Genomic DNA, 72,089 nt, shown 5'->3' on the forward strand with positions numbered 1-72,089 from the left:
ACACAACCCAATTCTGTACCTTCAATAAGAGTTATTTTAGTGGAAACCCAAAACTAAATACACAAGGAAAGAGGTGTTCGACAACTCTGTCATCAAATGTACCAAGTGTACCGAGACATAATGATGGTGAAGATGAAGATGAAGATGAAGGAGAGGAAGAGATGACACCTGCATTCTATACTTTCATTGCAGGATTGTAAGATTGTGAAGGGTTGATCAAAAAGTCGTTTTTATTCATTCCCAAATTGCCCATCGGACTAAGGATCTTTGGACTGCTTGTTATTTTTTATTTTAACTTTTTATTTTTTTTCTAAAGTAAGGCTCTAGAGTCTTGTTTAATGCAGTTCAAAGATGCCAACCGGGTTATACCTTTGAAAGAATACAACCAAATCCGAACCTAACACAATTGGGTTTAGAGAATATGAAGGCCATTAGACGTAAAGCCACATTTTTAGGTAATCTTGGTGTATCAAAGAGTCTCTCAAAAAATTCTTTCAATTCTCCCCCTTCAATTCCCACATTAATATATCAAAAAAAAAAAAAAAAAATTCAATTGCAAAACTTGACTTTCAATTTAGTTTTCAAGGCACGGTCTTGCTTAAGGTAAATTATAGCCATTTTTTCTCTTTTAAATGAGGAGGAGCATGAATTATTATTGTACAACCAGGCCACTAGGGACGAAGGATATTCTCGATTTAAAATTTATTTACAAAAATAAAAAAATAATAAGCTAGATCTTAAAAAACTAGATCTGACCATCCAAAACCTAGCAAATGAGAATCCAATTCTGAAAAAATGCATATTCGTTTTCATTTGGAGCCAAAGAAGTAGTTTTGTATGTATCATGGGTATGGAGAAGGACTACAAGAAGAGGCTAGATGTTGAGCAAGTGTTGATGTTGAGAAAAAGTTACAATTAGTACTCTGTTGGGAAGCGATGTTCTTCCGTTGTATATGTGAATCAAAGGTAAAAATATCCCACAATGTATGTTTGTGAAAATGCCAAAAATACGCAATTTGCTAAGTGCCAAAAAATATAGAAATCACAAAAAAGATGAAAGTTCCACCAAGCACAATCACAACACAAGATTAAATGTGGAAAACCCTTCAATGTGAAAGATAAAACCACCGGGCAAATCCATCCTCCAATGACTTGGAGATGCAACCAGAGAGCACACCAATTGTTCCTGTTTTCCAGCTGAGTGTTGAGCGTGAGAGATAGCAAAAATGACCTCTGGATGGCCTAATAATGGTGATAGAAATCTTGTTACAAACTCGCACCTTCTTTCCAAGAGCTTTCAAATAACTCTATCTTTGCTTTCAAAATGGTGTCTCTAAAAAAAACCCTTTGTTTTTTCTTTTAAAACACCCATATGTTATCTATCTTTCAAAACTTCTTTCTTCCTAACTCTTTCTTCCTTTTTTTAGGTCTCTTTTTTTTTTTTTTTTTTTTTTTTTTTTTTTCACTCCTTGTGGGGCTGGACCCCACAAGGTAATCACCCAACAAACTCCCCCTTCAGACCCATGATGGGGGCTTCCGCATACTGGATGCTCACATGAAACTCATGCCTGCTAAAGCTCTGCATAACTCATGCTTCTCCTTTGGCACTATCTTCGTCATCATGTCTGATGGATTCTGATCGGTATGGAATCTGCAAACCTTCATCAACTCATTTTCTAAGACTTCTCAAATCTAATGGTACTGCACATCAATGTGTTTGGTCCTAGAGTGAAATGTAGCATTCTTGCTCAGATCAATGGTGCTTTGACTGTCACATCTAACTACATACTCCTTTTGCTTCAAATCCAACTCCATAGAAAACGCTTCAACCATAGCATATCCTTACAAGCTTCTGTGGCAGTAATATACTCTACCTCTGTAGTCGAGAGTGCAACACATTTTTGCAACTTTAACTGCCAAGAATGACTCCTCCTGCAAAAGTAAACAAGTAACCCGAAGTAGACTTTCTTCTATCAAGATCTCCTATCATATTCGCATCTGTATAGCCTTCCACCAAGGGTGACGAGTTTCCAAAATATACGCAAAGTTTAGATGTGCCTCTTAGATACCGTAGAATCCATTTTACAGCTTCCCAATTTTGTTTGCCTGGATTTGTCAAGTATCTGCTAACTACATCGGTGACATGTATTATATCTGGCCTTGTGCACTCCATATCGTACATCAAACTTCCTACTGTTGATGCATAGAGGATCTTCTCCATTTCTTCTTCTCTTTACTGCTGGTTGGAGATAACTTGGCAATTAACTTGAAATGACTAGCTAATGGTGTACTGATTGGCTTAGCATTCTTCATGTTAAATCTTTTAAGTACCTTCTCAATGTACTTTTCTTGTGATAGCCACAACTTTTTGTTCTTCCTATCACGCTTGATTGTCATGCCCAAAATTTGTTTTGCAGCCCCTAGGTCCTTCATGTCAAAAGCCTCGTTCAATTCTTTCTTCAACATGTCGATCAAATTAGCATATTAACCAACAATGAGCATACCATCAACATATAACATGAGAATAATAAAAAAAAAATATGAATACTTTTTAAGGTAAATATAGTGGTCTGCAGTGGTTCTAGTAAAACAATGATTCATCGTAAAAGAGTCAAACTTGTTGTACCATTGTTGTCGAGCTTGCTTCAATCCATACAAGCTCTTCTTCAACTTGCATACCATGTGCTCCATGCCCTTCACTAAGAAACCTTCAGATTGTTCCATATATATTTTTTCCTTTAGATCTCCATGCAAGAAAGTTGTCTTGACATCTTACTGCTCAATCTCCAAGTCTTGACCAGCAGCTAGACTTAGGATAGTTCAAATAGAAGTCATCTCCATAATGGGATAAAAGATTTCATTAAAATCAACACCATTTTTCTACCTAAATCCCTTGACAACCAGCATTGCTTTGTACCTCATTTTCTTCTTATCATATTTATTTTTCAACCTAAATAATCACTTGTTCTTCATATCTTTTCGTCCTTTTGGTAGCTCAAGAAGCTCATATGTTTTGTTCTTATGTAAGGATTTAAGTTCTACTTGCATAGCTTTCTTCCATAGTTCATTTTGCTCATGTGTCATAGCTTCTTTAAAACTTTCTGGTTCACCACTTTCAGTGAGTGTGACATACTCTGATGATGGATATTTTGTTGAGGCTTTTCGTTCCCTTTGTGACATTCTCACCATAAGTGGTTCTTCTTGAGGAGGTTGTTCCCCCTGCACAACATCACTATGTACATCATCATCATTCACATCATCTATTTGAGGAGTCTCACCACCCCAAACTTGGTCATCTTCATCTTGAACTTGCTGCCCATCATTATCATGTATGGGTAAAAGGGCTTGTGCTTCTGGTAGCTCATCTACAAACCTCTTTCGCGGTTCCACCTTATCGAAATCGGAAAGTGTTTGGTTTTCACGAAAGATCACATCTTGGCTTCTATGCAACTTTTTGGCCTTAGGATCCCACTACCTATACCTAAATTCATCATCTCCATAACCGAGAAATACACATTGGGTTGCTTTGTCATCTAACTTGCTTCGATGCTCTTTAGGTACATGTATAAAAACCTTGCATCAAAATACTCTCAAATGTGTATAGGATACATCCTTGCCGGTCCACATTCGCTTCCAATAGAGTCAAATGAGATAAATTTATCAAGTAGCATGCCGTATTCATAGCTTCACCCCAAAACTCATTTGGTAACTTAACTGAAGAAAGCATGCTTCTAACCCTTTCCATTATGGTATGATTCATTCTTTCTGCAACATCATTATGTTGCGGTGCGGAGGGAATAGTCGTCACGTGTTGTATATCATGATTGGCACAATAGTCCTCAAACTTCATTGAGGTGTACTCTCCATAATTATCTTTGCAAATGCATTTCAAGGAAGTTGATATTTGTCTTTCAACCATGACATGGAACTTTTGAAAAATTTTAAATACTTGATTTTTGCTCTAAAATACTTGATCTTTGCTCTTCATGGCAACGCTCCAAACTTTTCTGGATGCATCATTAATGAAAGTGACAAAATACAAAGCACCACCAAGAGTTTTCACAATTGTAGGGCCATATACATCAGAGTAAACTAAATCAAGTATTTCAATATCTCGTTTAGTTTTAGTATGTGAAAAAGGAAACTCTATGATGTTTTCCTCCTAAATAATGATTACAAGGGGTTAAAGACGTACCTTTGAGACTTGGAATAGAATTTCTCTTCACCAAAATCTTCGAACCTTTCTCACTCATGTGACCAAGTCGTTGATGCCACAAGTCGGATAGAGATTCTTCAAAAGTAGTGTTCACATCACCTTTGGATAGATGGGCTTCGGTCTTGTAGAGAGAGCATCATTTCTTGCTTCTTGCCACAACAAGAGTGCCCTTTTCAGCTTCCACACTCCATTGCCAAATTGTGACTCATACCCTTCATCATCAAGCATTCCTATTGAGATGAGATTCAATCTAAGGCCTGGAACATGTCTCGCATCCTTGAGGACCAACTTGTAGCCAGTATTGGTAGTAATGCAAACATCACCTATTCCAAGAATTTTGGATATTCCATTATTTCTCATCATTACCGAACGAAAGTCTCCCGACTTGTATATGGTAAGGAAATCTCTGTGTGAAGTAACATGGAAAGATGCTCCTAAATCAATCACCCAATTTGAATCATCACATGTTGTATTAACATAACTTTCACCACACATCGAGACAATTATAACATCATCGGATGCAACCGCAGTGGTTTTCTAATGTTCTTTGTTTACATCACCACATTTTCCTTCTTTTTTATCTCTTTTAAACTTTGGACACTTCTTCTTCATATGTCCGGGCTTCTTGCCATAGTAACACGTCACTCCATTTCTTTACTTGGATCTCCCTTTTGATTTGCTTCAATTATAATTTATCTATTATTTGGTCTCCCCCGTTCTTCAGTGATTAATGCGTGTGAGTGGGGGGAATGTGAAGATTTTCTTCTCACTTCTTCATTCAACAAACTACTTGTAACTTGACTCATTGTAACAATCTCATTGGGTGCCAAGTTGCTAAAGGATACAACAAGGGTCTCCCAAGTGTCAGGCAATGAGCTCAACAACAACAATACTTCCAGCTCATCATCTAGCCCAATTTTTTTAACTGTCAACTGATTTACAATGCTTTACTTTTCATTCAAGTACTCTGCAACCGACCCGTTCCCCTTGAACTTCAAGTTTACAAGTCTTCCACAAGGAAATTGTACTAGTTTTCATTGATACATGGTGAAACACTGTATCATTCAACCATTACTGGATGCAAGCAATTGCTTTCCAGTCTAACTTCTTTCCATCATCATCAATGATAGTTTTCGACTTCTTCGTTATACCATCAATTGGTAAATAGAGGTCTCTTGAATACATAAGGTCTTTCATCTTGGCCTTCCAAATTAACCAATTACCCCTATTCAAACTAATCATTAGTGTAGATGTATTTACATCCATATTTGATTCACATATGAATAAAAACAAACACTTGATGTGTAAATGCTCTGATATCAGTTGTTGGGAAGCAATGCCCTTCCCTTCTATGTGTGAATCAAAGGTAAAAAGATCTCACAATGTATGTTTGTGCAAATACCAAAAAATAGGCAATTTGCTAAGCGTCAAGAAATGTAAAAATCACAAAAAAGAGGAAAGTTCCACCAAACACAATCACAACACAATATTTAATGTGGAAAACTCTTCAATGTGAAAAGAAAAACCACGGGGCAAATCCGAGAGAGGATTCCACTAAAATCAAATGAAGGTTACAATATTGTTTCTTCTTAAGTTTTTGCCCAAAACTTGAGGCTTACAATCAAATGAGAAAACAACAATAACTTGAAAAAAATACAAGTTTACCTCACAAGCACCAACAAGATCAGCTCTTCTCCACCTCAAAAAGCCCTAATAAAATGGTATTCCAATGACTTGGAGATGCAACCAGAGAGCACACCAATTGTTTCGGTTTTCCAGCTGAGTGTTGAGTGTGAAAGAAAACAAAAATGGCATCTGGATGGCTTGATAATAGTGATAGAAATATTATTACAAACTTGCACTCTCTTCTCTCCAAGGGCTTTCAAAGAACCCTATCTTTGCTTGCAAAATTGTGTCTCTAAAAAAAACCCTTTGTTTGTTTTTTAAAACACCCATATGTTCTCTCTCTCTCTCTCTCTCTCTCTCTCTCTCTCTCTTTGTAACCCTTTTTTCTTCTTTTTTGGGTCCTTTTTTTTTTTTTTTTGTTCTTTTCACTCCTTATGGGGCTGGATCCCACAAGGTAATCACCCAACATACTCTTCCTAGGTTAGTTTTTCCACTGCATAACCTACTCTATGGATTATTGATTATTATGTTGGAAAATGAGCAGCCAAATTATTGTTTTAATGTGCTACGATCCAGTTTGTGAATCATCAAATCGGACTGGGAATCAGCATGGACTAAACTGGTTTTGTAAAGCAATCGGTCATAGCTCGGTTCCACACATAAAACCCCTTATTTCACATTTCGTTTTTCTTTCTTTTTATGCTTATCTAATGTTTATATAGTTCTGCCCTATATCCCCACCTATAAACCCCAATTTTTATTTTTATTTTTTAGTATTTTTTTGGATTGCCGATCCAGCTATCTATCACAAATTGATGTGGTGGACCATTTACCCCACCGATCGAGGTTTTAAAATACCAGTCCATAAAGAGGCAATTTGAAGGTGCATGAGATGGTAGTTCCAAGGGCTACATCAACAGGTAGGGTGCAACAACTTTTTTCTTAATAGGCCTCCTGAGAACTTTCTTTTAAATAAACTAGACCTTAAGATATTTTATTTTTGAGTTTAGCTCTCGAACTTCTATAGAGTGCCAAATGGAGCTACTTGCCCCTCATAAAAGAAAAATGTTAAAAGTTTATTTTACCTTCCATGCCTTTCCTATTTAAAAAAAGTATTTTATTAAATTAAATGAGATTTTTTTTATTTTTCGGACCAAGAGAACCTAAGAAATGAGGGTAATTTGCACACAATGACAGTCCATGAGTATAATTCTTAAAAATGGTGGCGTATTCATAGTATTCCCTAAAAATATATCTTATTACAATAGCATAATTCTAGAAATTTAATTATAAATAAAAGCCTAAATTTTTCAAGGAGGTGGCCAAATCCACTGCGTGATTCCCTTGCATACATTCGTGGGCAATCTTGGAGAACTATATTCATTAGTATTTTCAAAGGCCTTTGCATCCTTAGAATAATCTGTCGCTCCAACCTTCTTTTAACAAAGGAAAAAGTTTATATAAGGGTAAGGTTCTAAATAGTAATTTATGGTGCACCTCGAAAATTCACTGGAAAAGGTTGCTTTGATGCTGAGTAACCCTCAATTCTATCATCTCGAACTGGAGATGCATGGACACGAGATATAATGGATTTCAAGTCTTAGAAATAGTGCGTCTTGTAATGTATAAGTGCGTCTTGTAATGTATACTGGAGATGCATGGACACAAGATATAATAGATTTCAAGTCTTAGAAATAGTGTGTCTTGTAATGTATAAGTGCGTCTTGTAATGTATACCGTCAATGTTCAATATTTTCAAATGTTCATAGATCTGCTTGCTCGACACTATTTTTGAATAATTAAATTTTATAATTAGAGATGAAAATAAATTTTAAAGTCATCACAAAGATTTTTTATACTAAACAACATGTTTCAATAATATTTGAAGGTGTGCCTTACTCAGATTTATAATCTAACCTTATACAAACCACACCCTTTAATAAAAGATCTATTACATTTTTGTTTATATAAACAGAGGAGGGTGTGGTTTGTATGTCTCACCTTTAAATAAGGCGCATCGCTAAATCATTTCAGAATACATAATTTTTTTGTCACTTTGATGGCCCAAAAAATCTATTTTGATATCTACGTATGAAATTTAAAGTTCCACAAATAGTGAAGACAGAGGCGATCTATAAATACTTGAACATATTGAAAATAGATTGTTGTGGATAATATGTTACAAGGTGTACTGTTTTTAAAACTTGAAGACCTCCGTATATGTATATTTTAAGGTTTTTACCAATTTTCTGAGTTTTTAAAGTGCGCATTACTTTCACAGTTAGGGGTGACAATGGTTTGGGTCCGGGTTTAATAATCAGGGCCAAAATTTAGACCCATACCCAGACCCGTCGGGTCCCTGGTGAGCTTATCATTTTTGTTTTTGCCCTTTCCTTGGTTCTTACCTTCTTTTGTTTTTGTCAATAATACTGTAAATATTGCCAATATTGTGACAATATGAACATCTAACGCGTGCCTAACAAGACATGGTTGTCATCATATATCCTATAACTATTGGTACGGGTCGGGTCCGTCTGGACCCAGACCGGGACCCGAATAGTGCTAATGGCGAATCATGCTAAGATGCCTCTCACTCTTAAATGGATGGACACAATAAATAGTATTAATGCTAAGACCATTCACGTCAAAGGCTTCTCGAATGCATCGGGATTGTAGTTTATGTCATAATCTACATTTTTATATTTTCAAAAAGATGAAGTTTCTATAAGGCTTAGGCTTTTATGAAAACAAAATAAAGCTTCACCTCAAATCCTTTTTTGGAAATCACTTTTGGTAATGGAAATCGCCATGATGGATCTAAAATCAATTTCCAACACCGACAATAAAATTTGAAACTAAAAAAAAATGATACAGAACTTGTGGATCTATGGACATATATTTTTAGAATGAAATGTATGGTCTAAATAAGTTATTATACTATATATTATTTTTTAGAGTTTAAAATCCTAATTTCTTTTTACAACCATAATGTTCAAGCCGAGATAATCCATGTAAAGGTTTTCCAATGCTCGAATTGTAAATATTTATGAGTTATGAGTTGAGGCTTTACTTAGGTTCATAAAGCTACAACCCTATCAAATTGTTTTCCTTTTTAAAAAGTCTCCATCTCTTAATCAATTTTTCTTAAATCCACTTTTTTTTCAACCTAACAAGATCTTCTCCCAAATATATCCTATTAGCCTACTAGCTGAAAGCTAAAGTGTATGCCCAATGGTTTCTTTCATAATCATATATCTCGATGTCGAGATGCTCAATTAGAGGGTTTTTCAACATTAAAATAATTTTTTCCAATGGATTTTTGAGGTGCACCCGGTGTTCTACATTTTAAGGTTCCCTATATATATATATATATATATATATATATATATATATATATATATATATATATATATATATATATATATATATATATATATATATATATATATATATATATATATATATATATATATGTATGTGTGTGTGTGTGTATGTGTGTGTGTGTGTGTGTGTGTGTGTATGTGTAAGGTGTCAATCTTACACAATCACGCTAAAGTTATAATGAAATTGAAAGCTCCAAAAAATTGTGCAAATCTAGCAGATTTATAAGTACTCGAAAACCTTGAAAATGGACGAACTAGATAATATATTACAATATGCATTAATTTTAAAACTTGAAATTCAATTTTTCTTTCATATCCATGTAAATCGAGATCAAGATGATCAATTGGAGAATTTTATAGTGACGAAACAATCTTTTTCAATGAGTTATCAAGGTGCACTTTACTTCTACAATATAATATTGACACCTTGTATAAACTTTTACACACACACACACACATACACACACACACACACACACACACATATATATATATATATATATATATATATATATATATATATATATATATATATATATATATATATATATATATATATATATATACATATATCAAAGCATCCCTATGAATATTTCAGTGGTATTTTTTATTTTTTTAATTACTTTTACTATATTTATTTATATGTTAGTTAGTTTGATGTATACATATCCTAAATTTTAGATAAATTTGATTTGTAAAAAATTTATTAAAGTTTAAATACTGTTAGACATCTATGACCCTATGATGGATTTTGGATGGCAATGAGCTATGAATTAAGTATTGTAGAAATTAACTCATTAGTGTTTGTAAGGTAGCGTTTGTAAGGGGTTTCCATGATGGACTTTGAATGGTAATGAACCATGAATGAAGAATGGTAGAAATTCACTCATGAGATCCATTAGAAAAAAAACAAAAACAAAAAATAAGTTACTCACGAATATTTGTGAGGGTTTTTTGTATATACCAAGGCTTAAAAATTCGGCGATCGAAATCCGAATCTTTCATGCCATTCCGAGTCCCTCGATATATCGGGATCCGGATGAGTCCCCCTTAGAGAAAACAAAAAAAAAAAAAAACAGGGTGGCCTACCCTACCTCTCTTGGTAACAATGAACTCCTTTATTTTATTTTTTTGAAAGTTTTGTAATCATAAAATTGTTTTTCAAAAAGGGTGGCCCACCCTACCTTAGTATCGAGTGCCATGAAACACATGCCATTGAAAATTTTGTAATTATAAAAAAAAATTATTTCTGTGTATCTCATGTTATGTTACTGTTATGTACCACGTTTGAAATATCAGTCAATGGGTCCTCATATTTCTACTTATTAAAATATGGTTTTCATTGTTTATTAATACTTCGATTTTAATTTAAGAAACAAGATAACGGCTCTCTTTCTTGGCCTTATTATCCAAGGTTTATTTATCACTGAAATTTTTGTTTCTTTTATCTTGTAATCCCATCAATTCATTCTTCTCAAGTTTGATATTATTATTTTGCACAAAAAAAAAGGAGTTAGTGTCCAAGCTCAGTCGGTAGATTGTTATTTTAAATTAACTTATTTATAAATTTTACAAATATTAATAAATAACTTATTGTTAATTTGTTATTCTTATAATAACTTATTATATACAGCAATAAAATTTTAATATAAATTTACGATACATTTGACTATGAAATGGATGTAGTAGTCAACAAATTCTTAAGCATGAAATATCTTCCCAGTATTTATATGTTTTCAATAAAACAATAAAAATCTAAAGTGTAAAACCCAATTTTTTTGAAAATGTAAAAAACAATATACATTTTTAAGAATTTTTAGTGATTTTTTGAAACTCTTTTGTGCCAAAACATATCAATTTGCCCGATTTTCCGATCCATTGATCCGACACGATTTATGAGATTGGCAATCCGGGTTGCCAACCTTGTATTTCTTTTTTCTTTTTTTTTTAAACCTTAGTATTTGCATAGAAGAAAGAGAGAGAATTATGCCAGCCTCTCACTATCACCAGCTATGAATGGGTTGGACGGAGATGACACTAAAGTAGCTTTTCTATGATCAAATGATCATGGTGCACTTGTCTAAAATTGGGCCATTCCAATATACATGTGGGATGGCAATGGTTGCCCGCATTTTCCAATATAATTTCAACTATGGGAAAAATATTAAAAAATAAAAATAAAAATAAATCAACCGCGGGAATTTCTACCATTTGAGACACATTTATTCCATAACAAATCCTCTCATCCAAAGTTTCCACATCACATTGTCTCAATGTGTCACTAGTAAATGGAAGATATTTGATGCAGGACCTTATCGATCCTTCCAAAATAAACAATCCTCCATTGTTTCTTCAGAGAAAAAGATACAATAACTCCCCAAAAGCCAACTGCAAACCCAGTTGCAATACACGCATAGAAGATTGGTTTATCTCCGACCCATGTATCATCTTCCATTTCTTCATTACGACTTGTTTGAGGCACATTTGGTAAAAGATGAGAGCATCCATCCCCTTGTAATCCATAAAGCTTGGGGTTTCCTGTATATGAGCTTTCTCCAAATGTTGATAAAGGAACCTCACAGGGCACACTCCCTTCAAGATCATTATCTGCGACTGAAAAGAGGCCTAGAAAATGGAGACGGCCCAGTTCAAGAGGTATTTTACCCTTGAGCATGTTTCGGGAGAGATCCAGTGCCTGAATTTCACTCAAATCTCCTAAAGATGTTGGGAGTGTACCAGTGAGGTGATTATTTGAGAGGTTCAATATCATGAGTCCTTTTAAGAGGCCCATTTCTCTTGGAATGCATCCACTGAGCTGGTTCGAAGAGAGATCGATTCCAATCAACGATGAAAGAACAATTCCACGATACCCATATGTGTAACCCTTGTTGAAGTTTACTACTTCATTTTGGTAACGGACAGGTCCAAAGAACGTCAAATCGTTTGTTGACTTGTTTGCCCATGCAGAGTTGTTATGGAAACAAGGAGGTATGGAACCTCGAAATTTATTTTGGGAAAGATCTAGAATTGCAAGTTCTTGGAGCCGGCAAAAGCTGTAGGGGATATTACCTTCAAAATTGTTTCCCTTTAAGATCAACACCCGTAAAAGAATTGCGTTTTCTATCTCTTTTGGAACGACACCTGACATATTGTTATCTTCAATGTCTATGACCGCCAGCTGTTCACTTTTGGCAAGTAAGCTCTTAGGTATTGTTCCATTAAATGCATTGCGATTCAAATGTAATGACCTTAACATAGGTAAATCGAAGTTCTCTGAGATCAAGGGCCCCTCCAAGTTGTTATTTGCTAGCTTCAAGTACTTCAAATTATTTCCTTTGGTAAGATCGGGTGGCAAAGTTCCCGATAGTCTGTTGTTTGACAAGTCCAAAAGTTCCAATGTATCTATCATATCTATCCAATCGGATGGTAGTCTCCCAGAAAAATTGTTAGAAGACAAATCCAACTCTAACAAGTTCTTTAATGTGCTGATGGAAGAATCAATGCCACCACTTAAGGAGTTACAACACATATTTAGTTTCTTCAACCCCGGAAGATCGGTAAAGAAATTATTTGGTATTTCTCCTCTGATTTTGCTGCTAGAGATGTCTAGTGTCTCAAGACTAGGTGTAGGCCCAAGAACACTGGTATTGAATTTGCTCAGGTCACAATATGACAATTGGAGTTCGGAAAGTTGGAAAGGTAAAACATCACTCAATATAACAAGTCTACTATTGCAAGAAAGGTCCACATATTGAAGCATAGAGAGATTGGCTAGGGTTGATAAGGAGAAGCCCTCTAGCTTTTGAAGCTCACCCAGTTCTTGAGGGATGCCTCCTGAAAGGTTGTTATTGGAGAGGAACAAGCGCTCTAAATTATGAAGCTTACCTAGTTCTTGAGGGATGCTCCCAGTGAGGTGATTATTGGAGAGGTCCAAAAACTGTAAATTTCGAAGCTTTGATAGTTCTGGAGGGATGGCTTCTGAAAGGTTATTATGATCAATATAGACCGAATGGAGAAAGGATAAATTGCCAAGAAATCGAGGTAGTCCACCTCGAAATTCATTTTTACTTAGATAAAGTTCTTCAAGAGATGAGAGACTACCCAAGAAAGGAGGAATAGTTCCGTTGAGCTTATTGTAACCTAGATGGAGCTCCTTAAGATGGGAAAGGTTGCCCAAAGAAGAAGGTAGGCTTCCAAGTTGATTGTAACCTAGATGGAGCTCCTTAAGATGGGAAAGGTTGCCCAAAGAAGAAGGTAGGCTTCCAAGTTGATTGTAACCTAGATGGAGCTCCTTAAGATGGGAAAGGTTGCCCAAAGAAGAAGGTAGGCTTCCAAGTTGATTCGAAGATAAATAAAGCACCTCGAGGGACGACGATTGCAAACCTATCTCCACTGGGATTGCGCCTTCAAATGAATTGTCCGATAAGTCCAAAGTTTGCAACTTCTTTAGCCTGTAAAGCTCTGCAAAGACCCCAACAAAAAAGTAGCATCAGGATTGAGGAAAAACCCCATGGAATCTCCATTATGGAGAATCTGGGAATTTATGATCTGCTACATAAAAAGTTCCAAAAGTATGCGATGTCGCCAAAATGGGAAATGTGATTTTTTGGTGCTTGTCTTTTTTTTACACCAGTTTGCTCCGTCTTTTGATGGTCCATCTCAGTTATCCCAATTTCATAGTATTTAGAGGGAGTGGCATTACTTTACATGCTTTTCTAGAATTACCAGATAGAGGGACTTAGGGCTTCAATGTGTACATATCGCTCATTTAGGATATGGCCCTCGATAGAACAAAATAGGGTCCTGAATTTGTGTATTCAGCCTAGTGTTCATAAAATCGAACCAAAACGGTTAATCGGACATTGGGTAAGAAGCTGTTTAACCGGCCTAACCCGTAAACCGGTCGATCCAACCGTTCTAACTGGGCAAGTCCCGGGCGTTCAGCAAATTGTTGAAAAAAATAAAAATGATACAAAAAAATCTACTAAAATGTGAAAAGCATATAGAGAATGATTAAAACAAAACACACTCAACTGAAGTTTCAAATTAATGAAAAAAATGGATTTTAAAGAATCAATTTTTGCTTAGGGGTATTTTTAAAATTTTTTAAAAAAGATTGAAAAATATAATAATGAGTATTAATGATAAAAAAAAATTTTAACATTTACCATAATATTAAAAAATATATATATTACAAACAAATTCCCTAATTTTTAGATTTTTATATATATTTTTTTGAAATAGAGCGCCTGATTTTTCTAACATTGATTCGGCCTCAAATGGTTGAAAAAACACTCTGATGATCATGATAACGTCAAGCCAAAAGCACCTTATTTGTGTATTTGCTCTTCTCTCTCATTTTGCATCCATGGCTGCCTCTCTCTCTCATAAACACACACACATACTGGTGTTTCTATATAAGACTGCTACTCTCTCGAGGAATTGCAACGCGTGTAACCACACACACTCCCACTCGGTTTTGTAAAATTTTGAAAGCATACCAAATTTTAATAATGAACATCAAAACTGATGGCATGATCTTAACTGCCTCCTATGGAACCGTTAATTCAAAAGAAAAAGAGTGCCAAGAGTGAGAGATTCAGCACCTTTAATGGACAATGAACCACGCAAGTTGTTGTCTGAAAGATCAAGGAACCGAAGTCCTTCAAGCCTATGAAGAGAAGTGAGATTGATATTAAGTTCTCTGTTCGCAACCCCCAAAGAACCCAATCCCAAACCAACAACCTGACCCTCTTTACCGCACGTCACTCTCAACCAGCCACAGCAATCCGTTCCCTCCCATGAAACAGATAATTGCTCATATGCAGAGGTTTGATTAAGGAAGGAAGCTTTGAATGCCAAGAGAGCTGCTCTTTCTCTCTCCAGGCACGAACATCCAACCCAAAAGAAAATGTTGATTACGCTTAACATAAGAAACAGGCATGAGGCAAGTGATTTTTTGTGAGAGCAGAGAGCCCCCATGACTGACCTCTTTCTTAACTGAATTCGAACACACACATAGACTCTTTATAGCAGATGCTAAGCGAAGTATAAAAATAAGCATAAATTTTTAAGATATTTTGAATTCTCAGCAATTGCTTTGCTGGTTTTTGGTTCTATATAATAAAGTAGCTAACTGTATCAGTCAAACTGAGATTCCAAATTTATTTTACTTGGAAATGGATTTGCAGAGTAACTGTTGCTTTTTGGTTTATGTAAGGACCCAAAAACTTTATCTAAATTACTAAATAAGCCGATTATAGACAGAAATTAAAAAGAAGGTCAGACAACCAACGTTTTTTTTTTTTTTTTCAAAATTGCCTCTCGGTCTAAGGATGCATCCTCATACCACTTTTTTTTTTGAGTTTTTTTGTTAGTAGGGCGGTCCCCATCCTCGAACAGCTATTTCTTTCTTATTTTTTGAGAAAAATAGCGGTCTAAGGTCCCCATACTCGGACCGTGCTTTATTTCTTATTTTTTAAGATAAACAATGGTCCAAGGTTGGGGATCTCGAACTGCTCTTTAGACTGAGCAAAACTCAATTCTTGGGAGGTCCGAGGTCCCCATCCTCAGACCGCGCTTTATTTCTTATTTTTTGAGAAAAACAACAGTCCGAGGTTGGGGATCTTGGACCGCTCTTTAGACTGAGCAAAACTCAATTCTTGGGAGGTCCGAGGTCCCCATCCGCGGATCGCGCTTTATTCTTTAGTTTTTGAGAAAAACAATGGTTTGAAGATGGGTACCTCATATTGGTCTATTGGGGTTTTGTTGTGTTCGCAGGGCAGTCCAAGAATTCTAACCTTGGACTGCCTAGGCACAGCACCTAAAGTTTTGGGCATTGCCCTACTAACAAAAAAACTAGAGAAAAACAAAAAAATAAAACAAAAATGAAATGACAGAGGGGCAATTTAAAAAAAAAAAAATACGGAATGACCGACCTTCTTTGTAATTTCTGCCTATAATAAAATCATTTTATATTTTAGGTAACTATTTCAGATCTATACATATATTACTCTAAATTTTGATAGAATATTTTCTATAGGTAGTTGAAATGTACACAAGAGCCGGATTCTACTATTTGTAAACATTTTGTTTTTATACGTCTCACCAAGATAAATTTCTAGACTACATAACGATGGCGTTATTGTGGATATGACTCTCGGCGATCGAGTAAAAATATGAAAAAAAAACAATAAATGATTGCTCAAAAATTATCCTTTCAAACATGACATATTTATTAACAAAACCAACTAAGAATAAGTGTACACACCAGTGATGCGTCGGCACAGTAAGCATTTTAGAAAAAGTGAGCCTTGTTATTCCATCGTTTGATAAGGAAAAGCAAGTGACTCCTCACCATATATTCTTCTCTCTCTCTTATTTTTAACAAAACGTGAATGACCCGCCTACAAATTGCTCTGGTCAAAAGTCTTCCCATTGTTTACCACCCAAAGCCACTGTCGTCAATCTTAATCTCTCTCACTCACATATACAAATACCAAACAAAAATTTATATAAGATAGAAACCTTAACATGTAATAATATTAAGATACATCTCAAAAATCTATTATAAAACATTATTTTGATATTGAAAAACCCTCTAATTGATCATCTCGACATCGAGATGTATGAATATGAAAAGAAAAAAAAAAATTTGAATCCTCGACGTAATGTATCTTGCAATAAATTATCTAGACTATTGTAATATTTTTAAAATTTCAAAAAAAAAAAATAATCCTATCTTTTTCAGTAATCAGGTACACAAATTTAGAGGACTAAATTTCTTTAAAGGGGGAAGAATGTAATAATTCTAAAATTAAAAAAAAAAAACTTTTAGTAAGTGTTAGTCCATATGAACATGATGATCATTAGAAATCATCACTATTTTCAAAATCTTTTGGTTAAGTTTCTTTTGTTTGCACTGCCTTGCCACGTCAAGTGGACGTGGGCTTTAAGCATATAAGGGGTTATATAATGGTTACACCTTGTGTAGGAGGTGTAACTTAATAAAATATTATCATAAGGTGTTGTAAGAGTTTTAGTACGAGAGGCGAGGACTCCCATCTTAGAAAACTTATGAGATCTTTCTCTCTCTGATCAAAACACAGAGAGCCCCTCTCCCTAGCTGAATTTTTATCGGAAGCTCCCTCTCAAATATTTTAAGTTAGTGACTTCATTATCTTGAAAAATAATCCGTTCTTTTTAAAAATGAAATAATTATTTCTGCTTATTATCATGAATTTTAGGCGCAATAAATTTTATATACAAGTGACCTCATTATTTTGAAAAATAATATTTTTAATAAAATTATAATATTAGAAATTTTAAATGTTGTAAATTCTTATAAATAAATTTATTTATTTATTTTTCTTGTCTATTGTTAAAAAATTTTCAAAAGAAATGTGATATTTCTGCTGTTAGTAAAATTGTGAGATTTCTTTCTATTGTTTTTAATATTTAGACATTGTAAATTTCATGTGCAATGACTGCCTTATTATTTGAAAATTGATATTTTTGCAATTGATTATAGCATTATTGTGAAATTTTTAATTACAAATTGGCATCTCATAAATTGTGATAATTCCGTATTCTTGAAATTCTATAAGAGTTTTTCTATACATATTAAACCGGCAATTATGCTAGAATGTCTTTACGAACTGCTACCTTTCTAAATTTGCGCCCAAAATATTTGATTGGTTATTTTTGAAATGTTATTGAAAGTGACTGTTATTAATGGTTTCAGTAAAATTCATATTAATGATTCAGTGATATTTTGAGTACATGATATTGATGTTTTCAAATGTTTAAAGAGATTTAGAAATATTTTAAGTATGCAAGTGGACTCATCCGGTTCGCCGGTGAGGTATGAGTGGACCTATCCGGGATACCTGTAAGGATTAAGTGGACTCATCCGGCACACCGGTGAGGTATAAGTGGACCTGCAAGGATTAAGTGGACCTATCTGGGACGCCGATAGGGATTAAGTGGACCCATCAGGACGCTGATGGGGTATATAAGTGACCTACTTGAGACGCCGATAGGGATTAAGTGGACCCATCAGGACGCGGATGGGGTATATAAGTGACCTACTTTGGACACCGGTAGGGATTAAGTGGACCCATCAGGACGCTGATGGGGTATATAAGTGACCTACTTGGGACGCCAGTAGGGTATTTTGTGGAATCCTTTGAATTATGCACTGCCGTTAAAATGTTGTACGTATTTCAATCATTTGGATTATGTTTAATTGTGCATTTCTGAAAATGCTTGCGCTCGCATTGTTTTTAATTGACCTCCATTTTGAAAGTTCGTTTATATCTTTCAGTCATGATTATTTTTTAAGATTATGATGATCACTTATGGAGTAGCCAAACTCATCAAACTATGGTAAATATTTTTCAGGATAACTGCGGTTTCATTTTGAGTACTCGTCAAGAGCAACTTTGGAAGATATTGTAGTTGTGCCTAAGCTTTCTTTTGTTCCTATGTAAGAATTCGCCATTGTAAATTTATCCTATCAAGAGATGTATATATGTTTTGACTGTCACATCTCAGGAATATTTAGGGTGTGACAACTATCTATTTTCAATATTTTCAAGTGTTTATCAATGTACTTGATTTGCACTATTTTTGAAGTTTAAGATTTTATAATTAGAAATGAAAATTATTTTTCAAACCATATTACGAATTTTTTAAACCAAAATTATATTTTATGATAAAATTTATAAGTGCGCCTTAATTTGATTGTTTCAAGTTGCAACCTTGTACAAACCATACCCCAAAAACAAAGAGAGAAAAATCCAAACTCAATAAATACATATTAATGGAATAGGAAGGCCCCAATCATCAAGTCAAGCAATAGCCTTTCTCTCTCTTGACTTGGAGAGGATCCACACTCTCTCTCTCTTGCTTTGATTTGAGAGGACCCGAGCTTGTGCCTTCCTAATGGAAATTTTTTGCCACTCAATCACATCAATGCATGGTGGGAATCTTCGTATGGGTAGAAATTATATGGGAAACAGTCGCACAGGTCTGTGGGCTGGTTCTTGGAGAAAATGGCCTTTCTTTAACTTGATCATATCAGGGAGATGAAGAGAAAACGTTTTCATCTTATAACATATTATCTAGACTGTCCACTTTCGAGATCTTCAAATATTTATTGATAGTTTGAGTTTTTATTGTTTTTGCAGCTTTAAAATTTATAATCGGGAGTTATAGTCCATCAAAGAGATTTCTAACACCAAAACTGAACTGCATCTTCCAACATGATTTAGATTTAGAGATGTACTTTACTTTGATTATTTAAGGTGGATATCTCGAATAAATTGTCGCGAAACACAAATTTAGGTCTTTCACGTGGGCAATTGGGGAGGCAAAGGAGGGCAAAACCCCTTAAAAAAATCATTATATGGGCCAAAACATCTTAATTAATAAAGTTTACTTCAAAATTTCTCACTACTAATAAATTAGAAAAATGCCCGATTTGCTTTTGGTTTGGGAACCTTAGAGTTATGAGTTGATTGCGGAAATTGATGCATGAAGGTTCAAACTAGAATCGGAAGCAATGTGGGAAAATGTTAGGCGCATCACATATTTTTCCAACTAATCTACATCTCTTATATGTGATTGTGATTGGTAGTGCCATTTACGCTATTTTTACTTGTGGACACAAACACATTGGCCTCTAAATTTCAAAGATAATCGGAAGTCATTAAAAGTCATCAAATTTTGTTAATTGTCAAAAAACAAAAAAAAAAAAGAAGGTCAAGTCTTCAACTCATCTTCATGGAAATCGGTTCTAAACTTGAACCTTAGAAACAAAGACAAAATTAAACAACAAAATCGAAAACCTTTTAGACCTGACAACAAAATATTCCCAAATAATCGAAAAACTTCTTACAACTGACATCAAAATATCCCCAAACATGAAATATTTCCTAATGGAAAAAGTTTATATAGAGCCGAGGCTCTAAACAATCAAATTAGAGGCCAGATCAAAAATTTCACGAAAATAGGTTGTTCGATGCCCAAATATCCTCAAATTGATCATTACAACACAAAGATACATGGACATGAGAAAAAAAATAGGTTTTAAGTTTTGAAAATAGTGCATCTTATAACACATTTTTGGACTATCAATTTTAAAGATTTTCAAGTTTTCATAGATCTACACTATTTTTAAAGCTTTAAATTTTTTAAACTAAATATAACAATATGTTTTATATGGGAATCAACTTTCCGGTAGCATACCGGAATCTCTTGGTAGCGTATTATCATTGGATGCCCTTCACCTCAGCGAAAATAAACTTGAAGGGAGCATACCGTTGTCTATTGTCAACCTCACCTTCCTTGTAAGATTAAATCTTGAAGAGAACATGTACATTGGGAAACCTCTCCACTGCTAAGTGGAAACCACCTGCAAGGTTCTATCCCATGCGAATTAGATAAGCTTTACTCTTTGTGTGGTCTTTATCTCTCCGATAATGACTTGTCAGGTGATTTCTCCTCTCCTTCACAGTCTTTGCAAATGTTTCTAGCCTCGAATATGTGGACCTCTCTGCAAATCCTAAGCTAACCATTTCCCATAAGAACTTTACACCTACTTTCCAGCTTAATAGTCTCAACTTGTCATCATGTGACATGAGAAAGTTCAATTTAAGTTCTTCAGGCTTCCTATGGACTCAAGACCAGTTAGACTTTGTTGATCTCTCAAAGAACAACATTGTTGGGAATATCCCCTTTTGGTTGCTTGAAAACACTAGAGGAGAACTACTATTGCTGGACGGGAATTTGTTCTCAGGAGTACAAGTTTTACCTAACATCTCTTTCAACCTTCAAAGTTTGGACATCTCCAACAACCAAATCACTGGGAATTTACCAAAAATATTCTCTAGTTATTTTGCAAATTTGCAATCACTTAAAATGTCCCAGAATTCCCTTAATGGTGACTTAATGTCCTACATCAATGACTTTAAGGGATTGAGAGTGTTGGATTTGTCTAGCAACAACATCTCAGGAAATTTGCCTTCCATCTTCCCCTGTCACCTAACAATTTTGGATTTATCAAACAACAAAATCACTGGAGAATCACCCTCCAATTTGACCAGAGGAAACGCGCTCATGTTTTTGAGCCTGTCTAATAACTCCTTGAAAGGACCCTTGCAATCCAAACATTTCAAATTACCAAATTTGGTATCATTCCATCTAGATAACAATGCATTCAATGGAACCATACCAAGGAACTTGTTGCGGTGTAGTTCATCTCTAACTGTTCTAAATCTTGCAAATAATAAATTATATGCTCCGAGGCCAATTGAATTATTTTGGCTTTTGGAATTGAAAGTGCTAATCTTGCGAAGCAATTTTTTCGATCATATTCCACTGAAGCTGTGTCAAGTAAAAAGTTTGGCTGTTTTGGATATTTTCCGAAACAACCTTGAACGTCCCATACCTCCTTGCTTCAATCATTTTTCTGCATGGACAAATACCTCTTCTACAAGTTTTACCGAAACAACCTTGAAGGTCCCATACCTCCTTGCTTCAAACATTTTCTGCATGGACAAATACCTCTTCTACAAGTTTTATTTCATCTGATTATGGAGCAAATTTTACCCTTTCTGTCATGCATGGTTCAGAGTTTCATCGAGGCACTGGCTCACAAGAGAAGGTGGACTTTACAAAGGGAAATATGTATATTTATCGCGGGGATCCTCTTAAGTACATGACTGGTTTGGATTTGTCGGAAAACAAATTAAGTGGCCCTATTCCGATAGACATGGGGCTTTTAAAGAACTTGCCATGTTGAATCTCTCCAACAATCTTCTAACAGGTCCAATTACCAAATCCTTTGGAGGATTATTGGGTCTCACAACATTAGATCTTTCTCACAATGCACTCTCTGGTGAAATCCCTCCTCAATTAACAAGGCTTACCCATTTGTCCTTGTTTTCTGTTGCCAATAATAATCTCTTTGGAGAGATACCAGACACAACCCAATTCTGTACTTTCAATGAGAGTTCTTTTAGTGGAAACCCAAGACTAAATACACAAGGAAAGAGGTGTTCGACAACTCTGTCGCCAAATGTACCAGGTGCATCAAGCGATAATGATGGAGAAGATGAAGATGAACGAGAGGAAGGGTGGGTGGAAATGACACCTGCATTCTATGCTTTCATTGCCTTGGGTTATGCCATTGGCATATGGGGAGAGCACTGCCTTTCTTTTTCTTGGCAAGAAGAGAGGACATGCTTGCTTGAGGGCCATGGATGCAAAAGTCTCCCGACTTTTTCATGCATTTTGCCACAGGCATTACAGTCATTCGACTTCTTCGCCCGTTTACAGACAATAACCAAATGGGCAACTATGTTACCATGGCCATGATGCCCTGTCTCATGAGTTTGTATTCCAGTATTCTCCACTGATGTACACTCATATGAAAAATGCTCTCTCTCTTGTGGGTTTCATTTTCTTTGGATGACAAATCTATAACATGACTAACCAACTTAAACTGATCTCAAGCAATATATAACTTCGACACCACCAAGATTTCATTTGCTCTTATTGTAAGGGGAATATAACATATAAATACACCACGAGGACATCCGCTGCTCATTCTTGATGATTAATTGTAGAGATTGACTATAGTTCTAGGCAGATACTCATCTCGGCCAAAGTGCTCATCTTGCGCGATGCGAGTGACTCGGTCCAATCCGAGTGTATAGGGCAAAAAGGCCCTAGAAAAATTAAAAAATATAAAAAATATGAAAAAATAAAATGAAGATAGTAAAGGTAAAAGAAAACCAAAACCAACATTAAAAAATCCAAAAAATCTTAAAAGAGCATAAAATGGATGTAAAAAAAAATGATTTATAGATGGGGAGTTTTAAAAAAAATATCTAAAAAAAGGAAAATATAAATCATGGAAAAAAATTACACATAGCAATAATTTCCAAAAAAATCCAAATCATACAAAAAAATGTATACACCATTCCCATAATTTTTTTACAATTTTTTTAAATTATTTTAAATTTTCTATGTACCCCCCCTTGTACATACAACTCGGGGCAACTTGGCTTTTCCATGGCGAGTCCGAGTGGACTCAGCCGAGCCTCATAACACTAATTCTAGGTGAGGGATGTACACCTATGTACAATTATTCTCCAATTTTTGTCAATAGGCAAGGATGGAGAACGTCCTTATACTTTAATAGCTATAGTCTCTTGTGTTAAAAATGACCAAAATATCTCTACAAGTTTCAAGAGTTCTTTGGTAATTTTATTTCTTTTATATTGTCTTTTTTACATAGTTGGAAGGTGCATAAGTATGATAAGTATGGACTCTCAAAATTATGGAAGACAAATAAAAATAAAATATATTATACACTCTCAAAAAGTCCGACTTAAGCATAAAATATGAAATATAAGGGACCATGTTTATATTTCAGAAATAAAATTCAATATTTGGGTAACTTTCATTGTCATCGTCATCATTTATCTTTTGCACAAAAGATAAATGGTCTTTTATAGACAATCACTTGTTTGAAAAAACTCTTATTTGAAAAAACTAACTTAAATTGAAAAAACAAGTAGGGGCCTCAACCTGCCCCGACCCAACCCGACCGGTAGGATCCATGCTAGACCCGGACAGGAATCCAAACCAGGTCGGTTCAAAGTCAAGTGGACCTAGACCTGACCCGGGTCTATTGTTTGGATATTGGCTAGGAACCGGTATGGTCGACCCGACCCAATTCCCACCTCTACTTTTTGGCAATCAAAGGATCATCATAGTGAAATTGGGCCTATAGCAATTTACATGTGGGACCCAAGGCAAGGGCTGCCCACATTTTTCAAGGAAGGCAAATCTCAAGTTATGCACTACCATGATGATTGAGAAGATAAAGGAAAAACCAGTGTTTTAAAAAACGCCGAGTCGAATCGGACTCGCCCGTTTCGACTCGAAAATCGCAAAAGTGGATCGAATCGGCTGAAAAATCAGAAATCGTCCGGTTCTAGAAAGAACCGGATGATTTTATACAGTGACTCGCCGATTCACTGTACGGAATCGGCGAGTCGGAACAGTGAATCGGCGAGTCCCGTACGGTTTTTTTTTTTTTTTTTTTTTTGTAATCCATGATAGATTTTTTTGTAATACTTGATCGATTTTTTTGTAATCCATGATCGAATTGTTTTTGTTTTTTTGTAATCCATGATCGAATTTTTTGTTTTTTTGTAACCCATGATAGAATTTTTTGTAATCCATGATCGAATTTTTTGTAATCCATGATCGAAAAGTTTGTTTTTTTTTCTTGTAATCCATGATAGAATTTTTTGTTTTTTTTTTTTTTTTGTAACCCATGATAGAATTTTTTGTAATCATGATCGAATGTTTTGTAATACATGATCGAAATGTTTGTTTTTTTTTTGTAATCCATGATCGAAATGTTTGTTTTTTTTTTTGTAATCTATGATTGAATTTTTTGTTTTTTTCTTTTTTTGTAACCCATGATAGAGTTTTTTGTAATCCATGATTGAATTTTTTGTAATCCATGATCGAATTGTTTTTTTCTTTTTTTGTAATCCACAATTAAATTTTTTGTTTTTTTATGTTTGTTTTTTTTTGTAATCCATGATCGAATTTTATGTAATCCATGATCGAATTTTATGTAATCCATGATCGAATTTTTTGTAATCCATGATTGAATTTTTTGAAAATTTGTGATTTTTTTTTTTTAATCCATGATCGAATTTGTTTTTGTAATCCATGATAGAATTTTTTGAAAATTTGTGATTTTTTTTTTTAATCCATGATCGATTTTTTTGAAAATTTGTTATTTTTTTTTTTAAATCCATATTATTCAAAGGGAAAATGAGAGAGATGATGATTCTGAGGCCACCCTATCCCAGCCATATTATTCACATATCGAGTCCCAACAGCAACAGTGTAGGGATGAGCACGACAATGCAGGTGAGCATAAAGGATGGACAATCTTCAGGGATTTTAGATTGGGAACACAACAAAACACTAACACTCAGGGATTTGGAAATAGTCAGACGCCTGCTAATATCGATGATTCGTTTTTAGATCGAATCAATAAATTGTTAAACGAATTCAATCAATGGCACCAGCGTGACCAAGAAGAACAATAACGTCGTCTATCATTTTATTTTTAGATCATATGTTACTAATTTTATGCTTTATTGTAGTCCATGTATGTTGATATACTTATTCCATGATAATTATATGTTTATCCTTTTGTGTGATGTAAATTAAATGCTGAATGGCGGTTCATGCAGGGAAAGAACATATCAATATTCGCATATTCATTCAAAAACATGAAAATTCTTAATGGAGTACCTTCATTTCTTATTGAATTCCTAAAAAACAATATTTATAATGAATTTTAATAAATTTTTTGGATTTTTTTTAAGCTTTATTCTGACCGATTCACCCGATTCTCAATCCGAATCGCCGATTCGCCGATCCGGATCGGTTTTTTGGAAGCCCGTTTCGGGTCACCGATCCGTTTTTTAAACCATTGGGAAAAACCATTTGAGATACAAGAAAGCCAAAATAATTCTCACGGTAGGAATGATACCATTTGAGAAACTTTTACATCATAACAAAACCTCTGATACGAGGTCACCACACCAGACTGTGTCAGGGTGCTATAAAGTCACTAGAAGATGGAAGAGATTTGATGCAAAACTTTATCAATCCTTCCAAAATATACAATTCTCCTTTTTTTCTTTTTTTTTTTTGGGAAAAAGAGATGCCATGACCCCCAAAAGCCAACTATGAATCCAGTTGAGTACGAGCATAGAAAGTTGGTTTGTCTCCAACCCATTTACAATTTTCATTGTCTTCATTTCCATTTCTTGGAGGCACAACTGGCAAAAGATGAAAGCATTCATTCCCTTGAAATCCATAGAGGTTAGGGTTTCCTGCAAATGCGCTTTCTCCAGATAGATGACACAAGGGACACTCCCTTCCATATCATTATCTGCCACTGAAAAGAGACCTAAGAAATGGAGGCAGCCTAGTTCAAGAGGTATTTTGTCCTTGAGCATGTTTCACCAGAGATCCAGTGCCTGAATCTGACTCAAATCTCCTAAAGATGTTGGGAGTGTCCCAGTGAGGTGATTATTTGAGAGGTTCCATGAGTCCTTTTAAGAGGCCCATTTCTTATGGAATGGAGCCACAATGCTGGTTCAAAGAGAGATCAATTCCAATCATCGATGAGAGAACAATTCCACGATATGCATATATGTAAACCTTGTTGAAATTAACCACTTCATACAATTCCACGATATTCATATATGTAACCCTTGTTGAAATTAACCACCTCATTTTGGTCACTGACTTTTGAAAATATATCAAACTCATAGCCTAATGGGGATATTGTATAGTCTGTCCATGCAGGTTTGTTATTGAAACAAGAAGGTATAAAACCTTCAAATTTGTTTTGGGAAAGGACTAGAATTGCAAGTTCTTGGAGCTGGCACAAGCTGTAGCGGATATTACCTTCAAAATTGTTTCTCCTCAAGAATAACATTCTTAAAAGATCTTGTTTATCGATCTCTTTTGGTATGACAGCTGACATATTGTTATCTTCAATGGCTATGACCATCAGTCGTTGACTTTTGATAAGTAAGCTCTTAGGTATTGTTCCATTAAATGCATTGTGATTCAAATGTAATGACATTAAGCTAGGTAGATCAAAGTTCTCTTGAGATCAAGGGCCCCTCCAAGTTGTTATTTGCTAGCTTCAAGTACTTCAAATTATTTCCTTTGGTAAGATTGGATGGTAAAGTTCCTGATAATCTGTTGTTTGATAAGTCCAAAACTTCCAATGTGTTTGTCTGATTGGATGGTAGTCTCCCAGGAAAAAAGTTAGAAGACAAATCCAAATGTAACAAGCTTTCTAATCTGCTAATGGAAGAATTGATGCTACCACTTAAGGAGTTACAACACATATTTAGCTCCTTCAACCTGGGAAGATCAGTAAATAAATTTTTGGGTATTTCTCCTGCAATTCTGTTGTTAGAGATGTCTAATGTCTCTAGAGTACGTTGAATTGAGAGGAACCCAAGAACACTGGGACCGAATTTGCTTATGTCGCAATATGACAAGCGGAGCTTAGAAAGCTGGAAAGGCAAAACACCACTCAATATAACCAATCCACGATTCTGAGAAAGGTTCACACTATGAAGCATGGAGAGATTTGCTAGGGTTGATAAGGAGAAGTTACATGAGAGAGAACTGCTGGAGAGGTCCAAGTCCACTAAGTTTTGAAGCTCACCTAGTTCTTGAGGGATGGCTCCTGAAAGGTTGTTATTGGAGAGGGCCAAGTCCACTAAGTTTTGAAGCTCACCTAGTTCTTGAGGAATGGCTCCGGAAAGGATATTATTGGAGAGGACTATGTGCTCCAAATTATGAAGCTCACCTGGTCCTCAAGGGATAGCTCCTGAAAGGCTGTTATCCGAGAGGAATAAGTGCTCTAAGTTATGAAGCTTACCTAGTTCTTGAGGGATGCTCCCAGAAAGATGATTATTGGAGAGGTCCAAAAACTTTAAATTTTGAAGCTAGGCTAGTTCTGGAGGGATGGCTTCTGAAAAGTCATTATGATCAACATAGATTGTATGGAGAGGGGATAAATTCCTTCTTGAGGAATGGCTCCGGAAAGGATATTATTGGAGAGGACTATGTGCTCCAAATTATGAAGCTCACCTGGTCCTCAAGGTATAGCTCCTGAAAGGCTGTTATCCGAGAGGAATAAGTGCTCTAAGTTATGAAGCTTACCTAGTTCTTGAGGGATGCTTCCTGAAAGATGATTATTGTAGAGGTCCAAAAACTTTGAATTTTGAAGCTAGGCTAGTTCTGGAGGGATGGCATCTGAATGGTCATTATGATCAACATAGACTGTATGGAGAGAGGATAAATTCACAAGAGATTGGGGTAACCTACCTCGAAATTCATTTTCACTAAGATGAAGTGCTTCAAGAGATGACAGACTACCCAAGATTGGAGGAATAGTTTCATTGAACTGATTGTAACTCAGATCAAGCATCTTTTGATTGGAAAGATTGCCCAAAGAAGAAGGAATGCTTTGAAGTTGATTCCAAGATAAATCTAGCCTCTCAAGGGAGGATTGCAAATCTATCTCCACTGGTATTGCACCTTCAAATACATTATCTGATAGGTACAAAGTTTGAAAGTTCTTCAGCCTGGAAAGCTCTGCAAAGACCCCCAACAAAGGAGTAGCATTATGATGGAGGAAAAACCCCATAAGGTCTCCATAATGGGGAAGCTGGGAATTTGAAGGTGTTCTATAAAAATTTAAAAATTCTAGAATTTTTTACTGAAATAGGAAATATGAATTTTCAGTGATTCCTAAAATCTTTTTGTTCATCAGTTTGCTCTCGCTGATTAATCTCAATTATCCCTAATTCGAAATCAATTTTTGAGGGAGAAACATTACTTTCCATAGTTTTCAGAAATGGCTAGGAAAAAACACCTTATTTGGCTTGTTTCCCTTCTCTTTCAATTTGCATCCCATGGCAGGCAGCAGCTGAGAAAGCCCAAACCATACCCCTTCGCCATCCCCCATTAAAACAAAAAAGAAGAATCTCTATGATACTACTAGTTTTTTATATGATTAGAACTCTCTCAAATTCTCACCTATAAAAAAAGACCAACTCATACATGCAAAAAACAAAGTCCCACTCTAGTTTCTCGCTGTACCCCACACCAAAGAAAGAAAAAAAAAAAAATTTTGCGATTGCAAAGACGTATGGAATGTCGGTAATGAAATTTGGTTCTCAGCCACCCTGTATAAAACTTTTAAAAGTTAATTGGAAAGGAAAATAGTATAAAGAATGAGAAGGTTAATTCAAAAGAAAAAGAGCATCAAGAATGACAAATAGAGAATTTAAAATACTCCTAAAACAATATTATAATTTTAAAAATACTCCGAACGGTACCACAACTATGAACGGTAATCGTGAACAATAACTATAAATAATACCATGAATAGTAATTGTGAGTAATAAATAAAAATAAAAATCTTCAAATCCTAAAAAAACTAAAAAATCCTAAAAATAAATATAAATTTTAAAACTATAATATACATTCTAGAAATTGAATAAAAATAAAAAATAATAATAATAAAAACTTCCCCTCCATCATTTAATTCATGATAATGGTTTTGCAGTTGTTTACAACAATTGTTAGGTCCTCAATCCATAAAAAGCTAGACTAGAGGTGCAACCTTAAGGTTGTTGATTATAGGATAACTATTAAAATCCCCCAATTTTGATTTTTTTAGGCACCATCCCCCAATACTTTTGATATCACTCTATGAATCACAATATTATTTTCTTTTGCTACAACCCCAAGTTAAAAAGGTGCCCTTTTTTTATCAAAATTCCCTATTTGACCCTTGTTTATGGCATTTTTTTTTTTTTTGTGTTGGAAAAGAAAATGAGTTCGGTCCAGTACAAAAAATGTGTCATATGAGTCTGACACATTGATTTCATAATGCCAATTTGGCAGTGTTTTGTATCGTACCGGCACTATGAAAACGTGGGTATAAGGCAGAAAGTGAGGTATTTTGATAATAAATTTATTGACTTTTACTGGGGTAAAGTGCGAAAAAAAAAAAATATTGAGGTCTACTGTTTTAAGAAGTTGTGGAGGGAAGAATGTTCAGAAAATAAAGTTCACGGGCTTTCATTAATTTTCCCCAGGTTTACCCTATTCGAACCTTTAAAATAATGTCAACGCACATGATAGTCATGTCTAATAAATTAAAGAAGAGTTTGCAAAAATATCATTTCTTTTTAGTATTAGAAGACCACAACCACTTTTACTCATTAGCATTCAAATTGAGCATTTACCATGCTCAAATTTGAAAAATAAATATTCTTAAGCCTTGTGAAATTTTTTCAAACCTTAAGATGCACCTCAAACTATCCGATTACTTATATAATGGCCAGAGCATTTGTGACCTCCTTATAGGTAAATGTGATTGCAACCTCCTTATATTAAAGTTACCTCCTTACACGTAAATGTGATTGCAACCTCCTTATATTAAAGTCAAATGCTCTTATAATATATAATCTCATAAAATGACCACTATTTTGAAAAAGTTCTCTTTTTTTACAAAAATAAAATAATATACCTTTTAACCATTTGCCTGTGACATTCTTTATTTTTCCATCTTCACTGACAAAACAATGACCACTATTTTGAAAAAGTTCTCTTTTCTTACAAAAATAAAATAATAGACCTTTTAAGTATTTGCCTGTGACATTCTTTACTTTTCCATTTTCACCCTTGTGGTCTTTCATTTTATTTTTAAATTTTTCACATTTTTCTATCTTTTTGCTATGGGTTTGGTTTCCATGAGGTTGCAACCTTAAACAGTCAAATTAAGCGCACCTTCAAATTTGGTCATAACATTCAATTTTGAAGTCAAAAATTCTTAAGATTATCTCATAATCTATTTTCATATCTAATTATAAAATTTTAAACTTCAAAATGGTTAAAATCAAGTAGATCTATAAACATATAAAATTTTTGAAAATGGACGTTCTAAATAATGTGTTGTAAGACGTACCATTTTTTAGACTCAAAATCCTTTTTCTTTCAAAATCATACATATCGATGTCAAGATGCTCAATTATAACGTTTTTCAACATTAAAATAACTTTTTCCGATAGATTTTTTAGGTGCATCCATAGTTCTACATTTTAAAGTTGCAACCTCATATAAAGTTTTTCGTTTGGTAAAACAAGGTTATTTCCTTCATGATGCGCATCACCAATGTAAAACAAAAATGGACGATCCCTTGTTCGATCCTGTTATGAACTTTCTTGAATGTTCGTGTCTATCGCACAAAGTCTATAATATCATAATAACTATTGCCACTTAGGAGCATAATGGGAAGACTTGCTCACCTCATCAAATGCACTATAAATTTGAAAATTTTGGCTTGAATCTAGAAGTTTACCACCTATCTTTACTAAAATGGGGAAAATGTTTGGGCGAATATACATAGGGAAAACCACAAACAATTAGAGGGGTGGCCAGCGCCATAACATGAGGTCTAGTGTTTCTTTACTACCAAATTCAAAACTAAAAAAAAAAAAAACGGAATCGCGAATTTCACTTTGAAAAAAATTTATATAAAGTTGAGGCTCTAAACAATCAAACTAAGACACACCTCAAAAAATTGTAAAAAAAAGTTGCTTCAATGTTGAAAAACGTTCAAATCCAATCATCTCAACCTTGAGATACATGTACTCATAAATAAATAAATTTCAAGTTTTGGAAATAGTGCATCATGTAATACAGTATCTAGACCGTCAATTTTCAAGATTTTTAAATGTTCATAGATCTGCTTGATCTACACTGTTTTTTAAGCTTTAAATTTTATAATTAGACATTAAATAAATTTTCAGGCTATCATCACAAAGATTTATGAGTCGTTTGGGTCTGGATATGCAAATCCTGGGTTTCTCTCAATACTTGGTTTTGCAGATTCCAGTATATGTAAAACCTTATTTTGAAAACAATGTTGTTTGGCTGGCTACTAGAAGAACGCAGAATATGAAAAATATCTTGTTTGGCATAAAGATGGAAACCAGGTTTTGGATGTTTGTTTTTAATGCAATTTAGCCGTTCATTTTGTAAGTTGAACATTTATTGGGTATAATACATGGCCAATAAAAAAGATACTTTTAAAATAAGTTATCAATAATTTATTTGTATAACAAATAAATTACACGGTTCTGATCATATTTTTCAAGATTTTTATAGATCGAATTATTATTCTCTCTCTATACATACACGAACCATGATATATCTATAACATTGCATCTCATTAGATAATAAAGAAGTTAAAATATTACGAATGCATTAGATGGTTGCAGTCATATATTTCTTATCTTTTTATAGGCCGAATCACGATTCTCTCTCTCTCTACCCACAAGCCAAGACGTTCTTAAGGTGGGGTTCTTCGCGAAAAGCCCAAACAATTACAGAATCTCAGCAAAACCTGAGGATACGAGCAGTGTTTTGCAGCAGGCCTCTCTCTCCTCTCTCTCTCTCTCTCTACCTACAGGCCAAGTCGTTCTTATGATTATATAGTTTGAAATTTAAAGAACCAGTCATTTTTTACTAAAAGCTTGAATGTGCAACGACAGAAACATGGAATAAACTCCAGCAAGCAGAAAGAAAATTAGAAACTAAGTGTGAAACTGAGAAATTAAGCATAATATAATCTAAATGACTTAATCTACTCGCACAATATATGTGAAACTCCTCAGCTGAATGGAACTTTCTATATGGTTAATGGAACAAAGCAGCAACAAAGACATGTGATCAATATATGTGATACTTCTCAGCTGAATGGAACTTTCTATATGGTTAATGGAACAAAGCAGCAACAAAGACATGTGATCAAAAAATGTTAAACTCATGCACACACGCAAGTGTGCGAGCAAAAGAAAAGAAAACAACGATCTGCAATGAACTAAGGAAATAAAGCATGCTCAAGTTGAGGTGGAAATGGATGGTCCAGACCGAATCTTGGACCAATTGGCTCACTAATGGGTTCCGAACCAGCAATGGATCATCCCTTGGCCTGGCTTCCCATTATTCGGGTCTCTTTTATGAATGAATCAGGTGTACAGGATGCATCCTGCTTACACACTTCCTCAGTTCTCTGCTTCTTATTTGCTGCCAACGTGCTTGCTCTCTCCACAGATATAACCTTCCCAAGAAATGTCAACTTGCATTACATATTCAAAGCATGAAAGGAAAGTACCAATAACTCAAAATACAAGCTCAGAGCACTTATTTGCAAATATTGATGAAAAAGAAACTTACTGCCAGAAAGAACCTGCTTCTAGAAATTAACAACAGTGCTTAAAGTAAAAGAAAAAGAGAGCTCCACATAAAAGGCTAGGTTCCAAGCCTCTACAGACGAAACTAATCATGTTGACAAATGCCTCTAAATCAAATAAAAAGAAAAGAAACTGAAATAGACATCAAAAACGTGAAAACAACATAAAAGCAAGCACAACTTAAAAATTAAACCTAAAAGATAAGCTCAAAATTAACATGGACAAAGAAAAAGAGAGAGCAAACGATCCCAACAGAGAACAACCAAATAAAGAGCTACCAAGGAAAGACAAGCTTCTATTGGAAGATTTTTTTAAATATTCTAAATCTATACCTCCACCCATACGCAAATTTTTTGTTGTTAAACAAATTGAAGCAAACAAAAGAACATGGTTTTACCTATGTCCTAAGATCTCCCTAAAAACTTTACCAAAAGCCCACAATATCTGGACCACATTTTGCTCCAACTGATGTTGCAAAACTTTAAGATCTCCCTAAAAAATTACTTTACCAGAAGTCCTCAATATCTGGACCGCATTTTCCTTCAATTGATGTTGCAAAACTTTCTACATAAAGTGACTATACAGAAAAGAAATGAGACAAATATTTCAAATGTAATAAGGTCCAAAAACACAAAAATACCTATGGGACCCCTAAAAGCACCTGTTGAGTCGTGTGCTTGAGAAGCCAAAACATCATCCTTGAAATCGACAAAGGCAGCATTCCTCAACCTGCTTGCAACAAAGTAGAATCAAATTTTCCGTTCCATTACCAAAATAAAGCATACCAAAAAAAAATAGCATCTTCTTCATTGATAAAATATATATATATATATATACAACAGAGACTGAATCAAGAAATGCATTTGTTTCTCAAAATAGAACCAGAAAATCCACAGTACAGCACAAAGTAGAGATTGAAATAATTTCCAAGCATAAATTACCAAAACAAAGACAGATTCATCAGATAAAAATGAAGAACGTGTGAGGCAACTGCAAACAAAGTGTAATTCAAAACAAACCAAAATAACCCATAAGAAAAAATGTGTTAGCACTGAAATGAATAGAGGATGAGAATTTATGGGAACAAGAGAGTTAGTTGATTGTGAACTTTCAAAGAAGAAGGTGATGAAAATGGATGAGTAGATGAATCCTGTAATACAGAGAGGAAGAAAATTGCTGTTTCTATATATTGACATAATACAGAGAGAGAGAGAGAGAGAGAGAGAGAGAGAGAGAGAGAGAGAGAGAGAGAGAGAGAAAGAGAGAGAGAGAGAGAGGGAGGGAGAGAGAAGGTATTAAAGGAACCTTGCTGTTTTTTTATATTGACATCACAACTGCTTCAATTCATCACAACTGCTTCAATTTGTTATTTCTATTGCATTTCAAGTGGAGTATACCAAACACATTTAGTTAAACAAGGCATGTTATCAAAAATTCTATTAAAGGCAGAAGCGAGCCTCAGCTGGCCAGCATCTGTTAATGGCGGATTGATTATCACAAACAAAACAATGAGATCTGGTGGGATATATTGTAGCATATGCATCTTGAGCATGATTGTGACCAAAAATTATTACAAAAAAAAAAAACAATGAGAATAATTTGTGGAGTATAGAAAAAATTGTGGGGTATAGAAATTACAACAAATTGAAGCCAAACCGGACTAGCATTGACTCCATCAGACAAACTCATATGTCTTATTCAGTTGGTTTTATCCGTATTTGCAGATAGTAATCAAAACCAGAATAACATCCAATCAACTGAGGATATAGTTGCAAAGAACAACATGAATAAGGGGAGAAAAATTGTGATTTACAATAAAGAATCCTAACCAACTAGTAGATGGAAAATTACAAAAATAAGCCACAAAAACGAAATCGGGAGAAGGATTTGTACTTACCGATCTACAAAAGTCACACAAATGAGTCTTCTTGATGGAGGTTTTTTTCTTCAAAAAAATCCAGCAACAACGGAGTAGGAAATGCACGTCTGTTAATGGCGGATTGATTTCTGGTGTTGGTCGAGAATCACGATGGGCAGTGAGGTGCAATGGCTTGGGGAAGAAATTGGAGGTGGAGAGAGAACATGATAGGCCCGAGTGGATATCAATGGGCGGCGTGGATCACGAGACCAGCACTACGATTTTGCAATTCTCGGATATGTTCATTCCAGGTTTTTTCTGGAATGAGACTAAGCTCGTTTTGGGTGCTTTTGAGGATTAGCCAAAGCAGGTCTTGATCGATCAAAACAGATCCAAACAACCCAACCAGGGTCAAAACCAAGATATCTAAAACCAGGTTTTCCTAAAGATAGGTCCCAATTCCCAAACGACCCATTAGGGCCTTAATCTTATACAAACCACACCCCTTATCTTTTTCATTTCCAAATATGATGATATTGGCTCCCTGAAATTCTCTTAATGGTGACATTGGAACTCACATTGTTGGACGTTTCTACAACATTATGAGAAATGGACCTTCCAAGTAGTCCCCTTCCTTTTGATGAGTTTAGAGTTACCAAAAAGGGTACCTTATTTCTCTAGAACAAAGCAACCATTGTTGCCAAAGATAAAACACACGAATTAGAAGGACCCCCTGTTGTCCCAAAAAACCCAACTAGATGAGTCGATGATAATGTGAAAATTGAGAAAATAAATAGCCACAAAAAACAACAATCACAAAGCAAACAAATCAAAATGAAATAACATAGAAGAATACCAAATTTTATATGGTCCATCATAGATATGACTACATTTACGAGTAAAGATGATCAACGGTTTCACCATGCATCTCCCAAAGGTAAAAGAGGGCTCTCTTGAGATGTCTCTCTCTAAGTCAAAAACACACAAAAACCTTATATACTGTCTCAAAACCTACATGACCTCGTCATCCAAATGCATTAATCGCTAGAGTTGCAAACAGTACATCGTATTCTGACCTTCAGCCCATTATCGACAAAAAATAAAATTTTGGGTATAGAAACTCATTAATCCATTCTTGGGCATCCAAAAAGAGTCAACTAGTGATGATTGAGGGCCTTGACAAACCATTGCAGACTGGGCTTCCATAGCCAAGGTAAAGAAATATGGAAGAGATTGGAGATATGAGTTTACCATCAACCAGAATATGGAAGGATGTGCTGGAAATATGGAACAGGAGAGGCTCAATCAAGTACTCTTGAGGTCAACTTTCATACAAATGCATCCATGCAAAAGTTTTACAAGTATATTCGTGTAATACCTTTAGAAGGCATTTCTGTCATTTTTCTATTCTTTTGTTTCCCTCCGATTGTTCTGTTTTACTCATGGTTAACACTACCTACAGAAGATACTTGCCTAATAGCACATTATATTATGTAATGAATAAAACATATGGCCAGGTTCTACTTTTCATTCTTCTTGACGCTTTCAATATCTCCAATATTGTCTTTTTGATAAGAAAATATTTCAAATATTCCTGCACTATCTTCTATACAATAAACACAGTCACCAGCTCCTTTTTAAGCATAAGAATGGGCTAATCAAAATAAAGAAAAGCATATCTATCCACAGAAAAAGAGAGGTCGCTGAAATGTTTTGAGATTGATATGAAACCCTGAAGGATTTCAGTATGCAAAGTATTCACAATTAAAAGTATCTAAAGCCACAGCATTAGCTCTAAAAAATCGAGTAAAGGCTACATACTAAGGGGGGTGCTCCCACTGCTTTAGGAAGGGATCCACAAACAAGAGACATGATGATATTGAGGTTTTGTGCCACCAGGAAGAGATCCACTACTTCAGCTGCCACCAAGTTACTTCAAATACCCGGTAATTTCTCAAAAGGTGATTTGGCCAATCCCCATATACCACCAATTAAGGTTTTGTGCAATAAAGGTCCTTGTAACTGCAATCAGTTTTCAAAAAAGCGGACCACCCAGCGCCTAGGCGGTCCAGAAGGCCTCGGTGCATTGCCCAGGCCTAGGGAGCCAAACTAGGCGGCAGTCCCTAGGCGGGCGCCCAGCCCTGGGCGGCACCCAGGGCCTGCCCTTTGCCTAGGGGCGGAATTTTTCTTTTTTTTGTTGTATTGATTTTTTTTTAAACATAAAGGGTTTGAAGGATGGGTTTTAAGTTCATTTCAAACCTAAACCCACAAGAACACATTTTAAATAGAAAGAAACCTCAAGAAAACTAAATTTTCTGACTTTCATTAGATCGAAGTGTTTCTCAAAGTTTTTGAAAACGGATCCAAACATCACCCAAGTAGATTTGATTTAGTTTTGGAGTTTTATAATCCTATTAAATAGTGTTCTTTATTATTTTAGCACCAGAAAACATCTCAAATGTGGGAGTTTGGAGTTCGAGCAATCAAAGTAAGTGCAAAAAATTATGTTTTAGATTACTTGTTTTCTTTGAGGTGTCTTCTTCAGGATCTAGTAGAAGTGGAGATCAGGGTTGGAAATATGGATATAACCTGAATCCAAATGACAAAAATTGTATTAGATGCAATTTTTGTGAAAAAGATACAAAAGAGGATATAAACCTGTTTAAGAAACATCTGGCGGTATTAAGAGGGATGTTGCTCCTTGTAAAAATGTTCCTGAAGCTATCAGAGAGGAGATTAAGCAATATATGAGTTCTGTAAAACAAAAACAGGAACAAAATCCTTGTCATTTGAATAGGTCTATTTCTGCTACTTCTAAAAGAAGTGATCCGGGTTGGAAGTATGGTTATAACCCAAAACCAAACGATAAAAATTGTATAAGGCGTAATTTTTGTGAAAAAAATACCAATGGGGGTATTAACCGATTCAAGAAACATATTGCCGATATTAAAAAGAATGTTGCTTCTTGTAAAAAGGTTCCTTAAGCTATTCGGGATGTCATTAGATAACTTCTGAATTTAAAAGAATCAGAAAATGATGAAAATGAGCCTTATTCTGTGGAAATATCTTCTCCAGGTTCTTATAGAAGTGGTGATCCGAGTTGAAAATATGGTTATATTATTGTGGAAATGATGCTAATGGGGGCATTTACCGGTTTAAAAAATACCTTGCCGGTATTAAAGGGGATGTTGCCCCGTATAAAAATATTCCTCAGACTACCAGGGAGGAAATATTTGAGTTCAGTGAAGCACAAAAAGATAGAAAAGTGTAGAGCAACCAAGACTCTTAGGGCCTCATCTACACATACTAGTAAGAGGGAAGTAGAAGAAGAAGAAGAAGAAGAGGTACATTCAGAAGAAACAGAGGAGGACGAGGTAGATTCAGAAGAAACAGAGGAGGACGAGCGTTATGACTCTGATGATGATGGCCTCGATTCTGATGCATATGATGAAGCTTACCATATTCCTTCTGATGATGATGATGATGACGGAAGAGTGAAGACTCTTGGTGTTGAGTGTTGACTATTGTGTCCTAAACTGTATATTTTCTGAATTTATATATATTTTTTTTTTCTTATTTTTAGTTTCTAGTTCTACTATCTAGCTTCTGTGTGTACCGTCTACAGTGTATCAATATATCAGTGTATGCTTGTATAGTTTTACTGTTTTAGCATTGTATGAAAATATGGATTATGGTCTTATAGATTATCAAAATTCTCTTCTCGACTTCTATCTCTTTTTTCTAACTGGGATTATAGTCTTATGGATTATCAAAATTCTTATGGATTATCAAAAGGGTGCGGTTTGTATAGAGCCTACCTTTAAATAATGTCGAGGTATGTAGTTTCAACACTGGAAATCTTTGTGATAGCCTTACAATATATTTTAATATTTATTTATAAAGTTTAAAGCTTCAAAAATGGTGTAGATCGACAGATCTATGAAAACTTGAAAGTCTTGAAAATTGACGGTCAAAAAATGCATTACAAAATACATTATTTCCAAAACCTGAAATCAATTTTTTTATCATGTCCATGCATCTTGATGTCAAGATGATCAATTTGAGGATTTTGGGCATCAAAACAATCTTGTATAGTGAAATTTTTTAGGTAGGCTCGAATGTGATTGTTTAGAGCCTCATAGACTTTTCCCTTATCGAAATTCTTATGGATTAATCATTATCAGCCATCACTCATCAGTTTTTTTTAATCAACTGGGCCGCATAGGTTCTGGGTGCCCGCCTAGGCGACCTGGACACCCTTGGCCGCCTGGGTGCCGCCTAGCGCTTTTTGAAACACGGACTGCAATCATATTGTACATGAAATTTATTATTTGGTCCCAGAAGATATATCACTTCTTTTTTTTAGAATTAGTGTTTTAGTTATATATCTTTGCAAATGACTTCATTAAGTCAAAATTCTGAAAAGATGAATGAACAGAAATTCGGAATGAACATTCCAAAAAGAACTATACTGGCATAATAGTACAAAAAATCATCCACTGATCCTAGTGAATTTCATTACATTCTGTCTAAGCATTTGGCAGTTTTGGCTTCATTAATTTATGCAATTGTCTCTGGGGAACCCTGTCATGTAATAGCATAACTAAATCAGATTATGGAGAAAACCGCATCATGTAATAGCACAACTAAATCAGATTATGGAGAAAATCCACCTCATCCAATGAACCTTTAACTGTCAATAAATAAATGAGTACCACCTATTTAAAATAACAGAAAGAAAAAAGAAACTAAAAAAAAAGAATTAAATCCATTTTCGAAAAGATCATATATGTGGAGCACATCATTCAACAAGAGCGAGTAACAATTGCTTCAAAAGGCAATGTAAACCAAAGCACACAGACGGCAATCGAATAGCAAAAACAGTCACAGATGTAGGAAAAAGAACAGCGAAAACATCCTTCTTATCTCCTCTAAATTCTGGAGCAATTCATTAAAATACATAAACTACAGCTCCGGAAGAAACCCAGAAACCATACACTAATTCTCATTATTCAAACTACCAAATCAAGCACATTGTTCGGAACCTGCCACGCAAAAATGAGATTCGAACGCCCATGCAGAGACCCATAACATTAAAAAGAAAAAAGAAAGACAGAATTGCAGCCACATTCAAGACCAAGGCACAATGAAGCATGCGACAAACAAAACATTTATTTCTCTCTCTTACCAACTACTTCAGTTAAGAGCACCCACACCTGCCTCGTTCTGCCTAGCGAGCTTGGTCCACTCAGTATGATACGAGCCTGGCCTATCGATCCTCTCATAAGTGTGAGCCCCGAACAAGTCCCTCTGTGCCTGCACAAGATTTGCAGGAAGCCTCCCTCGCCTATAACTATCGAAATAAGCCAAACTCGCATTCATACCAGGTGTACTGATTCCGGCCTCAATTGCCAAACCCACCACTCTCCTCCAAGCCGTTTGCCTTTGCACCATCTCTCTAGCAAATTCAGGGTCCACCATAAGATTCGGGAGAGCGCGATTCCTCTCATATGCCTTCTTTATCCTATCCAAAAACACAGCCCTTATAATGCACCCACCCTTCCAAATCCTTGCCAGTTCACCAAGGTTTAGCCCCCACCCTTTCTCAATGCTCTTTGCTCGAAGCAAGTTCATCCCTTGAGCATAACTACAAATTTTCGAGGCATACAAAGCCTGCCTCACATCTTCAATGAGCTTCTTCTTTTCGACCGCCGGCCTCGCCAAGACCTCACTCAACCCAAACTCCGAAAAAGCCTTTGATGCCACTTCTCTCTCTTCCTTTAACCCACTGAGATACCTGCAATCGAGCGAAGCCGCGATTGTGGGTGAAGCCACGGAGAGCTCAGCAGCTTGCTGAACCGTCCATTTCCCGGTCCCCTTCATCCCAGTTTTATCCAAGATCTTATCAACCAGGTCCCCCTCTCCAAACCCATCCTTAACCCTAAATATATCAGAGGTGATCTCAATCAAGAAACTCTCAAGCTCCCCCCTATTCCACCCCTCGAAAATCTCAGCCAATTCCTGGTTACTCAACCCACCAACATGCTTCAAAACATCATAGGCCTCAGAGATTAACTGCATATCACCATACTCAATCCCATTGTGCACCATCTTAACGAAATTGCCTGAACCCCCGGGTCCTATATAAGTAACACAAGGCCCATCAGATACCTGCGCAGCCACCTTCTCAAGAATATCTCTGATATTCTGATACGCATCAAACGATCCGCCAGGCATCAGTGAGGGGCCATTGCGAGCTCCCTCCTCGCCACCCGACACGCCCATGCCGAGATACAAGAGGCCACGGGCAGATGCCTCCTCAATGCGCCGCTCGGTGTTCTCATACCATTCGTTTCCTCCATCAATCAAACAGTCCCCGGGCTCCATGAAGGCCGAGAGGGTCTCGATGGTCTGGTCAACAGGTCTCCCGGCCTTGACGAGGATGACGATGGAGCGGGGCCGCTGGATGGAGAGGATGAAGTCCTGTGGGGAGCGGTGGCCGAAGAGGGGGAGGCCCCCCTCGGCATTGGCACGATGGACCGTGTCGTCGACCTTTGAAGTGGTTCGGTTGTACACGGAGATCGGGAATCCCTTCTCGGCAATGTTGAGGGCGAGGTTCTGGCCCATGACCGCAAGGCCTGCGAGGCCGATGCGCGAGAGCGTAGCCGCCTCCATTACCTAGCTTCAAAGAAGAGAGAGAGACGCAGGAAGCAAGAGAGAGATGGGAGAGACACAAGGTTGAGGGAGGGAGAGAGGAGAGGGAAACTTAGGAAGGGAGAGGAGCCTTTTTTAAGTTGCAGAGAGAGCAGCGGCCTTTTGAAGACAGAGAGAGAGAGGGGGCCATTTTTTAGAGAGAAAAAGGCCGGGAGGGGAGTGACGGTCCAGTCGAGGAGGCGAAAGGGCAAAACGTGGGGGGTGGCGGGCGGTACGTACGATGCGCGGGGTAGATTTCTATTGGTGATATAGTTGTGCCACCCATTTTATTAGTATTCCACCCACGGAGCTATTGTTTTTAAATGTCTCCAGGTCCTAAGTTGTCAATTGGCTCCGGCGTTTTGATACGCTACTGTAATCTAAGGCGTCTCGCTTGGCCCTGTTAACGTTGGGCCGGGTCAAATTTAAATAAAAAATAAAAAAATTATCAAAAATATATATTTATTTTTATATAATTGAAAAAAAAAAACTCTCAACTTTTACAAATTTAATCCTTTTTTTTTTATATATATATTTTTTTAACCAAAATAACATTCACAATAGTCGTAATATTGTGAAGCGTTAGCATTATGGTACAGTGTTTTAAGTATCGTAATTACTACCTCATTTTATATGGCATTTTAAATGTTGTGGTAATCGAAATATTTTTTAAATGTGAAAACTGCAAAAAAAAATTTTGTGTTCGAAGTTTATAAAAATTGAAAGTTTTTTTTTAATCCGTAAAAAATTAAAATATACTTATGATAACTTCTTTAAAATATAAAAAAGAGTGCCGAGGCCGAATCAGACCGACATCAGCCCTAGTCTAGCCCAAAGGCAGCTCAAGCCCCGAGAAAAAGAAGGTCAAGCCTGATCAAATCAAATTGGTGCCAACCGTTACTCAGCCGTTTTGCCATAATTTTAGTACCATGCCCTCGTCACTTGGCCACCGGAGTTCGAATCGGTGGGGACTCGATTTTTTAGTAAATATTATTTTGAAATAGTACAAAGTATTTCTCTAAACGAAATATAACTGTCCACAATCCAACCTAACCAATCCTTGATAAAATATCTTAAACCATGGGAGCTATTAACTATGCTCCATGCACTCCTATCTTCAAATTTGTATGATGTAAAAAGATTTCATGTTCCCTCACAAACATTTTCTCCATTCACTCGCTCCTTACGCATTCCTATGTCTCACTTCATTTGGAATAATGGTCTCAATTTACTTGCACAAAATTGTTACAATTTTTACTCACACTCGTATACTGCCCATTTTTACACCACCCGTTTACTGCAGGCCCATTATCTTTTTTCCTTCTTTTTTTAAAATGGGTTTTTTACTCCACTCATATGAGACTATTTATTTTTTATAAACAGATATCCCAATCACTTTTAGACTACAATCTAATAAATAAAAAAATATCACAACATTCAAGATATTTTATTTTAGACTATAGACTCAAACAACAATACATCAACCAATCAATTTCAAATATAATGGTTAATGATGATTGTAAACTTTTTGTATCAAGAATAAATTGTTTCGTTGTATACATTTCCTTTCTTTAATTAGCCACTTCCAATTTTCTTTAATTAGCCATTTCCAATTTAATGTCATTGAAATGTAAGAAATAGTGCCACCTTGAGAGAGAAAATTAGAAACAGCTGCAATTGAGGGATCAGAGAGAGAGAGAGAGAGAGTGCAACCCACAGGAATAGGTATGGGCCACTTTTGGCCCTATTAAAAACAAAATACACAACAGGAGGCAGCCACCCACGTTAGCATTGGCCGCTTCCTTTTTAGCCAGATTAAAATAATATCCATGAGAGAGAAGAGCCTCTCATAGTAGGAAAGGGCCAAAATGACCCCTCTCTCTCTCTCTCTCTCTCTCTCTCTCTCTCTCTCTAGTGCAATATGAGACTTCGAATAATGTTGCCGAAGTGCCCCTCCCCCTCTCTCTCTCTCTCTCTACGTGTGCAAGCCTCTACGATAATGTCGCCAAAATGACCTCTCTCTCTCTAGACCTCGAGAGAGAGCCAGAAGGCTTGAGGAAAATTTAGCCAAAATAACCTCTCTCGGAGAACGTAGCCAAAATGACGTCTCTCTCTTCTATAGAGAATTTGGCAATAGAAATGCAACCTCATGCTTCCTTTACAAAAATCAAGAAGCCCATAATCTCAACTTCAACCAAACTTTCTTAGTATTTGATCAGGCAGGAATCAAGCAAATTTGTATTCCACATTTTTCAGACTTTCAAGTAGCACGGGTTCCACAGACATGTTTGGCTGCTTAAAGCCGTCTTAATTTCCCACCTCAGTAATGGGAAAACTATAAAACAAGAGAGAGAGATAGAGAGGCATGTTACTCAAAAGGCCGCATCCCATGCTTAGCATTTACTCTGCAAGAGGCTCAAACTTTAGGACCGGGTTGTGAACACTCATCTTCTTAAAATCACCAGTTATCAAATCGCCTAAGTATCTGACACGATGATGTTTCAAATCAGTATAAACTCAATACCTCCTAAGCATATCTAAAATAACAATAGTTCTAAGAACATCAAAAATGATTGGAAAATTGTTTCATGCTGGCTGGACTGCATTTCTACATATGCGGTCTAGAAAGAGTAAAGCATCCATCTTAAAGATAGATGCAAGTAGGTGTTCCATCTAAAAACAATGGAAACTAACAATCCAAATGTTTTCTTACTAGAATTATCATTTCTAGTTTTTAAAATTTATTTATTTATTCATATTCATGATGTCCATGTTAGAGATTACATGTCCTTAAAAATTAAGTCTTAAAATCCAACTCAAAAATAGATTTATCAAGCGGCCTGCATTTCTACATATGCAGGCTTGCCCGCATAGAAACAGGGTCCAAAATGATTTTATTCAGCAATAAAAGTTTTCAATCATCCAGTATCCACCAAATTAGAGAACTCAAAGAGACAGGTAAGATATTTTACTGTAGCAGAAAACCTCCTAATAGTTAAGGTTGGTTGCAGAAGTTTGTCATTTTTATTTCCTTAGTCATTTTTCTGTCAGTGTTTTTAGTTAAAATCTCAAAAAAAAACGTTCACAAGAAAAGTCACGACTATAATTCTTTTTTTGATCTTTTTTCTTTTTTTTGGGCAGAAAGCTGAAGGAACCAACAATTATCAGAATCAAAAGGGAAAAAATCTCCTTACTGGTCTATTTGAGAACTAAGCATGGGAGTTTGTATAAATTAAAAAAAGAATTCTACATTCAATCCAGATTCATAACATATTGTGACTTCAAGGACAAACATTATTTCCAAAAAAGATCCTATAGAAAATGTTTTCTTACTGCACAAAAGTTAGGGTTCAAAGGCATGTTTCTAATAAAGTTACGATCTCATACCATTCTTTGTGTCATCTGTTCGGTTCGAGTCACTCTCTTGATTCTCTAAGAGATATCGGTCGAAGAAGAGCTGAATCGTTCTCCAATAGCGATCCCCACCGGACAACCAAGTGTCCATGTGCATGCCACTTGGAAATTCAACAAATAGACACCTTGAATTTATCAAGGATGCACTTTCATAAAGCACTTTCATATGAGATGGAGGAACCATCTCATCTTGCAAACCAGATAAGAATAGAACTGGCTGTTTGATCTGCAAATAATAAGAAAAACGTTAAACCATAAAAAACCTGCATGAATGAGAGATAGATAGAGAGAGAAAGAGAGAGCATCAACATTATTACCCATAATGAAGCTCATAATTTCTTTTGTTTTTATGAAAAAAAATTTTTCCGGGGGAGTTGGGGGTCGTTAACTTTACTTCATTAATGGTATGTACACTGTGTGTATCTTTGTACTTAAATAACGACTAACAAAATGATCGAGTATTTCCCACAACACTCAAATGGTCATAACAATGGGTTATGAATGAGAAGTTCCCTCTCTTGCCAATGAGTCAACCAAGTCATCAGCTTCTCACCAGTCGTATTTGAGTCAGCCAATTCCTTAGCTTCTCTTGCCAATGAGTCAGCGAAGTCACCAGGTGTATTTGAAACAAAAGATTCACTTCCAAGCAAATGTGGACGATCTCTTCAAAAATCTACACTAGAAACAGGAAGCTTTTTTTGTTGCCAATACAATCATGTTAGCAGATTCTCCTTCAATCAAAATGAAGTTCCTCACCAGCATCAAGTTTCACAAACCAATTAATAGCACTTAAGCCTCCAATTGACTAACATCGCCTTCACCTTGGTGGCCCATGAATGTTAAAAGGAATTCTCCTTCACAACACCTCAATGCTCCCCATGGATCTCCGTGTGCATCTCCAGTCCGTACTTCTATATCCTTATTAACAGTTCTCGTAGAGGCTTCTTCCCCTCCTCTGGAGGCCTAAGACAGGCGACCCTCTATTCCCTTTCCTCTTCGCCAGCACTGCTTAAGTCTTCAGCTAATCTATCTCGGGGTTATGTAGAGCTGGCCTTCTTAAAGGATTTGAGGTGGGAAAAGGAGAAACGGTAGTATCCCACCTCCAATATGCAGACTACACCTTACTGTTCTTCATTGTAGTCCCTTCTCAAATCCATAACCTTAAGCTTTTCCTCAAATGTTTTGAATTCAGTACTGGCTTCAGGGCTAACCTAGACAAAACCAAGTTAATGTGGATTGCTGTGGAATCCTAGACCCTTCTTGTCCTAGTAAACATTCTGCGGTGTAAGACTGAAGTTTTTCCCTCTACTTACTACCCTTATGTATTGGCAAACCCAAAGCCAATCAGTGGAGCCATATTGTAGATAGATTTGATTGCCGCCTGGCAGGTGGAAGGGCATATTTCTATCCCCTGTGGCCACCTCAGCCTCATCAAAGCAATTGTCGCCAACATCCCTATCTTTCAGATGTCCTTATTTCAGATGCCAGCCTCAATCGTGAACCGCCTCGAGCAACTCATGCGAAAGCTTCTCTGGTCTGGTGAAGGGGACAACAAATATCATCTCACTTCTTGGGCCAGGGTGTGTACCCCCAAATCCCTAGGAGGTTTGGGCATCCGCAACTTGAGGCTCAACAACCAAGCCCTTCTAGACCAAGCACGATATCTACCTTTGGCGCCTCTCGGTAGCAGCAAGCCAGCAATTCTCTGGGTGATTTGGTTGGAGCGGAATAGCAGGATTTTCATAAGTGAATCTTCAACCGTCCAGGTCTTGTTTCACAAAGCGCAGGGCTATATCCGTGGTATTTTGGCACATCTGGAGGGAGGCCAACAATGCAGTCAACCCCCTTGCTGAGGAAGGCATCCCACAACAGTCGGACTCCCACTTTCTTGAGCAACTTTTTGAGCTCTAAACGCCTATTGTATCTTGTTTGTATTATTGCTTGTATAGCATTTTTTGGGACCCCGTAGTTCGTTGTTGTATACGCTCACCCGCATCAGGAGGGCCATTTTTTGTACTCTTTTCTCTCTCCCTAGTAATACAAAAGTGAACACTTCCAAAAAAAAAAAAGGCACCTCCATGCTCCTGAAAACTCTTGCGCTCCCTAAACTTTTCATGGCCCTGCCATTGAAATATAATGTCACAGAACTTTTAGGGGGGGGGGGGGAACCACCTAGTCAAGCTTTTCATACTATTCATTTCACAACTTGCAATAGTCTTCCACTGATTTATGAAGTCAGATGACTGGTATTCGTATTAGACATCCAAAAGATGGTCATCTCCTTAATTTTGGTCACAAGTGAGGTGATACTTGGACAATTGTTTTGGAAGGTTCTCATGCTCCTTTCGAGCCATATCAACCATGGGTTGGTGAGGACTAGAATCTCCATAGTCCATAACCATCATCCGAAGTTCAGTAGTGGTGGGGAGCATCATTGTTAAAATAAACTTTCTATCATCTCCAGCATAACCCATACTCAATCAAATGAGTATAAGCTTGAGACCTATTACCCATCTAACAACATGGCATTAAGTGTGGGTAATAGGTTGGGTCGACCCACCAACCCGATGCGTTGCCCCTGCTTGGATCCCGGTTTGGGTCCTATCTTTGGACCCAATGGGTCGGGTTCGGGTCCAGAATTAGGGACCCGACATCGGGTTGGGTTGGGTCGGGTCAAGGTTGGCATGAGTCAACCCGCCCCGGCCCGACCCGAATATTTTATATGTACTATTCATTTATTATAGTAATATTGTATATTATATACTCTACAATTATTTCGTTATATTTTTTACACATTACATGGCATAAGTTTTAATACAATGTACTATTATATAATATCTTACTATTATATATATCTTATAGCTAGAAGCGTAAGGGGATTCCTGAAAAGGTTTCTATCTCTTCCCTTCCACTTCTCGTTTTCGTTGTTGATAGCTACAGGCATAAATAAGAAGAGAGAGAGAGAGAGAGAGTTATGAAAAATAAGCAGTGCTTGACCCGACTAGGTTGGGTTTGGTCTGGATTCACTTGACCTTTACCCTACCGGGTCTGGGTCCGTGCCCAACATGGATCATATCAGGTCAACTCCGGGTTCGGGTCGGGACCAACCCAGCCTGAATATATTAGTACAAATTACACATAAATAATACTAATTATGTAGATAAAATATATAAAACAATTTTTTACATATTTTTTTATTTATAGGCCAGGACCCAACCCGACCCACTCCAGGTCTAATTGACTTGGACCGACCTGAACCGCACCGGGTGCAGGTCGGGCCCAGGTCTAGCTTAGACCTAGTCGGGTTGGGCCAGGGTCGGGTTCAACCCGAACCCACTCCAACCCATTCCCACCACTACATGGCATGTATAAAATGGTGATGTATTGTTTCTTCTTCTTGTTTCGCATGATGCAGCAATCACGTATCAGTATTCCTTATGTATCAAGTAGTTCAAAGTAAGGTCTTTATCAGCTATGCCCAGCCATAAAAGAACTTGTATCTTTTGCAAGGCCAGAATGCTCCACAGTTTGCTCCCTACCACTATAGGTTTGGTCTTTGAAAGCCCCTACTAATACAGAGAAAAAGGATTTAAGAGTGACTCATCTGTTTTAGACTCCAAATCAGCCTGTCATCGCCCTGCTGGGAATGAGAGTATGGTGTTGACACATTGCCATGACTTCATTTTCTTTATCTTCTATTGTCAATGGAAGTTAATGTACAGATGCTTCAACCTTTCACCTTTCATGGTGCTTGTGCCACCGTGCCTTCTGGTTTGGAAACTATAGGTATAGGCTCAAAAATTATTCTTAGAAGCTGTGCCATCCAACCATAGATGGCCCCCCATCTAATTCTCCTGCTGCTTACAACTTTAAATTTCAGCTGTTTGGTGAAGTTTTGTTCTTCCCCACATATGCTTTTCCAAGCACCTAATGTCCCTTCTAAGGAATTTGTTGCATTCGGAAGTCATCCACGCTTATCAAGACCTTAAACCATGTCCTGCTACCACAGGTGATCATCTTGATTTCCAAACCTACACTGTTTACATACCAACACTTTGTTAGCTTGCTTAATTTAGTGTAACCAATCCCTCCTTTGTTGATGTGTGAAACATACCATCCCCCATCTGACCAAACCATACTCTCTTTTCTCCGTTTCACCTGTCCATATTGATTCCCTTCAAATATTCTCAATTCTATTGACCATGCCAATGGGCGCTTTAAACAATGACATTCCATACACTGGAAGATTGGCTAAGGTAGCCTTGATCAAAGAGCTTCTACCAAGGAAAGGTATTCATTCTTCCACATAACCAGCCTTCCCTCCAAACTCTTCATGAAACCACTCTGTAGGGCTTTGTTTGGTTTACTAATGCACATTGGCAACCCCAAGAAGAGTAAGGCAATTCAACTATGCCGCCCTCAAATCAAGATGCAAGTCATTGCATTTCTTCTTCCACATGTATGCCTAATAGTTCTTTTTTCTGCAAGTTCACTTTCATAACAGGACTACCTCAAAACACTTCGCAATAACCACAAACCATTCAACTGCTCATTCAATGGCTTAGAGAAAATTATTATGCTGTGAGTGCACTAGACATGCGAAATTACCAGGCTACTTAGAGATACTCTAAATCCCTTCAACCAGCAGCTATAATACGCCATCTCCAACATTCTGCTAAATGCATCAGCAGTGATCGCAAACAGAAACAGATGCTCTCCTTGTCTCAAAACTCTCTTACTATGGAAAAGTCCATGAAGTGTAACATTGATTAGCACTGAGAAGCACATAAACATACATCCGTTAATCCAAGACGTCCATCTTTGTCCAAAGCCCATCATGCTCATGACCTCATCAAGGAAATCACAATCTGCATGGTAGACTTTTTCCAAGTTTACTTTGTAGGTGCATATGCGTTCTTTATTCCTTTATCTAAATTTTTCTATCTTTGACAAAGGTCCTTTGTGGCGGTGAAATGACCTGATGCAATATTGTGTTAAAGGTCCCTGTGGTGGCTAAATGACCTGATGCCATACTTCTCTTATTCTAATGGACAGTGCCAACACCAAAATTTTAACCTTGCATAAGATCACAAATAACTAACAGGGAGTTCAACAGACCAGTTTCCAATATTGAAGACCACAATATTAATTCATCCCTAATAACAAAGAACAACTTTAAAGATAAGAACTCCCAACAAATTCCTTGGAACACAGTCCCAGAAGAAAATCACCTGTCAGTTATTTCTTTACGAAGTTCCTGGGAACTGGAAAAGGTTTTCAGGTTGGAGAGGTATTTGCAGCACATGTCTTACAAGGTAGATTCCTCAACTCATAACTACTTACTCAATTTATATTCCAGTTTTTCCCTTGCATGCCAGTAGCAGCTCCACCACCCTCTCCCCCCCACCAAAAAAAGGAAAAACACAGAACACCCTACCCCTGTTCCTTCACTCTGTTTTCTTAAGTAAAAGCAAAGCCCGTAGTAGCTTAACAGGTTACGTAATTGCTGCACAGTAAAATGTGTTTTTTTTTTGTGGGGGGGGTAGTTAAAGGTGTTACATTTTAGTAATACAAAATCTTAGTTTCATGAAAGCATGATTGAGCCTGGTGACACCAGTCAAAAATGACCATTTTTAGAGCCAACATTTCCAGTTGGGTGTCAAAGCATATATATTATGGAAAAACAATTCAACTAGTGCAGAAAGACAATTTAAAGGATTCTAAATTTATAGTGACATATATGTGAAAAAAAACCTTCTATTAAGTACGAGACAGTAGCTTTACCTCACCAATAGCCTCAACAGTATTCCAAGGAGAGCGGACAAGGAAATTGAGAACCTTTGGGCCTTTACTTGTTCCCCCAATGAACCACCTCAGGAAGGGAAGTACAACTCCAGCCATGTCTAGTATAGAAGTAAATGTATTTTCCAATATCAAGGCAGAGACCTGCAATTGGAGCATAGCAAGAATTAAAAACACAAAGCATGCTTGATCTATTATTAGAGATAAAAAGAGACTAGAGAGATTTGTCACCTTGTCAGGGTTGTTTCTCGCAAGTACAGATCCAACTGCACCCCCAAGAGATCTCCCAAAAATAACTATTTTTGTTGGGTCGATATCAGTTCTCTGACACAGATAGTCTAATGCTGCCTGCCCAGAGGCATAACCCCAAACAATGAATTCCATGACATGAATCAAGACGCAAAAGGCACCACTTGATTAGTGTAAATGACTACATAAATTTAACAAAACCTGTGCATCTCTGGTAATGCCATGCTGTGAAGGGTAACCATCACTTTCCCCATATCTGTTCAAGATGGGCATAATATTTTTGTTTCAATCAAATATATAAGCCATAAACATTACTCAACAGTTTCTTATTAAAGAATGCTGAGCTAGAATAGCAAAAAGACTATTTCAAAAAGTACCCCCGGTATGATAGCATAAACACGTTGCATTGCAATTTTTGCAGCATAATGCGAACAAACTCAAGTCGGTGGGCAATATCTGCAATATGATGGTTAAGGTTGTCCTTAGGAAAATAGAACCTCAAGACATATTTTGATAATAAAAAAGCGAAGCCCCAACTTAATCATATCCAATATAAAGCATCAGGATACTGCCAGCATTTTCCTGGAAAAAGAGCATGGTTGGACCTGCAAGAATCAACTACAATAGCATTACAAAGAAGAAAAAAAGGCAAGCCATGCAAAAATAGGCATAAGGCATTGGATGATAACTAATGTAATTCAAAAAGAGAACCCAAACAGAAAAACTGTAGATCCATTGAACACATCATATTAACAAGGAAATTTGACAGAAATAAATATGTCTAGGACTATATGCCTTCACATACATCCAAACTACAAAACCTTCTAGTTCACAATTTCAAACTTGTCCCTGGCTAATTTCTTTCAAATGTTGACAATTGAGCATTTTACTAAATAGCAAACTAGTTCAGGAATTAGGATATAAGATGATTGAGCTGTAAACGGTGAACAATGTTCAAGACAACGGTGGCAGCCACCTAGTAACCTGGACGGACATTGTGTGTAGAGAGAGAGAGAGAAAAGTGAGGAGGGGGGAGGTTGTTTTCAAATTTCAAAAGTATTTAACCTATTCTAAAAATTACATTTAAAACTAAAATTTACATGTTTACAAGACCAAATCTTTGAAATTTCCCAAAATTTTACAACCATTAGCCATTTAAGCCAAAATTAAAAGTCACACAATATAAGTTTACATCTATTAGGCACTAGCCATTTAAGCCAAAATAAAAAGCAACAAAAATTTACATCCATTAGCATTTCAAATATTTCTTCAAAGTTCAAAATTCAACACATTCCAAATTTCCAAAATCGAAAGTTCACAATATTTAAAACATTACATAAAATTTAATGATCATAAACTCAAAAAGAGCCCAATTGGGTTTCAAATTTGCATTATAAATTAGAAACAAAACCAAAGCTAGGCAAAAATATATGTAAATTTTCAAATTAGCATAATAAATTAGAACATAGCCAACTATAGCCAAAAATATACTATAATCACAGTAATAGCAAACACAAAAAAAAAAGGAAACAATCCCACTCAAGAACTTTCATCATTAACGTAAAGCACAACATCAAAATAAAAAATAAGTAAATGATAAAAAAGCATAACACAACACAATGCACGAAAAAATATGAAATCCTAAATATAAACAATGAAATTTACTGATCTTTTGATAACAAAATCAAAGTAGGCTTAAATAGGTCACTTTCAGTTGCCAAAAGCTCTCCTTCGCAACCACTTTAATCTCCAAAAGGTTCCAGGTCAAATGCCTTTCGATTTCACAAGGAATCAAAAACTTCAAATCCGAATTCGACCCTTAAAAAAAAATTTGATTTTGAACTAGAAAGTAATTTTTGGGGCATAAAGAGCTATCTAGGTTTTGGGGAGCCAAAATGACCCCCAAATACTATTTCCTCCCTTTAAAGGGGAAATTACATTCCCTGGCCTTTTGGCGAGGGCAATTTCTGCCCTTGACATAAGGGCTCAGGACAGACGCCCGCCCAGGTGGTGCTGTAGGCAACTAGTTGACCACCTAGGGTCACCGCCCCACACTGGGCGGCATAGGCTTAGTGGGGGAGGTGAAGCCTCTCAAGCGGCTATGTGGCCGGATTTTAGAACTATGACGGTGAATGTGAAGCAAGAACAACTTCTATGATAAGTACAAATTATGCTTCTCCCTAACCAAAGAAACAACAAGTGCCCTTAAACACCATGAATTGGTTAAATTATCTCATTTCAGAGATATGCACAAATGTTATATATTCTTGAATCACCTTATAGTTTAACTTTTTCATGACCTTCATGTTATTTGCAAGAAGAAATTGCACATGGTCCCTAATATCGAGATTTTGTGTCCAAAAGCAACTAAATCATGGGTTGTATCCACCATTTTTCCGACTCATTTATGAAGAATTGAGTTGCCCATCCTATCGTTGAAACTAGACATGTTGTGTACTCTAATCATTCACCACAAATCAACTTTCCACAACTTGGATTCTTAAAGCAATTTCTAAGATCCTAAAGGAATCATGATACATGATATCATTCTCCAAATGCGCAATCTGTACATATCACATAGGAAATAGGCTAATAAACATATTTTATAATGACATTTGGCATTATTTCATTTGTGAAAAGGGGCTGGGGTCGTGGTGGTAGCATCCCCACATCCAGTTACCACATCATGGTATCCATTCCTACCGCTAACAACCCCAATTTAACACCTTCAAAATGTAACTCTCTAATCTATTAAAAAACGGGTAGGGACCTGTCTTCCCCACTGAATTACCCAAAACAAAAAACAAAAAAAATATGCAAAAGCACATCATTACTCACAAATGTTTAAAAATACATTATACGCTTCCCACCTTAGCTATCTATTGCGGCAACTACATCAAACCACACAAACAGCTCCCAAAACTCCTGCAAATGCAAGCAGACACAATTCTACAGATTGCAGTTGGAGTTCTTGACCATTTGCAAGTGAGAAAAATCTCCCTCAATTGTCATCTCTTCTAATGTGTTAAAAGGGAATGAGGCCCTAAGCACCTCACCTAGGCTAGACAGGGCACATATGGAAGGGGCACCTGCCTAAGGGACAAAGGTGCAGTGGTTTGGCACCCACTCCCCACAGTCCCCAAAGACATCCCCACCCCGACCCCCCTCCCCCCCCAAAAAAAATAAAAGGTGAAAAAAGAAACACCCCTGACACCCGCTCACCTCTTTTGGGGCGCCTTAATCATGAGGTGCCTGCCTAAGAGGAAACATCTGCCTAATACAAAACTGACCTCTTCTTCAGTAGTTAAATATTTTAGAAACTCCATGCACACAAAATACATGATATAGGACACATGCATGATTCCTTTTTTGTAAAATAACTCCTTGCACACAAAATACATGATATAGGACACATGCATGATTCCCAAGCACAAGGTGCATCTCTCTCCCTAAGATTCACGCCATATCAATGGTTTACTCACACCTCCGAAAACCCAATTGGCTACATGGATTTTGCAAAACCACAATCTCCAATTCCCATAATACAAATTTTTGTATTTACAATATACAAACTGTAATAATCAAGACAAACAACTTCCATAGAGGATATTAGATACAGCCATAAAGGGATAGAGCAAACCTAATCGTGCATTATCCTACACTACGGTGGAGACCTAATTCAATGCAATTCAGTAAGTCATTCATGAATCAGTATAGTACAATGAAACGTGCAAATAAGAGTGAAGACAGCAAAGAAAAATACTAGCCCTCCTGAAAATTCAAGTCCTCTAACAAAATTTCCCCATCAAATGGAAGCATGAGAATCGACCATATATACTGAAACACTTCTGGTACTAACTTTAAATTAATAATCAATTGCTCCAAAACATTACTCATTAAAAAAAAAAAAATTGGAAAAGAAAATCAAGTGAAATGTAAGCATACAATCAGACTACACATCAACAACAACAACAAAAAACAACCACAAACAAACAAGAAAAATCCAAAACCCTAACCCCAATTCTGAACCTAACCCTAAACACTCAATCTACAGTCGTGAGCAAGCACCCAAACAACAGAAAACCACGGACACAAACACAAACAATGAGAAGTTCACACTCAATTGCAGATCAAAAAGGAGAAAAACGCCATTACCTCTGCAATCTGGAAGGAACTTGATGAACCAAGCATGGAGCCGAACCCCGTCAGAAGCTGTTAACCAAACATCCTCGTACTTGAGCTTAAGACGAGCAGGGGTTATGGGATAAGATTTTGTGAGGCCTGGAACGACGGGGACATAGACGAGCTTCTCCTGCAAGGCAACGAGCAAAGCCATACCTGCAAATACGATGCCCCCAACTCCATAGGCAATGGCGCTCCAGTAATTCACCATTTTCCCGGCGAGAGAGAGAGGACTCAGCTGGTCAAGAGACGAATGTTACGCATATATGGAAGAGTAAAGTGACAAAACGTGACCTTATCTTTTGTGTAATGACGGAGTGAGTCAAGTGAACAGTTGTTTTTTTTAAAAAAAAAAATTAAAAATTAAAAGAAAAAAAAAATTCAATGGGGATGGCGAACCCCTACACGTTCTTTAAAATAGTAAGTAGTTTTTTAATGCATAATGGAAGCTACATTCCCCTTCCTAAAAGAAAAAAGTTCATATAGAGACCAGGCTCTAAACCATCAAATCAGAGCCTATCTCAAAATTTTCACTAGCCCAAACATCCTCAAACTAATCATCTCGACATTAAGATGTATGAACATGATAAAAATATAAAATTCAAGTTTTGGAAATAGTACATTTTGTAATACACTTTTTGATCGTCAATTTTCAAGATTTTCAAGTTTTTTTAGATCTCTCGATCTATACTATTTTTTAAATTTTTTAAAATTTATAAATAAAAATGAAAATATATTTTAAGGCTATCAAACAAGTTTTCATAGATCTCACGATCTATACTATTTTTTAAGCTTTTTTAAATTTATAAATACAAATGAAAATATATTTTAAGGTTATCAAAAAGATTTTTAGTATTGAAACCATATTTCTTGACAGTATTTAAAGGTAGGCTCTAATTTGATTGTTAAGAGCCTATGTTCTATACAAACTGCACCATTCCCTAAATGTAATTGGTCCGTGGGGATTTGGGCCCCCCCCTTTTTGGTAATAATGGAATCTAAGACCTCACCATAGGGCTCTACAATACTACTACTAAGGCCCCAGGCCATTCTCAATGAACAATTCCTTTTAATGAAGAAAAATCTCGTTCTAATATTAAAAAAAATTAAAATTGATCATATCGACTTTAAAACTTATGGATATGAAAATAATAATTTCAAGTCATGAAAATAGTGCATCTCATAATGTATTAGTTGGTGCATCTATTTTTCAATTTTTATAAGGGTTTATAGATATGCTTTGGTTATTTTTTTAGCTTTTAAATTCTATAATTAGATATAACAATAGATTTTCATGCTATCGAAGGGCTTTCTGCTTCTGAAAGTGTATATTTTGGCAAAGTTTTGATGTGCTCATTACTTCAATAGTATAAGGCTGACACTTCATACAAACCTCTCTTTTTTATGAAAGAGAAAGCTTTCTATATGCCATTGGGCCTGGGGAATTTACATATGCCACTATCTCTTAGATATCTGATGTGAATGGATGGTTGGGATAGTGATGCATCTCAAAATCACTAGCAAATATAATCGTGTTTTAGAGAGAAACGAACAATTGAGAAAATATTTACAAGAAGGAACAAATGTGGAGATCTGAGATTCTACCACGCACCACAAAAGGAATAGAGAAAAAAAATACCCACAAATACTCTATCTCTCTAACATGTTGCTGATTTTTTTTTTCACCTTCTTTCACATAAAACCCACAAGGCTCTCTCTCTCTCTCCACATTATGTAAAAAGACATCACACTTTTTATTCAACTATGTAGGTCTTTTCTCTTATTTTGATTTTGTTATGCATGGTGGAGATCTCAGATCCCCACACTCTATCTTTCTTCTTGCTAATTTATTCTTAAATTTTTTTCTCTTTTTAAAATGGGGTTGCATTTGCCGGTTATTTGTTTCCAATGATTTCCAGCTATGTTAGATAGATTCAGTCATAATGTCACAACTAAGCCTCTGACCATTTAATCTGGATCTAACACCTTGGAGTATTTTATTTTTAGTTTTTTTTGCAAATGTGAGATTTGGTGTGTGTTATCATCTCAATAGAGCAAACCTAAAAATAATATTAAAATAATATTTCAAAAAAAATAAAATGACCAAACTACCTGCTGGGTGGTTTTAAGTTGAAATGTGCCAAAAACACTAAACAAACACAAAAGAACTTCAATAACCACTCTGTCAGGGTATATATGTGAACAAAGCTTTTTTGGATAATGAATAGTTCCAAGGTATCTATAGACGTATTGCTAATTACATTCATTGTCTCGTACAATGGAGATGTAAAATACATTTGTTTAATCAATTACATATACATTCATCGAGTAGAGAAGTATGAACGAGTTAGCAAGTGGGTCTTGTTGTTACAATTACTTGTATGAAATTTGTTCATATACATACAATGGTGAATACTCATAAATATTTAAATGTGCATGATATTTCTCAGCGACTATATTTGTGAAGATATCGATCGTTCTTTTTCTCATATTCTCATATTTGTTATTTTGATGTCTATAATAAAACTGTAAAAACGAAAAGCAATCCACGAAAACAAAAAAGAAGAAACAAATATAAAAGAAATAAACAACCAACCACAACGCATAGATATACGTGGTTCGGCAACGTAGGCAAGAGATTAGAGCTTCTTTACTGGCAATTGAAATTAGGGTTACAATACGCTCTCTTACTCACGCCTCTCTGTTTCTGTCTAATTACAAAGAGAGATGCGTTTTTTCCTTAACCCTTAACTTTTTGGATGAACCCCCAATCGCAAATTCCCAGATAGATGATATAAATTATCGAAATACCCTTATACGGATATATATATCAAGTCTCAGATATATCGAATCTCATATACGGATATATACTCTCGTATGGATATATATATCAAGTCCCAGATATATCTAATCCCATGTATGGGTGTATATATATATATATATATATATATATATATCAAGTCATAGATATATCAAATCACATGTACGGATATATCCCAACCTTGGCAAATATATTTTCTCATAATACAAAACATCAATCATCAACAATTTCCACCTTGCTTGAATTCTGTCGAGCCACCATGAAAATGTCTTCATCCCCGTACCTCCATAAAGGTACGGTACTGCAACAATGAGAGACATTAAGCAAGTCCAAGCAAAGCTTGAAATTCTCCGTGGCGACCGGCTTTGTAAGCATATCTGCAGGGTTGTCATTCGTATGAATTTTCTTCGGGTGAATTATTTTTTCTGACACAAGCTCCCTAATCTTGTGATATCTCACATCAATGTGTTTAGTTCTTGTATGAAAACAATTGATTCTTTGCAAGATTTATGGCACTCTGACTATCACAATGCAACATAGTACCTTCTTGCTCCACCCTCAACTCCCGAGCCAAACCAGTCGACCAAATCGCCTCCTTTGCAGCTTCAACTGCTACCATGTACTCTGCCTCTATCGTAGACAAGGCAATCGTGGGTTGAAGCATTGCCTTCCATGAAATAGGTCCACCTGCTAGTGTGAAGACATACCCTGTAATAGACATTCGCTTATCTAAATCACCAGCATAGTCGGAATCAACATATCCCACCAATTTTGTAGAGCTTCTCTTTCTGCTGAATATAATTTCGAGATCTGATGTCCCGCTCAGATATCTGAAAATCCACTTAATAACATTCCAATGCTCCCTTCTAAGATTACTCATGTAACGACTAACAACACTGATAACATGAGATAAATCCGGTCTGCTACAAACCATAGCATACATGAGGCTTCCAACTACGCTAGCATAGGGCACTAGAGATATCTGCTCTATCTCTTCATCCGTAGAGGGACACTGTCGTTCAGATAACTTGAAATAACTCGCTAATAGAGTGCTAACTGACTTGGCCTTATCCATGTTGAAACTCTCCAACACCTTTTCAACATACCTTTTTTGAGTTACCCAGAGTTTACCTACATTTCTATCTCTATGAATCTCCATTCGAAGGATCTTATTAGCAGCCCCTAGATCCTTCATATCAAACTCAGAACATAACATAGACTTGAGAGAAGTTATGTCACATGCATTCTTGGCAGTAATGAACATGTCATCAATATAAAGCATAAAGAGAATAAGGGAATTATCACCAAGAACTTTAAAACAAACACAACAATCATACTCACTTCTTGAATATCCAATCCGCACCATGAAAGAGTCGAAGTACTTGTACCACTACTTGGGAGATTGTTTAAGACCATAAAGCGATCTCTTGAACAAGCAAACTTGATCTTCCTTTTCATGCACCTTGAAGCCTTCAGGTTGCTCCATAAAGATTTGTTCCTCCAAATCACCATGAAGAAAAACGTTGTCTTCACGTCAAGTTGTTCTAGCTCCAAATCAAATATGACTACTAAAGCAAGTAATATCCTTATTGAAGTGTACTTGACAACCGAAGAGAATATTTCATTGTAGTTCAGTTCTTCCTTCTGAACGTAGCCCTTTGTTATGAGCCTAGTCTTGAATCTCTTACATTATTTTTTTGTTGCTGCCTCTTTCTTTCGAAAGATCCACTTGCACCCAATCACTTTCCTTCCCTTGGACCTCTTGACAAGCTCCCAAGTCTTGTTCTTTTTCAGAGACTTCATCTCCTCCATCATGGTTGTCATCCATTTATCACTCTATGCATCACTTAGAGCATCTTCGAAAGAGGCGATTTCCCCAGTACCAACAGTTAGAGCAAAGACTATCATGTCCTCAAAGCCATATCGTACAGGGGCTTTATGAACACGCTTCTTTCAGCCTTTTGCCAAACTGTAGGGTTCACCATGTGATTGTTACTGTTCTGGTATGCTGCTAGATGATTTTTCCTCTTCTGGTGTTTCAGACTCTTCTAGCTCTACCTGGACTGTCAATCTTTCTTCATCTACTTGCACTTTGTCATCTTGCATGTTAATTGACTTCACCATGTGAGATTCATTAAATGCAACATCCCTGCTAAGCACAAACCTTATGTAAAGTATGATCCCAAAGCTTGAATCTTTTCACTCCATTCTCAAAACTGAGAAAGATGCATTGCTTAGACTTAGAGTTTAATTTGGAACGTTTACCACTTTGCACATAGACATAGGCTGGACATCCGAAGATCCTCAGCATAGAGTAATCTATTGGCTTTCCTGTCCACATCTTTTTTGGAATTTTGCAATCAATCGCTATAGATGGTGGCTTATTAACGATGAAACATGTCATGTTATCTGCTTCTGCCCAAAAACTTTTCTTCAAATCTGCATTCAATCTCATACTACGAGCTCTTTCCAAAAGAGACATGTTCATTCTCTCAGCCACACCATTTTGCTTAGGAGTTTCTGGTGTGGTAAAGTGACATACAATCCCATCTTCTTCTTGAAATTCTCTAGACTTATACTCTCCTCCATTATCTAATCTCAAGCATTTCAGTTTCTTTCCTATCTTCCTTTCTATTCTTTTCATTGTTTAAACTTCATGAATGCTTCACTTTTGTGTTTCATGAAGTAGACTCAAACCTTTCCTGAGTAATCATCAATAAAGGCAATGAAGTATTCCGCCTCACCCTTAGATTTGATTTGTGAAGGCCCCCATACATTAATGTGTACATAGTCTAGTATATCCTTACTCATATGAATTGCAATTTTGAATCTAATCTTGTACTGTTTACAAAAAACACGGTATTTACAGAAATCCAGTTTACAGGTTATGAAATCCTTCAATAGTTTTCTTTTATGAAGTTCCATCATATCTCGTTCACTCATATGCCCTAAACGCATGTGCCACAGATTTGTCTAATCTGTGTTGGACTCAACATCTGTAGTTACATAAGTTCCACCTGTAACTGTATTCGCTATCAACCTGTATAGGTTCCCAGTCATCTGACATTTCGTGACAACCATGGATCCCTTACTAACTTTGATGACACCACCTGTTGTTGTATACTTGCAATCATTCAAATCAAGAGCCCTCATAAATATTAAGTTTTTCTTAAATTGTGGGACATGTCTCATATCTGATAAGATCCGTACTATCCCATCAAACATCTTGATTTTGATAGTTCATATTCCAACGGTCTTGCAGACCGCATCGTTTCCCATTAGGACAAACCCACCACTATATGATTTGTAGGTTTCGAATCAGTTTCTATTTGGACACATATGAAAAGAACAACCAAAATATAAAATCTAATAATCATTAAATTGATTATTACCTAAAGATATAGAGATAATATCTACATCATCTTCGTCAGAAATATCGGCCACGTTAGCTTCATCATATGTTTTTCTTATTTCTATCCTTTTTATATCCTCCTTTATTTTCGAGCAATCTCTCTTCATATGACCTTCATTTTTACAGTAGTATCAAATAAACTCGTCCTTCTCCTTCGATTTTGACTGACTTATGCTTTCAGACCTCATTTGATTTAATCTGCCCCTTTCATGACTCTCTTTGTGTTTTTCAGAGAAAAATTCTCATTGAGATTTAATACTACTAGTCTTCTACCTTGTCTCGTTTGACATAAGAGTAGTAATAACTTCGTCCGTCTCAAGAGTCTTATTTCCGTGAAGTAGAGTCATAACCAGGTGATCGTATGATATTGGAAGCGAAGCCAACAGAAGTAGGGCCTTGTCTTCATCCTCGATTTCGACCTCAAGGCTTGCCAACTGGCTTACGATCTGATTGAACTCGCTAAGATGTTCAAGCAAATATGTGCCTTCTTCCATCTGAAAAGAATACAATTGCTTCTTCAAGAATAAGTTATTCGTCATAAATTTCGTCATGTAGATACTCTCGAGTTTTGTCCAAACCTCTACAGCAGTTTTGAGATCCACCACATAACGCAAGGCGTCATCTGAGAGATTCAGACGAATCACACTTACCACGTTTTCCTCCATCTCTTGCCACTCTTCATCGTCCATCTTTGCTGGTTTCTTCGATTTCCCTAGCAAAGCCTTAGCCAAACCTTGATGTATCAAAAGTTCCTTCATCCTTTGTTGCCAAAGGTGAAATTGTTCTTTCTATTGAACCTCTCAACGTCTTACTTGACGCTTGAGCCATTTTTCTGTCATCGTGATAGCAAACCCGAGAATGTGGAATAACCTTGTAGGCTATAATACCAATTTGTAAAAACAGAAAGCAATACACGAAAACAAGAAAGGAGAAACAAACACAAAAAAAAAAGAAACAAACACAAAAGAAAGAAACAACCAATCACAACGCAAAGATAGACGTGGTTCGGTAACATGCCTACGTCCACGAGATATTATAGCTTCTTTACTAGCAATTGAAATTAGGGTTACAATACGCTCTCTTCCTCACGCCTCTCTGTTTTTATCTAATTACAAAGAGATCGCATTTTTCCCTTAACCCTTAACTTTTTTGATGAACCCCCAATCGCAACGATATATATCGATTCCCAGATAAGTTGTACAAATTACTGAAATACCCCTGTACGGATATATATATATATATATATATATATATATATATATATATATATATATATATATATATATATATATATATATATAAAGTCCCAAATATATCGAATCCTATATACGGATATATCTGAACCTTGGAAAATATATTTCCTCAAAATACATGACATCAATCCTCAACAGAAGCTATTTATAGTCATTAATCAATTTGATTAGTGGCTCTCGATCATGTCTAGTAGTTGCAATGTAGTGTGTGAAGTGGTCATCGTATCTTGCTTTGATGATGACAGGTGGTATTGCACGATTGTTTATGCGTACTTAAGTCTTCATCTCACCTTGATCGTGTGCTATGTCATCTTTATCTAGTACGTCATTATAGAAGGATATAGAGTCTTCTATCAAGAGTGACTTGGATGAAAAGTTGTATCCTTTCAACAAGTTTAATGTATGTTGTTATCTATATCATAAATATTCGGACTTCCAGGCTTCAAAAGATGTGTGTAACTATTCATATGTATTTTGTCAATAATAATCTTTGATGGTAGATAGTGTATCTATTGAAAAGTATCAAATAGAACAGGTTGCAGTTGTTTTTATATCCATTGGAGCATTGACGAATGAGGAGTAGATTCATCAAAGAGTCTCATAGTTGGTGCAAGTTTATTGGAGAGTCTCGTAATAGTGCAAATCAAGGTTTATATACATTTTAGAGGCTTACTCGGATTAAGGGAGTCATATATATTAGACGTCATCCTCTGTGTTTCGTGAATACATCAAACTATAAACTCATATCACGTGAGTCTTAACACTTAGTCCGGGTATAATACCCAACATGCGTAGTAGCTTAAATAAGTGTTGTACGAAATAAGGTTTTCTCAAATATGCATTAAGGCAAAGTTAGGGTAGGTCAAAATTATATAGAAATACTACTTCAAAAACTTTTAAGGATATTTTGATAATTCTATTTTTCCAAAATATTTTTTATATTTTTCGCAAGCGCATCCATTTGGGAGGATGGGACGCCCCAAATTTGAAAATAATATAATTTGAAGAAAAAATAAAAATAAAATAGGTTTTAAGTATGACATTGTAAATAAGGTCATTTTCACTATCCATTCATATACGAAAATTGGGAGGAGGGGTGACATATATGAATTCGCTATACCAGGTAGCACATAAAAAGCTTTCCCTTTATGAAAGGGTGGGTATTTAATGCTTTTAAAGCTGGCGTATGGGCTTTTTGAATAGGCCTAGCTCCAGTCAGCACTGGGCGATGTGTTGAGGTCCATAGTTCGAGCCTGGGTGGTGCATGGGAGGCTTGAAATATTTTCGAGTTGGGCTCGGGTCTTGCTTAAGCCTGCAATGTGGCTCATGCAAGGTCCACCCTCCACCAGTATTGGGATCTTTGACATTTGTTTCAAGTCATATTTGGCATGCATACTCTCATTGGGCGTGGCGAATAAGTCTATGAGGAAAACAAATCTTGAAAAAAAATTGTTTTTTTAGATAAAGAAAATCCCATAGGCAGGGGTTGTCCATTTAAGGAAAAAAATTGTGGAAGATTTGTACAAGGTGCCCACCTCATACTATCCAAGTAAAGTGCATCTCTACATTTTGTCAAAAGAAGTAGTTCTAATGTCCAAAACTTCATATTGGCTTGACAATCCTTATTTTACTCTAATTATAAAATTTAAAATTTAAAAATTGGGCCAGACCAAGCATATATATAAATACTTGAAAATCTTGAAAATCTAAAAAATAGATGGTCCAGATAATTTGTCACAAAATATATTATTTTTCAGACTTGAAGTTATTTTTCTTCGTTTATATCCATACATTTCGAATAAAAATGATCAATTGGAAGGTTTTTCAACTGCAAAATACTCTCTTCTATTGATTTTTTAGGTGCATCTTAGTTTTTTTTTTTTGGTAGATCAGTGCATAATATAGGCCCCTACGCATTTTTAGATAGTAGTTTTCAAATGCGTAGGGATGGAAACTTAGACCGGTAGCTTAGGCTCAGGTGGTGTTATCACTACGACCTCAACGCCAATTCCAAATGCACCTAAGTTCTATAATATAACTTTGCAACCTTATATAAACTTTTTTCAAAAACATATGCTTTTCAATCGAGTTCATGGAGAAATATATATGATCCCAACTTTTGTAGATTGACTCATATAAAGAAGGAAAAAGATTATATAAGGTTGCAACTTTAAAATGTAGAATTATAAATGCACATAAAAAATTTGTCAAAAAGGTTGTTTTAATGTTGAAAAACCATCTAATTGATCATCTCGACATTGAGATGTATGAATATGAAAAAAAAATAAAAAAATTTTGAGTCGTAGAAATAGTGCATCTTGCAACACATTATCTAGACCGTCCATTTTAAAGATTTTCATATATTTATAGATTTACTTGAGTTTAACCATTTTTGGAGTTTAAAAAATTTTAATTATATATGAAAATAGATTTTAACATAATCCTAAGAATATTTTAAAACAAAAATATATTTTATGACAAAATTTGGAGGTGCGCTTTAATTGGATTGTTTAAAGGTTACAACCTTATAAAAACCACACCCTACAAAGAATCTTACATAAAAAAATAAAAAATAAAAAAATTGGGTTCTCATGAGTTTAATTTTGTTGCCCATATATGAACATGCACTCATCACTTAAAAAAATAAAATATTTTTTAATGTTAAAAAACAAGAAAAAAAAAAGAAAAGAAAACTTCCCAAACTACTTTGAGAATTTTTTTGAGTTTCTTTACCGAGCTCAATGTGTGTGCAGTTAGTCTGAAATAAATGCACTTAGGGCCGCCAAAATGGGGCCGCCGTACCACTGTAGTAATCCACCATCAGATACAAAATTTTTCCCCAAAAAATGATAAGAGATTGTGGATTGTAAGACACGTAGCTCGCACAACTATGAAGTGAATTGTTGTACTTGTGGATAATGATTGGTTATTCGCCCTTCCACCGATTGTCTATATTGTCACCAATTATCTTTTCCCAAAAGATATTATACTCCCGCGCAAATATAATAACCATTTATTCCCTCGGATAATATCTTACCTAGAATTAATTTGAGTACCCCAAATTTTAAGAATGTCACATCTTCGACCCATAAATTAACCTCAATAATAAAATAAAAAATTTTAATTCTTCCCTCTATGCATTTGAATAAAAATAATATCTTGAAATTGAATAGAGACCACTCAAATTTTAGATAAAGAGATCTAAGGGCTAGAGAACTCAACCACTCAATTTTTAGATAAAGAGATCCAAGTGGCAGAGAACTCAAATTTCAATTTTAGTTTTTCAAGAATAATCAATCAATAGTTCTTAAATGACTCTCAACTTTAGATTGAAAAAATCCTTCGAAGAGGGTTTTTCTTGACTAAGATAGTTTCTTTTTTTTTCCTATGTTGAGGCATCCATCCCTTAATCAGCAATGCCCCAACCCCAACCCCAATCCCAAAGTGTCACCAATCATCATCATTTTCATCTCAAATGAAATGTCCATTGTTCACAAGAGGGTTGATGTCCATACCATCTTATACTACATTATGAAGGCACAGTTCCCCAAATGGTGATGGGATTAAAGGACGGTTGATGTCACGTATCCCATGGAATCTTATAGTGCTTTATGATGGCATTAGCGGTTTGAAATATGGATCGGTCTTTTAGATTGGATACCCAAAAACCCATCTAAAGAAGGGAATTGATGTTTCGAGTCGAGAATCGATCGAATTGATTTGTTTAGGTTTTTTTTAAAAAAATTAAAATATTATTAAAAATCATTATAAATATTGTTTTTTAAAAATCTAATAAAAAATAGGACTGCTACATTAATAATTTTCATTTTTTACATCAATATGAGAATATTAAGATGTTTTTTCTCTGTAATAACTACCGTAAACTATCAAATTTACATCACACAAAATGAGAAGCATAGAATTATCATGAATGAAACGTACAATCATATTTAGACTACAATAAAGCATATAAATCGTAAAATACGACCTAATACCAAAATGAAAAATGATGTTCTTTATATTGGTCACGTTGGTGCTATTGATCAAATTCGTGTAACAATTCATTGACTCGATTTATAAACGAATACTCTAAATTAATGGGCACCTGAGATTAATTCACAGTTTTAATGAACAAATTGTTTTTAAATTAATTTGTCAAAGAACCCTAAAATTTTACAATATGTATTTGTATTAAATAATTGACAATAAAGTTGAACAATACAAGTTATTTTCACATGATAATTATAAATTGATAATCAGTTGAATAAAATTCACAATGTTATGATATTCAAAATATTATGTAATGAAATTGAAATTGTTATTTATATTTTATAATTAATTTACTATACAAATAAGAATAAATCTAAAATGTCTTATAATATCATCTAATTTAAAAAAAATTATTTACTATTATAAAGAAAATAATACATTAAATCATTTATAATATAAATAAATAAAATACAATATTTGGTTATCAATATATAACTATTAATTATAATATTATAATAAACATGATTAAAAATTTATTAGAAAATGTTTCCATGTGATTAAAATTAAAAATAAATCCCTCAATAAATTCTAATGTTATGATATTAAAAAAATTCAAAAAAAATCTACCCAAAAAAATGAAAAATAAAGATATCAAAATTCAAAAAAAAAAAAAAGTCCCATAGGAACTATGCACAAGCTACAAAAAAATAAAATATGGTAATATAACCTATCGAAAAAACCATTTTACTAATAAATAACAGAAACTTTTATATGATTATTTTTTAATTTAGCATGTTAATTAATTTATTTAATTAAAAAATATGATGATGAAACTCATTTAATATGACACGTTAATTTGCAAACATGACGTTCTCATTAATATGCCACACTAAGATTCATAAAATTAAATGACATGCTCATTTAATATGGCATGCTTCAAAGGCGCGCTCATTTAATTGACACGCTCAAATAACGCTAATTTAATCTGCAGTTTTATAATATGAGCGCAGCTAACATTACTCACCCAAAGAATGTGCAGCTAAGATTTATCATATGATGCACCCTAATTTAATATTGTAAGGCGGTTGATTGGCCAGCTAAAAAAAGGCGCAAAAACTAATCCTACAACGATAATTTTTTAAAAGTTAAGTTAGCATAAAATGGAGGTTACCATTCCATTTAATGCGAGCTGGACGAGTGGAGGAGCCTGAACTCATGAGCTCGCTAATGTGATTAAAAATAATTTTTGATAAGAATCGATGAATCAAATATGTCATAAATCAAATCCGAAGTTATCAATTCGATTATCCAAAGTCACTAATGTGATTAAAAACCATTTCTGATAAGAATCGATGAATCAAAGATGTCATAAATCAATTCCGAAGTTATCAATTCGATTTTTGGATGCAAATCGTCTGTATTCCATTTTATAAGCAGAACGGAAACGGTGTTTACTAAATGGCACATTTCCCCAAAATAACCATAAGTGGCACAGTTCCCCAAATGGTAATGGGATAAGGGATAGTACATCATCCACCTTGTCATGTGAACGATCCAGTAGTTTAATATGGTATGTCAATTTTTTTCTTTTTCAGTTCTAGCTTTAAGACGACGCTTTGAAAATGTTTGTGCCATGCTTATATGCACTTAAAAATAAAAAATATTTGAAAATATTATTGTTCTTTTTTTTTTTTTTTTTTTAAGCGCACCATATCGAGAATTCTCGTACCCAAATTTCCAAGTTAATTGAAATTATAAAAAATTTTAAAATAAAATATTACATGGATATTAAATACAATTTTGACCGTCCTTTGTCTTTTTTCTTTCAATCTGATTCATCGGGAGGTTGCTTGTACGCCCTTTAAGCACCCAATGATGTTGGCGCCGTACCTCCCAATAAAGAACAGGGAAATGTTAGAAGTTGGGATTATTAAAGTAAAAATTGGGAGGTCTAATCGGTAACGGCTCGATTAGATTAGAATCGGTTTTGATCGTTTTGGTGATCAGCTGAATATTTTTAATAAAATTTTTAAAAATATATATATAATCTCAAAAAATAAGTGATTTTATTTTTAACGTAGTTTTTTTAATGTTTTTCAATATCATGGCAAATATTGGAAATTATTTTGGCCATTAATACTCGTTTTTACATATTTTCTATCTTTTTTAAAAAAAATTAAAAAATACCTTTGAACACAATTGGATTCTTTAAAATCTATTGTTCTCATTAATTTTTAACTTCATTTAGATGTGATTTGTTTAATCATTCTTTAAATATATTTTTCATATTTTACCTTTTTTTTTTTTTTTTTAACACTTTTTTTATTATCGGGGACTTGTCTGATTAGAACGGTTGAACCAGCCAGTTTATCGGTTAGGCTGGTTGAACTGCTTATAGGCCTATGTCTGGTTAACCATTCCGGTTCGATTTTTTTACACCGATTAGGATAGGGTTCCACCTAGTGTTAAGGTGCACTTCAAAAATCTATCATAAAAGGTTGTTGATGTTGGAAAACCCTCTAATTGACTGTGTCGACATAGAGATGTATAAATACAAAGAGAAAAAAAGATTTCTAGTCCTAAAAGTAGCGTATCTTGCAAGACAGTAGTTGGACCATCAATTTTCAATATTTTCAAGTGTTTATAGATATACTTGATTTGAACCATTTTGAAGTTTAAAATTTTATAATTAGAGCGTCCTAAGAATTTTTTACAGCAAGATTATATGTATGATCAAATTTTGAGGTGCACCTTTGATTGTTTAAAGTTGCAACCTTATACAAACCACACTCTTTAATGAAAGATTATAAAGTCTAACATATTTCATTCTCTCCCACTAGTCATTCCAACCAAAAACCATTATATAATTTTTATTGAGACTTGACCTTGTCGAGTAGGTCAATTCGGTTGAGTGGGAATCTTTGGTTGGGACTCAGGCCCAGGACTCTGGTGAGTCCTACCCTGAATTTGAGTTTTAAACATTGGTCTATATCTTTAATTATTATCTCACTAATAACACTGGTTCGTATAGTTTTACTTGGTTTGAATAGTTTTTATCAATGTTTTAAAAATGATCGGAGTCGGCACAGAATCGGCCGATTCGAATTGGTTCATATCGCCCACTGTTTTTTGTGTCATGTTCGCACGATGCACTCTTCGCCCAGAACCAATTCGAATAGGCCGATTCGAATTGGTTCATATTACCCGCTATTCTTCGCACGATGCACGCTTCGCGTAGAACCAATTCAAATAGGCCGATTCGAATTGGTTCATATCACCCGCTGTTCTTCGCACGATGCACACTTCGCGCAGAACCAATTCGAATCGGCCGATTTGAATTGGTTCATATCAGCCGCTGTTCTTCGCATGATGCACGCTTCTCGTAGAACCAATTCGAATCGGCCGATTCGAATTGGTTCATATCGCCCGCTGTTCTTCGTTTCATGTTCGCACGATGCACGCTTCGCACAGCCCTAAGCAGCCCCTAAGTTCTTTCACGCATGTGTGCTCATGATCCACATGCTTCGTGTAATCTCATTGCTTCACACATGCTACAAAACGATGAGTACAAAGAACTATTTATTCATATAGATTTGCTTCTCTCTCTTCGATGTGAGACTATGTGAATAGGCAATACCTTAAAATGTTCATATATTATATATTTTGTTAATGATTGTATAAACACTAAGTTGCAAGTGCCATGTCCTCATTGTGAGACGGGTGCGGGCTTGATTCCTCTCGTTGAGGAGCGGTTTTTTTTTTCTTTTTTTTTTGTCAAATTATATTCTTATCCAAAAAATTAAAGGTTTTTTGTAAAAAAATAAAAATAAAGGTTTTTATCAATTTCACTTTTTGTCCAAAAAAAAAAAAAATCAATAAAATAAAAAGTTTCGTGTAAAAAAAATGAAATTTTTTGTCAAATTTGTATCTTATAAAAAAAATTAAAAGCTTTTTCTTAAAAATAAAATTAAAAGGTTTTTTATCAATTTCGCTTTTTGTCAATTTTTTTTTCTTGTCTATACAATAAAAAGTTTCGTATAAAAAAAAATGAAAGGTTCTTATCATTCCTTTTTCTTGTGAAAAAAAATAAAAAGTTTTTGTCAAAAAAATAAAAAATAAAAGGTAATGTCAAAAAAAGTAAAAAGTTATTATTCTTAATTTTTTTAAAATAAGATCATATTTTTGTCAAAAAAACTCATTTCTTACTTTTTTAAAAAAATACAACAAGTATATTTGTTAAAATAAGTTCATATAGAGAAAAAAAACTCAATATTCACATATTGACAAAAAAAATAAAAATTAGTAATGTAGTACCCTGATTTCTTATTGGATTCTTAAAAAACAACATTTATAATGAATTTTAATAATTTTTTTAGATTTTTTTTTGAGCTTAATCCGATCGATTCGGTCAATTTTTTATCCGGATCGCCGATTCATCGATCAGGATGGGTTTTTGGGGTGCTCGATCCGAGTCACCAATCCGTTTTTTAAACCACTAGTTTTTATGAAGGGTAGGGATCTGAACCAGTTGTATGGGGTCGCCCTGATTAGGGAATGAGGTTGGCCGCCATGAATTCTAGTTGGGCCTACGTAGCCCGACGTTGTCGAGTTCCTTATGTCTGGCTTGACCAAGAATTTTCTTTGAATTTTAATTTTTTAAGTAATTAAGCCTGAAAATATATACATATTAACAGTCCTAATTTCAATACTTGCTTCGTAGTGGTGGCAATTATCGTATTGTGGAATCAAAGTTTGAAGGGAAAGCTTTTTATGTTCCCCTACAACATAGGAGTTTTATGTTCCCCCTTATCCAACCGTCCATTTTTTAACGGAGGGCTAAGATTGTTCCAATCACAATGTTACCTCTCTATACTGTTTTATTTTTAATTGTTTTTTATAAACTGTTTTGGACACCAAAATTTGGACGTCCATTCCTATATTAAAAATGCACTAACGAAAAATAAAAAAAATTATTTTCAATAAAATAAAATTACCAAAATACCCTTGAAAGTTTCAAGGGGTATTTTGGTCATTAATTTTTATTGAAAAAGTATTGTTAATATTTTTTATAGGTGCGCCCCAATAAAAAGATAGCACGTACCAAATTTGATATTAAAAAAAATTGTATTAAAAAACTAAAAATAAAACAGGGCTGAAATATAATTATTTTGCAAATGCAGCAAACTTTTTTTTGTTGGGAAAAGTTTATATAGGGCCTAGGCTCTAAACAATCAAATTAGAGCCTACTTTAAAACATTCACTATAAGAGGTTGTTTTGATGTTC

The 72,089-nt window shown here is 35.5% G+C and overlaps 3 protein-coding genes across 10 annotated transcripts; all 3 read right to left on the minus strand.

Annotated features, from left to right (window-relative positions):
- Positions 1–11,426: 11,426 nt before the first annotated feature.
- On the minus strand, positions 11,427–29,327 carry LOC148782200 (uncharacterized). Its single transcript, XM_088863638.1, has 4 exons — positions 28,097–29,327; positions 27,214–27,368; positions 14,832–15,250; positions 11,427–13,686 (listed from the first exon to the last, which is right to left on the minus strand). Exons 1-4 carry the CDS (start codon positions 28,508–28,510, stop codon positions 11,507–11,509), a joined length of 3,168 nt encoding a protein of 1,055 aa, XP_088719764.1. The 5' UTR covers positions 28,511–29,327; the 3' UTR covers positions 11,427–11,506.
- Positions 29,328–32,537: 3,210 nt separating this feature from the next.
- On the minus strand, positions 32,538–41,669 carry LOC18439361 (6-phosphogluconate dehydrogenase, decarboxylating 1, chloroplastic). 8 transcript variants are annotated; one of them, XR_002281836.2, is made up of 3 exons: positions 40,206–41,669; positions 33,793–33,860; positions 32,538–32,998 (listed from the first exon to the last, which is right to left on the minus strand). XR_002281836.2 is itself a non-coding variant. In XM_088864350.1 (2 exons), exon 1 carries the CDS (start codon positions 41,662–41,664, stop codon positions 40,186–40,188), a length of 1,479 nt encoding a protein of 492 aa, XP_088720476.1. In that variant the 5' UTR covers positions 41,665–41,669; the 3' UTR covers positions 33,636–33,860; positions 40,178–40,185. The 8 variants fall into 8 exon arrangements, 1 of the variants encoding a protein (XP_088720476.1); XR_002281835.2 differs by having other exon boundaries at positions 33,772–33,860; XR_016053813.1 differs by having other exon boundaries at positions 32,538–33,016; positions 33,772–33,860.
- A 2,197-nt stretch (positions 41,670–43,866) lies between these two features.
- On the minus strand, positions 43,867–55,569 carry WAV2 (alpha/beta-Hydrolases superfamily protein). Its single transcript, XM_020670454.2, has 8 exons — positions 55,303–55,569; positions 51,717–51,752; positions 51,525–51,603; positions 51,349–51,403; positions 51,130–51,246; positions 50,881–51,042; positions 45,070–45,322; positions 43,867–44,167 (listed from the first exon to the last, which is right to left on the minus strand). The coding sequence occupies exons 1-8, from the start codon at positions 55,538–55,540 to the stop codon at positions 44,160–44,162; spliced, it is 948 nt and encodes a 315-aa protein (XP_020526113.2). The 5' UTR covers positions 55,541–55,569; the 3' UTR covers positions 43,867–44,159.
- Positions 55,570–72,089: the final 16,520 nt, after the last annotated feature.

The sequence above is a fragment of the Amborella trichopoda genome, chromosome 4 (assembly GCF_054954075.1).
Source record: "Amborella trichopoda isolate Santa Cruz 75 chromosome 4, AtrichopodaSantaCruz75HAP2 v2.0, whole genome shotgun sequence".
NCBI classification, from domain to species: domain Eukaryota; kingdom Viridiplantae; phylum Streptophyta; class Magnoliopsida; order Amborellales; family Amborellaceae; genus Amborella; species Amborella trichopoda.

Bases quoted from the DNA above. Each gene is read 5' to 3' on its own strand.
- LOC148782200 (XM_088863638.1), bottom strand. From the start codon at position 28,510: ATGGGGTTTTTCCTCCATCATAATGCTACTCCTTTGTTGGGGGTCTTT. The intron at 15,251-27,213 runs GTTGAAGGAGCT...TCTGCTATAAAG, and splicing joins TTATTTACTGATCTTCCCAG to AGTCTATGTGTGTGTTCGAA. The intron at 13,687-14,831 runs GTGCTGAATCTC...GGGTCTTTGCAG, and splicing joins TGGTTCATTGTCCATTAAAG to AGCTTTACAGGCTAAAGAAG.
- LOC18439361 (XM_088864350.1), bottom strand. From the start codon at position 41,664: ATGGAGGCGGCTACGCTCTCGCGCATCGGCCTCGCAGGCCTTGCGGTC.
- WAV2 (XM_020670454.2), bottom strand. From the start codon at position 55,540: ATGGTGAATTACTGGAGCGCCATTGCCTATGGAGTTGGGGGCATCGTA. The intron at 51,043-51,129 runs GTGACAAATCTC...CTCCAATTGCAG, and splicing joins CGAGAAACAACCCTGACAAG to GTCTCTGCCTTGATATTGGA. The intron at 45,323-50,880 runs GTAAAGCTACTG...TATTATTTGCAG, and splicing joins CTGTTGAGGCTATTGGTGAG to ATCAAACAGCCAGTTCTATT.